We start from the raw sequence: 72,089 nt of genomic DNA on the forward strand, positions 1-72,089 counted from the left end.
TACAAAAAAACTCTTCATACTAAAAACTCTCAATAAATTAGGTATTGATGGGATGTATCTCAAAATAATAAGAGCTATCTATGACAAACCCACAGCCAATATCATATTGAATGGACAAAAACTGGAAGCGTTCCCTTTGAAAACTGGCACAAGACAGGGATGCCCTCTCTCACCACTCCTATTCAACATAGTGTTGGAATTTCTGGCCAGGGAAATCAGGCAGGAAAAGGAAATAAAGGGCATTCAATTAGGAAAAGAGGAGGTCAAATTGTCCCTGTTTGCACATGACATGATTGTATATTTAGAAAACCCCATCGTCTCAGCCCAAAATCTCCTTAAGCTGATAAGAAACTTCAGCAAAGTCTCAGGATACTAAATCAATGTGCAAAAATCACAAGCATTCTTACACACCAAAAACAGACAAAAAGAGAACCAAATCATGAGTGAACTCCCATTCACAATTGCTTCAAAGAGAATAAAATACCTAGGAATCCAACTTACAAGGAATGTGAAGGACCTCTTCAAGGAGAAATACAAATCACTGCGCAACGAAATAAAAGAGGATACAAACAAATGGAATAACATTCCATGCTCACGGATAGGAAGAATCAATATTGTGAAAGTGTCCATACTGCCCAAGGTAATTTATAGATTCACTGCCATCCCCTTCAAGCTACCAATGACTTTCTTCACAGAATTGGAAAAAACTACTTTAAAGTTCATATGGAACCAAAAAAGAGACTGCATTGCCAAGACAATCCTAAGCCAAAAGAACAAAGCTGAAGGCATCATGCTACCTGACTTCAAACCATACTACAAGGCTATAGTAACCAAAACAGCATGCTACTGGTACCAAAACAGCTATATAGACCAATGGAACAGAACAGAGCCCTCAGAAATAATGCCACATATCTACAACTATCTGATCTTTGACAAATCTGACAAAAACAAGCAATGGGGAAAGGATTCCCTATTTAATAAATGATGTTGGGAAAACTGGCTAGCCATATATAGAAAGCTGAAACTGGATCCCTTCCTTACACCTTATACAAAAATTAATTCAAGATGGAATAAAGACTTACCTGTTAGACCTAAAACCATAAAAACCCTAGAAGAAAATCTAGGCAATACCTTTCAGGACATAGGCATAGGCAAGGACTTCATGACTAAAACACCAAAAGCAATGGCAACACAAGCCAAAATTCACAAATGGGATCTATTTAAACTAAAGAGCTTCTGCACAGCAAAAGAAACCACCATCAGCTGAACAGGCAACCTACAGAATGGGAGAAAATTTTTGCTATCTACTCATCTGAAAAAGGGCTAATATCCAGAATGTACAATGAACTCAAACAAATTTGCAAGAAAAAAACAAACAATCAATAAGTGGGCAAAGGATATGAACAGACACTTCTCAAAAGAAGACATTTATGCAGCCAAAAGGCATACGAAAAAATGCTAATCATCACTGGCCATCAGAGAAATGCAAATCAAAACCACAATGAGATACCATCTCACACCAGTTAGAATGGCGATCATTAAAAAGTCAGGAAACAATAGGTGCTGGAGAGGATGTGGAGAAATAGGAACACTTTTACACTGTTGGTGGGACTGTAAACTAGTTCAACCATTGTGGAAGTCGGTGTGGTTATTCCTCAGGGATCTAGAACTAGAAATACCATTTGACCCAGCCATCCCATTACTGGGCATATACCCAAAGGATTATAAATCATGCTGCTATAAAGACACATGCACACGTATGTTTATTGTGGCACTATTCACAATAGCAAAGACTTGGAACCAACCCAAATGTCCAACAATGATAGACTGGATTAAGAAAATGTGGCACATATACACCATGGAATACTATACAGCCATAAAAAAGGATGAGTTCATGTCCTTCATAGGGACATGAAAGAAACTGGAAACCATCATTCTCAGCAAACTATCGCAAGGACAAAAAAACCAAACACCGCATGTTCTCATTCATTGGTGGGAATTGAACAATGAGAACACATGGACACAGGAAGCAGAACATCACACATTGGGGACTGTTTTTGGGTGGGGGAAGGGGGGAGGGATAGCATTAGGAGATATACCTAATGCTAAATGACGAGTTAATGGGTGCAGCACACCAACATGGCACATGTATACATATGTAACAAACCTGCACATTGTGCACATGTACCCTAAAACTTAAAGTATAATAAAAAAAGTCAAAAGATCTCACACTGACAACACAACATCACACATAGAGGAATTTGAAAAATAAGAGCAAACCAACCCCAAAGGTAGCAAAAGAAAAGAAATAACCAAAATCGGAGCTGAATTGAACAAAATGGATATGAGAAAAGGCATAAAAAAGATCAATAAAACCAAAACTTGGATCATTGAAAGAATAAATAAGATGGATAGACCTCTAGCTAGACTAATAAAGAAGGAGAAGATCCAAATAAACACAATCAGAAATGAGAAAAGGAACATTACCATTGACCCCACAGAAATAAATTTTTTAAAACCCTCAGAGACTGTTATAAACACCTCTATGCACACAACCTAGAAAACCTAGAAGAAATGGACACATTCCGGGAAACATACAACCTCCCAAGATTGAACTAGGAAGAAATTGAAACCCTAAAAAGACCAGTAACAAGTTCTGAAATTGAATAAGTAATAAAAAACCTAACACCCAGAAAAATCCTGGGCCACTGGGATTAACAGCCAAATTTTTACCAGACATACAAAGAAGAGCTGGTACCAATCCTACTGAAACTATTCCAAAAAATTGAGAAGGAGAGACTCCTCTCTAACTCATCCTATGAGACCAGCATTACTCAGATACCAAAGCCAGGCAGAGACACAATAAAAAAAGAAAACTTCAGACCAATATGCCTGATGACCATAGATGCAAAAATCATCAACAAAATACTAGTAAACTAATCCAGCAGCATATTAAAAAGCTAATCCACTACAATCAAGTAGGCTTTATCCCTGGGATGGAAGGTTGGTTCAACACACACAAATCAATAAATGTTAATCATCACATACACAGAACAAAAACCGCATGATCATCTCAATAAATGCAGAAAAAGCTTTCGACAAAATTCAACATCCTTTCATGTCAAAAACCCTCAACAGACTAGGCATCAAAGGTATATACATCAAAAATAATAAGAGCTTTCTTATTATTTTGATGCCCAACATCATACTGAATGGGCAAAAGCTGGAAGCATTCCCTTTGATAATCAGAATAAGACAAGGATGCCCAATCTCAACACTCCAATTCAGCATAGTACTAGAAGTCATAGCCAGAGCAACCAGGCAAGAGAAAGAAATAAAAGGCATCCAAGTAGAAAGAGAGAAAGTCAAATTATCTTTATTCACAGGGGATATAATACTATATATTGAAAACCCCATAGTCTCTTCTAAAAGTTTCCTAGATCTGATAAACTTCAACAAAGTTTCAGGATAAAAAAATCAATGCATGAAAATTAGTAACATTTCTATACACAAATAATGTCAAAGCTGAGAGCCAAATCAAAAACACAATTCCGTTCAAAATGGACACAAAAAGAATACCTTGGAATACAGCTGATCAGGGAGGTGAAAAGTCGCTACAATGAGCATCATAAAACACTGCTGAGAGAAATCAGGGATGACACAAACAAATCATTAAGTAAATGCAAATAACAACCACAATGAGGCACCATCTCACACCAGTCAGACTATTATTAAAAAGCCAAAAATCAACAGATGTTGGAGAGATTGCAGAGAAAGGGGAATAATTATGCACTTTTGGTGGGAAGATAAATTGGTTCAGCCACTGTGAAAAGCAGTCTGGAGACTTCTGAAAGAACTTACAATAGAAATACCATTTGATTCAGAAATCCTATTACTGGGTATATACCAAAAGGAATACAAATTTTTCTACCATAAAGACACATACCATGTATGTTCATCAGAACACTATTCACAATAGCAAAGACATAGAATCAACTCAGATGGCCATCTGTGGTGGATTGGATAAAGAAAACGTGGTGCATGTACACCATGAAATACTGCACAGATATTAAAAAAATGAGATTATGTCTTTTGCAGCAACATGGATGGAGCTGGAGGCCATTATCCTAAGCACATTAATGCAGGAAGAGAAAACATTCTCATTTATAAGTGGGAGCCAAACATTGAGTACACGTGGACACAAAGAAGGAAAGAATAGGCACTGGAGCCTATTTAAGGATGGAGGGTGGAAGGAGGGTAAGAAATAAAAAACTACCTCTCAGGTACTATGCTGATTACCTGGGTGACCGAACCCAAGGGACATGCAATTTACTCATGTAACAAAGCTGCATAGGTACCCATTGAACCTAAAATAAATGTTGGAAAAAAATTGAGAACACATAAAGAAGATAATAAAAACCAGCAGCAACCTAGCAAAACAAGTATTACTAGACCTAAAGAAAGAGATAGACAGTAATACAGTAGTAGTGGGGGACTTCACTCACAACACTAGACAGATCATCTAGAGAAAAAATTAACAAAGAAACATTAGACTTAAATTGTACATTAGGCCAAATGGACTTAATAGACATTTTACAGAACATTCTACCCAACAACTACAGAATATACATTCTATCCACCATCACATGGAAAATTCTCCAAGATAGACCACCTTTTAGGCCACAAATTTTTAAAAATCAAAGTCATAGGAAGTATATTCTCAGACCACAGTGAAATAAAGCTAGAAATCAATGCAAAGAGGAACTTTGGAAACTATACACGTATGTTGAAATTAAACAGAATGCTCCTAAATGATTACTGGGTCAAGAATTAAAATGAAAACTTAACAGTTTTTTTAAATTAATGAAAATGAAAACACGGCATACCAAAACCTGTGGATACAGCAAAAGCAATGCTAAAAGCAAAGTTTAGTGCATTAAATGGCTACATCAAGCCAGCATAAATATCACAAATTAAAAACCTAACATCACATCTCAAGGAACTAGAAAAACAAGAACAAACAATGCCCAAAGTCAGCAGAAGGAAAGAAACAATAAAGATCAGAGCACAACTGAATAGAATAGAGACAAAAAAAGTATAAAACATCAATAAAATGAAAAGTTGGTGTTCAAAAAGTTAAAGATAATTGATAAACCACTAGCTAGACTAGCTAAGAAAGGAAGAGAGAAAATCCAAATAAACATAATCAGAAAGGATAATGGTGACATGACAACTGATACCACAGAAATACAAAAGATCATCAGAGACTATTATGAACAAGTATATGCTCACAAACTGGAGAACCCAGAGGAAATTAATTCCTGAAAACATACAACCTCCTAAGACTGAACTAAGAAGAAACAGAACTTCTTAAAAGACCAATAATTAGTAGCAAGATTGAATCAGTAATAAAATATCTCCCAACAATAAAAAGCCTAGGACAAGATAGATTCACAACTGAATTCTACCAAACATACAAAGAACTAATACCAATGTTCCTGAAACTATTCCAAAAAATCAAAACAGGGGGAATTCTCCCTAATTCATTCTATGAGGCCAGGATCACCTTGATACCAAAACAAGAGAAAGACACAACAAAAAAGAAAATTACAGACCAATATCCGTAATGAAATAGACACAAAATTCCTTAACAAAATACTAGCAAATCAAATCCAACAGAACATCAAAAAGATAATACACTATAATCAGGTAGATTTAACCCAGGGATGCAAGGATGGTTCAATATAGGCACATAAATAAATGTGATAAATCACATAAACAGAATTAATGACAAAAACCATATACTCTTCTTAATAGAAACAGAAAAGCATTTGATAAAATTCAGCATCCCTTCATGACAAAAATCCTCAACAAACTAGACATAGAAGGAATATACCTCAAATAATAAGAGTCATCTATGACAAATCCACAGCCAGCATCATACTTAACAGGTAAAAATTGAAAGCATTCCCTCTAAGAATTGGAACAAGACAAGGGTGCTCACTTTTACCACTATTCAACATAGTACTGGAAGTCCTTGCCACAGTAATCAGGCAAGAGGTAAAAATAAATGTCATACGAACTGGAAAAGAGGAAGTCAAATTATTCCTGTTCACTGATGATATAATCTTACACCTAGAAAACCCTAAAGACTCTACCAAAAATCTTTGGAACCGATAAACTCATTAAAGTAGCAGAATACAAAATTAACATACAGAATTCAGCATGGTTTCTATATACCAATAATGATCTAGTCAAGGACCAAATCAATAAGGCAATCCTATTTACAATAGCTACCAAAAAAAAAAAACCTAGGAATATATTCAACCAAGGAGGTGAAAGATCGCTATAAGGAAAACTACAAAGCAATGGTGAAAAAAATGTAGATGATACAAACAAATAGGAAAACACACCATGCACATAGAGTGGAAAAATCAACATTGTTAAAATGATCAATGCTAACCAAAGCATTCTACAGATTCATCAAAATCTCTATCAAATTATCAACATTATTTTTCATAGAATTAGAGAAAACAATCCTAAAATTCATATGGAACCCCCCCCCCCACAAAAAAAACCCAAATAGCCAAAGCAATACTAAGCAAAAAGAACAAAGCTGAAATCACTGCAGTACCTGACGTCAAATTAAAATACAAGGTTATAGCAACCAAAACAGCATGGTACTCGTATAGAAATACACACATAGATCAATGGAGCAGAATAAAGAACCCCAAAATAAAGCCACACAACTTTCACCAACTGGTCTTTGACAAAATCAACAAAAATATAAACTAGGAAAAGGACACTCTATTTCCTAAATGGTGCTGAGAAAATTTGATAACTATATGCAGAAGAATGAAACTTAACCCACACTTCTCACCATATACAAAAATTAACTCAAGGTGGATTAAAAACCTAAATCTAAGACCTGAAACTATAAAAACCCTAGAAGAAAACAGGAAAAACTCTTCTGGACATTGGCCTAGGGAAAGAATTTATGACCAATTCCTCAAAAGAAACATAACAAAAACAAAAATAGACAAAGGGGACTTAAACTAAAAACCTTCTGCACAACAAAGGAAACAATCAACAAAGTAAACAGACAACCTACAGAATGGGAAAAAAGTATCTGCAAACTATGCATCCAAAGAAAAGCTAATATCCAGAATATATAAGGAACTCAAATAGCTCAACAGGAAAAAAATAAACAACCTCATTAAAAACTGAACAAGGGACATGAATAGACATTTTTCAAAAGAAGACATACAAACGGCCAACAAATATACAAAAAAATGCTCAAGATGATTAATCATCAGAGAAATACAAATTAAAACCACAATGAGATACTAACTTACACCAGTTAGAATGGCTATTATAAAAAAGTCAAAAAAAATGGCTAGCCAGCTTTCCCAGAACCATTTATTAAATAGGAAATCATTTCCCCATTTCTTGTTTTTGTCAGGTTTGTCAAAGATCAGATAGTTGTAGATACGTGGCATTATTTCTGAGGGCTCTGTTCTGTTCCATTGGTCTATATCTCTGTTTTGGTACCAGTACCATGCTGTTTTGGTTACTGTAGACTTGTAGTATAGTTTGAAGTCAGGTAGCGTGTTGCCTCCAGCTTTGTTCTTTTGGCTTAGGATTGTCTTGGCAATGTGGGCCCCTTTTTGGTTCTATATGAACTTTAAAGTAGTTTCTTCCAATTCCGTGAAGTCATTGATAGCTTGATGGGGATGGCATTGAATCTACAAATTACCTTGGGCAGTATGGCCATTTTCACGATATTGATTCTTCCTATCCATGAGCATGGAATGTTCTACCATTTGTTTGCATCCTCTTTTATTTCATTGAGAAGTAGTTTGTATTTCTCCTTGAAGAGGTCCTTCACATCCCTTGTAAGTTGGATTCCTAGGTATATTATTCTCTTTGAAGCAATTGTGAATGGGAGTTCACTCATGATTTGGCTCTCTGTTTGTCTGTTATTGGTGTATAAGAATGCTTGTGATTTTTGCAAACTGATTTTGTATCCTGAGACTTTGTTGAAGTTGCTTCTCAGCTTAAGAAGATTTTGGGCTGAGACAATGGGGTTTTCTAGATATACAATCATGTCATCTGCAAACAGGGACAATTTGACTTCCTCTTTTCCTAATTGAACACCCTTTATTTCCTTCTCCTGCCTGATTGCCCTGGCCAGAACTTCCAACACTATGTTGAATAGGAGTGGTGAGAGAGGGCATCCCTGTCTTGTGCCAGTTTTCAAAGGGAACGCTTCCAGTTTTTGCCCATTCAGTATGATATTGGCTGTGGGTTTGTCATAGATGCTCTTATTATTTTGAGATACATCCCATCAATACCTAATTTATTGAGACTTTTTAGCATGAAGGCTTGTTGAATTTTGTCAAAAGATCCCTTCCTTACACCTTATACAAAAATTAATTCAAGATGGAATAAAGACTTACCTGTTAGACCTAAAACCATAAAAACCCTAGAAGAAAACCTAGGCAATACCTTTCAGGACATAGGCATAGGCAAGGACTTCATGACTAAAACACCAAAAGCAATTGCAACAAAAGCCAAAATTCACAAATGGGATCTAATTAAACTAAAGAGCTTCTGCACAACAAAAGAAACTACCATCAGAGTGAACAGGCAACCTACAAAATGGGAGAAAATTTTTGCTGTCTACTCATCTGACAAAGGGCTAATATCCAGAATCTACAATGAACTCTAACAAATTTACAAGAAAAAAACAAACAATCAACAAGTGGGCAAAGGATATGAACAGACACTTCTCAAAAGAAGACATTTATGCAGCCAAAAGGCATACGAAAAAATGCTAATCATCACTGGCCATCAAAGAAATGCAAATCAAAACCACAATGAGATACCATCTCACACCAGTTAGAATAGCGGTCATTAAAAAGTCAGGAAACAACAGGTGCTGGAGAGGATGTGGAGAAATAGGAATACTTTTACTCTGTTGGTGGGACTGTAAACTAGTTCAACCATTGTAGAAGACCGTATGGTGATTCCTCAAGGATCTAGAACTACAAATACCGTTTGACCCAGCCATCCCATTACTGGATATATACCGAAAGGATTATAAACCATGTTGCTGTAAAGACAAATGCACATGTATGTTTATTGTGGCACCACTATTCACAATAGCAAAGACTTGAAACCAATCCAAATGTCCCTCAATGACAGACTGGATGAAGCAAATGTGGTACGTATACATCATGGAATACTATGTAGCCGTAAAAAAGGATGAGTTCATGTCCTTTGTAGGGACATGGATGCAGCCAGAAACCATCATTCTCAGCAAACTATCGCAAGGACAGAAAACCAAACACCACATGTTCTCACTCATAGGTGGGAACTGAACAATGAGAACACTTGGACACAGGATGGGGGACATCATACACTGGGGCCTATCGTGGGGTGGAGGGAGTGAGGAGGGATAGCATTAGGATATATACCTAATGTAAATGACGTGTTAATGGGTGCAGCACATGACTTGGCACATTTATACATACGTAACAAGCCTGCACGTTGTGCACATGTACCCTAGAACTTAAAGTACAATAAAAAATAATAGTAATAATAATTTATTCCTCAAAACAACCAGGGAAATAAAATACTGCAGAAAATTTTTTGTAATTCTTTATTTTGAGAAGAAACTTTCAAAGTTTCTGGAACAACTGGAATAGCTATGTTGTCATGCCTACTCTACAGAGAAAACTGAAGCTCCAAGAGGTCAAGCAGCAGCAGGGTTGAACTGGTCTCAAACATAAGATTGTGTGGTCTTTTCCATGGTCATTGGTTTGTGTGACCTAATCTAAGGTTACACTGCAAACAAGGGGAAGAACTAGGTCTCGAACACAAGGCTACACAACTGCCATCCAGCTCACACAGATTCCGAAGGCTAAGCTCCTAACCTTTGCTACTCCCTGATACAGAGAACATTCCACCCAGGACTCATCCAGTTAACTTGGCAGTGAGGGTCCCACATCTCCCAAGTTACTCCTGTAAAACCACATAGCTTGTGGATTTCCAAAATCCTGCCCAGCTCTAACACCCTATAAAAGGTCAAAATGTGTTACATTACTTCCATGTGACTTTCACTCACCTGCACTTTCCCCAGCACACAGTGACATAACTGGACTACCTGGACAGATTCACTATATCTGCAGACAAAGGAGATCACATGATGGTGTTGCCTGCCAGTCTTTGGCCACAGTCAGCAGTTCAGCTTCCTCCTTGGTTCCCGCTGAGCCATGGTTCAATGTAATTGCTATCTCATGGTCCTCTCCTCTTCTTTCTTCCCCATCCATCCTTGAAACCCCACTACTATGGAACAGACATGTTTTGGGAGAAGTCAGGCTGGGCAATAAACTCACACAAGAGTAGCTCCTGGGTGGAGGCAGAGAGAGGGGAAAGAAAGGTCCCCAGCAGAGAAAGAGAGGTCATGTACACCAGCTGCTGGTCCTGATAGGGACCAGATGTCATTGGCTCCACTCTGGGGAGGACAGTCCTTCCCACTGGCAAATCTAAAGAAGTGATTCTCCAGAAGTTATGACTACTGTCATTTTTCAAGTCGTAAAGATAAAGTTGTGGCATGATATGTGAGAAAGCCATAATTATACATCTGATAGCATGGAAGTTCTCTGTGAATGACTCGCATCTTCAAAACATGAGCCTGCTCTTAAACTTTTGAGAAATCTACTCAGTCTAAAAACAAAGATTGCCTGTCTTGGTACTAGAGGCTCCCACTACATGTGAGGCACTCCTCTGTGGGAGCACAGCAGGGGCGGGTGGTGTGAGGCAAAGTAGCATACCTCTGCCTCTGGCCAGCCACAGTCAGCCCTTGTCATAAAGAGGCCATGTTCACTCATTCTGCTTGTCAGCATAGCCTCACAAACCCCTGGCTCTGGCTGAGCACAGCCCATGAAAAATGCCTCAAAGGCAATAAGCAGAAAGGAGCACAGGTTTCCATGTCTTGCCTAAATCACTGCATTTTTTAGAAAAGATAAGTTTGGTGGATTTCGAGCATCATGGCAGACAGGAGGCAGGACTAGATTGCAGCTCTGTACACAGCAGCATGCGGAGGCTTGCACTGTGAATTTTAGCTCCAGATCAACTGCGATAACAAACCACAATGCCAAGATGACCCACAGACCCTCTGAAGGAAGTGTACTGCTCCTGCAGGACCCAAGAGACACCCTAAATACTGTGAGTGCCCCAATTGCAAATTGGGAAAGAGAGACCCTCCTCTCCTGAACCGACACACCCCCACTGGAGAAGCTGAAGGTCTGTTTGTGGGTAAAGTTTCCAACTTTACCTAGAGCTGAGTCAAGTTAGAGAGCCAAGTGAAATACAGGGATAGGGAAAGCAGCAAAAAGGTCCTGGTGTGTCCGGAATTGGTTCCTTCTGGTGGGTTCTTGGTCTCGCTGACTTCAAGAATGAAGCTGCAGACCCTCGTGGTGAGTGTGTTACAGTTCTTAAACATGGTGTGTCCAGAGTTTGCTCCTTCTGATGTTCAGATGTGTCCAGAGTTTCTTCCTTCTGGTGGGTTCGTGGTCTTGATAACTTCAGGAGTCAAGCCACAGACCTTCACAGTGAGTGTTACAGCTCTTAAAGGTGGCATGTTCAGAGTTGTTTCTTCCTCCCAGTGGGTTTGTGGTCTCACTGACTTCAGGAATGAAGCTGCAGACCTTCGCAGTGAGTGTTACAGCTCTTAAAGGTGGCATGTCCGGAGTTGTTTGTTCCTCCCAATGGGTTCGTGGTCTCGCTGACTTCAGGAGTGAAGCCCCAGACCTTTGCAGTGAGTGGTACAGCTCATAAAGGTAGTGCAGACCCAAAGAGTGAGCAGCAGCAAGATTTACTCTGAAGAGCAAAAGAATAAAGCTTCCACAGCATGGAAGGGGGCCTGAATGGGTTGCGCTGCTGGCTTGGGTGGCCAGCTTTTAGTCCCTTGTTTGGCCCCACCCACATCCTGCTGATTGGTCCATTTTATAGAGTGCTGATTGGTGTGTTTTTACAGAGTGCTGATTGGTGCGTTTACAAACCTTTAGCTAGACACAGAGCGCTGATTGGTGCATTTTTACAGAGTGCTGATTGGTGCGTTTACAAACCTTTAGCTAGACACAGAGCGCTGATTGGTGCACTTTTACAGAGTGCTGATTGGTGCATTTACAAACCTTTAGCTAGACACAGAGCGCTGATTCATGCGTTTTTACGGGTGCTGCTTGGTGCATTTATAAACCTTTAGCTAGACACAGGGCATTAATTGGTGTGTTTACAATCCTTTAGCTAGACAGAAAAGTTCTCCAAGTCCCCACCCAACCCAGAAGCCCAGCTGGCTTCACCTCTCACTGGGAGCTCACTGGGTCCCCAAGCAGTCCATTTTTGCCTGGCACCACAGGATCCATCAGGAGGGTGGCCAGAGGACCAGGGGGTAAAATTCCACAGGAAGGAGTTCTCTAGCTGAACTTTGTAACAATTTGAATGGGGTGGGAAGCCTCCTAGCCAGAACTCCAGAGTGCAGACTTCACAGGAGGGGGGAAGAACTAAAGATCTTCTTTCACAGCTGGGAGGCACATAGCCTTCAGCAAGTTTTCAAAGTGGTCTCCCCCTCTGCCTGGAAACAGACTTGGGGATGTTGGTGGGGGCACTGTGGGAGTGAGTCGGGTCCTTTGGTTTGCATGGGAACTGGGTGAGGCCTGTGACTGCCAGCTTTCCCCCACTTCCCTGACAACCTGCATGACTCCAGGGGCAGCCATAATCCTCCTAGGTACACAACTCCCCCCATCCCTCACAGCAGCCACAGCAAGACCCACCCAAGGAGAGCCTGAGTTCAGACATGCCTAGCCCCGCCCCCAGCTGATGGTCCTTCCCTATCCACCCTGGTATCAGAAGACAAAGGGCATATAATCTCAGTCCCTCTCCATACTACTGCAGAGGATGCTTTCTGGAAAATGCTACCTTCTGGCAGTAGGCCAACCAGCACAAAAATAGAGCATTAGGGCTGGGCACGGTGGCTCACGCTTGTAATCCCAGCACTTGGGAGGCCAAGGCGGGTGGATCACCAGGTCAAGAGATAGAGACCATCTTGGCTAACACGGTGAAACCCCACCTGTACTAAAAATACAAAAAATTAGCTGTGTGTGGTGGCAGGCGCCTGTAGTCCCAGCTACTCAGGAGGCTAAGGCAGGAGAATGGTGTGAACCCGGGAGGCGGAGGTTGCAGTGAGCCAAGATCACGCCACTGCACTCAAACCTGGGTGACAGAGTGAGGCTCTGTCTCAAAAATAAATAAATAAATAAATAAATAAATAAATAAATAAATAAATAAAAAAAACTAGAGCATTAAACACCAAAGCTAAGGACCCTCACAGAGTCCATTGCACCTTCCCCCACCACCACCAGAACAGGTGCTGGTATCCACAGCTGAAAGACCCATAGACGGTTCACACCACAGGACTCTGGCAGACAACCTCCAGTACCAGCCTGGAGAAGGGTAGATTCGCTGAGTGGCTAGACCCAGAAGAGAGACAACAAGCACTGCAGTTCAGCTCACAGGAAGCCACTTCCATAGGAAAAGGGGGAGAGTACTACATCAAGGGAACACCCCGTGGGACAAAAGAATCTGAGCAACAGCCTTCAGCCCTAGATCTTCCCTCTGACAAAGCCTACCCATATGAGAAGGAACCAGAAAACCAACCCCGGTAATATGACAAAACAAGACTCTTAAACACCCCCCCAAACAAATCACACTAGTTCACCAGCAATGGATCCAAACCAAGATGAAATCCCTGATTTACCTGAAAAAGAATTCAGGAGGTTAGTTATTAAGCTAACCAGGGAGGGACCAGAGAAAGGCAAAGCCCAGTGCAAGGAAATTCAAAAAATGATACAAGAAGTGAAGGGAAAAATATTCAAGGAAATAGATAGCTTAAAGAAAAAACAGCTGGCCACACGCAGTGGCTCACTCCTGTAATCCCAGCACTTTGGGAGACTGAGGCTGGTGGATCACCTGAGGTCAGGAGTTCAAGACCAGCCTGGCCAACGTGGTGAAACCCTGTCTCTACTAAATATACAAAAAAATTAGCCAGGCGTGGTGGCGGGCACCTGTAGTCCCAGCTATTCGGGAGACTGAGGCAGGAGAATCCCTTGAATTGAGGAGGCAGAGGTTGCAGTGAGCCAAGATTGTGCCACTGCACTCCAGCCTGGGTGACAGAGCAAGACTGTGTCTAAAAAACAAAAAAAGAAAAAACAGCCAAAAATTCAGGAAACTTTGGACACATTTTTAGAAATGCGAAATGCTCTGGAAAGTCTCAGCAACAGAATTGAACAAGTAGAAGAAAGAAATTCAGAGCTCAAAGACAAAGTCTTTGAATTAACCCAATCCAACAAAGACAAAGAAAACAGAATAAGAAAATGTGAACAAAGCTTCCAAGAAGTCTGGGATTATGTTAAATGACCAAACCTAAGAATAATTGGTGTTCCTGAGGAAGAAGAGAATTCTGAAAGCTTGGAAAACATATTTGGGGGAATAATTGAGGAAAACTTCCCCAGTCTTGCCAGAGAGACCTAGACATGCAAATACAAGAAGCACAAAGAACACATGGGAAATTCATTGCAAAAAAATCTTCACCTAGGCACATTATAATCAGGTTATCCAAAGTTAAGACAAAGGAAAGAATCTTAAAAGCTATGAGACAGAAGCACCAGGTAACCTATAAAGGAAAATCTATCAGATTAACAGCAGACTTCTCAGCAGAAACCCTACAAGCTAGAAGGGATTGGGGACCTATCTTCAGTCTCCTCAAACAAAACAATTATCACCCAAGGATTTTGTATCCAGTGAAAATAAGCATCAAATATGAAGGAAAGACGTTGTTTTCAGACAAGCCACCACTACAAGAACTGCTAAAAGGAGCTCTAAATCTTGAAACAAATCCTGGAAACACATCAAAACAGAAACTCTTTAAAGCATAAATCACACAGGACCTATAAAACAAAATACAAGTTTAAAAGCAAAAAAAAAAACAAAAACAAAAAAAAGTAGTCTAAGTACACAGGCAACAAGTAGCACAATGAATGCAACAGTACCTCACATTTCAACACTAACGTTGAATGTAAATGACCTAAATGCTCCACTTAAAAGATACAGAACCATAGAATGAATAAGAAGTCATCAACCAACTATCTGCTGCCTTCAGGAAACTCACCTAACACATAAGGATTCATATAAACTTAAAGTAAAGAGGTAGAAAAAGGCATTTCATGTAAATGGACACCAAAATCGAGAAGGGGTAGCTATTCTTATATCAGACAAAACAAACTTTAATGCAACAGCAGTTAAAAGAGACAAAGAGGCACATTATATAATGGTAAAGGGTAAAATATCACAATCCTAAACATACATGCACTTAACACTGGAGCTCCCAAATGTGTAAAATAATTACTAATAGACCTAAGAAATGAGATACACAGCAACACGGGAACAGTGGTGGACTTCAATACTCCATTGACAGCACTAGACAGGACATCAAGACAGAAAGTCAGCAAAGAAACAATGAATTTAAACCAACCTTGGAACAAATTGGCTTAATAGATACATACAGAACATTTCACCCAACAACCACAGAATACACATTCTATTCAACAGTGCGTGGAACTTTCTCTCCAAAATAGACCATATGATAGGCCATTAAATTAGCCTCAATAAATTTAAGAAAATTGAAATTATATCAAGCACTCTCTCAGACCACAGTGGAATAAAACTGGAAATCAACTCTAAAAGGAACCTTCAAAACCATGTAAAAACATGGAAATTAAATAACCTGCTCATGAATGAGCATTGGGTCATTGTCAAAAACAAAATCAAGATGGAAACTGAAAAATTCTTTGAACTGAATGACAATAATGACACAATCTATCAAAACCTCTGGAATACAGCAAAGGCAGTTCTAAGAGGAAAGCTCATAGCCCTAAACACCTACATCAAACAGTCTGAAAGAGCATGAACAGACAATCTAAGATCACACCTCAAGGAACTAGAGAAACAAGAACAAGCCAAACCCAAGCCCAGCAGAAGAAAGGAAATAACCAAGATCAGAGCAGAACTAACGTAAATTGAAACAGAAAAAAATACAAAAGATATATGAATCAAAAAGCTGGTTCTTTGAAAAGATAAATAAAATTGATAGACCATTACCAAGATTAACCAAGAAAAGAAGAGAGAAAATCCAAATAACCTCACTAACAAATGAAACAGGAGATATTACAACTGACACCACTGAAATACAAAAGATCAGTCAAGGTTATTATGAACACCTTTATGCACATAAACTAGAAAACCTAGAAGAGATGGATAAATTCTTGGAAAATTACAACCATCCTAGCTTAAATCAGGAAGAATTAGATACCCTGAACAGACCAATAACAAGCACCAAATTGAAATGGTAATTAAGAAATTACCAACAAAAAAATAGTTCTGGACCAGACGGATTCACAGCACAACTCTACTAGACATTCAAAGAAGAATTGGGACCAATCCTTTTGACACTATTCCACAAGACAGAGAAGGAAAGAACCTCCCTAATTCATTCTATGAAGCCAGCATCACCCTAATACCAAAACCAGGAAAGGACACAACCAAAAAATAAAACTACAGACCGATATCCTTGATAAACATGGATACTAAAGTCCTTAAAAAATACTAGCTAACTTAATCCAATGACATATCAAAAAGATAATCCACCATGATCAACTGGTCTCATACCAGGGATGCAGCAATGGTTTAACATAAGCAAGTCAATGAATGTGATACACCACAAAAAAAGAATCGCTGACGACATGATCGTTTACCTTGAAAAACCCTAAGGATTCCTCCAGAAAGCTCCTAGAACTGATAAAAGAATTCAGCAAAGTTTCTGGATACAAGATTAATACACACAAATCAGTAGCTCTTCTATACACCAACAGCAACCAAGTGAAGAATCAGATCAAGAACTCAACCCATTTTACAATAGCTGCAAAATAAATAAATAAATAAATAAATAAATACTTAGGAATATACCTAACCGAGGACGCAAAAGACCTCTACAAGGAAAACTACAAAACACTGCTGAAAGAAATCATAGATGACACAAAGAAATGGAAAAATAGCCCATGCTCATGGATGAGTAGAATCAATATTGTGAAAATGACCATACTGCCAAAAGCCATCTACAAATTCAATGCAATCCCCATCAAAATACTACCATCATTTTTCACAGAATTGGAAAAAAAAAATCTAAAATTCATATGGAACCAAAAAAGAGCCTGAATAAGCAAAGCAACACTAAGTGAAAAGAACAAATCTGGAGGCATCACTCTGCCTGATTTCAAACTATACTATAAGGCTATAGTCACCAAAACAGCATGGTACTGATATAAAAATAGGCACATAGACCAATGGAACAGAATAGAGAGCCCAGAAATAAACCCAAATACTTAACAGCCAACTGGTCTTCGACAAAGCAAACAAAAACATAAAGTGGGGAAAGGACACCCTTTTCAACAAATGATGCTGGGATAATTGGCTAGCCACATGTAGAAGAGTGAAACTGGATCCTCATCTCTCAGCTTACATAAAAATCAACTCAAGATAGATTAAGAACTTAAACCTAAGACCTGAAACTATAAAAATTCTAGAAGATAACATTGGAAAACCCTTTCTAGACATTGGATTAGGCAAGGATTTCATGACCAAGAACCCAAAAGCAAATGCAGTAAAAACAAAGGTAAATAACTGGGACCTAATAAAACTAAAGAGCTTTTGCACTGAAAAAGGAACAGTCAGCAGAGTAAACAGACAACCCACAGAATGGGAGAAAATCTTCAAAACCTATACACTTGACAAAGGACTAATATCCAGAATCTACAATGAACTCAAACAAATGAGTAAGAAAAAAACAAACAATTCCATCAAAAAGTAGGCTAAGGGCATGAATAGACAATTTTCAAAAGAAGACATACAAATGGCCAACAAACAAATATTTATATCATATTTATATATTTATGTATCACATATAAATATATTTATATATGAATATATATTTTTTATATAAAGATATATATTTTTATATATTTACATATATTTATATATATTTATATGTATTTATATATTTTTATATAGATTTATATATATTTTTATATATATTTATATATATTCATATTTTTTTATATATTTATATATATTATTTGTATATATTTATTTATATTTATACATATTTATACATATTTATATATACATTTAGATATATATTTATATATACATTTAGATATATATTTGTATATATATTTATATATGTTTTTATATATTTATATATATATTTATATATATTTATACATATTTTTATATATTATATATATATTTATATATATTTATATACATATTCATATATGTATTTATAAATATTTATTTTTTATATATTTATATATATTTATAAATATTTATTTTTTATATATTTATATATATTTATAAATATTTATATTTTTTTTATATATTTATATATTTTGTATATATTTATATATTTATTTATATATTTATATATTTTTATTTTATATATTTTTTCATATATTTACATATATTTTTATATTTATATATATATTTATATTTATATATGTAATGGAATTCTACACAGCCATAAAAAGGAATGAATTAACAGCATTTCTAGTGACCTCAATGAGATTCGAGACTATTATTCTAAGTGAAGTAACTCAGGAATGGGAAATCAAATATGGTATATTCTCACTGATATGTGGGACCCAAGCTATGAGGACGCAAAGGCATTAGAATGATACAATGGACTTTGGGGACTTGGGAGGAAGAGTGGAACAGGGGTGAGGTATAAAAGACTACAAATATGGTCGAGTGTATAATGCTCAGGTAATGGGTGCACCAAAATCTCACAAATCACCACTAAAAAACTTACTCATGCAACCAAATACCACCTGTACCCCGATAACTTATGGGAAAAAAAAGAGAGAAAATGAATATATTAACTCAAGGAAAAAAAAAAAAGATAAGTTCAATGGTCCTAGCCTTTGACTCTTTCTGTACATAATATCTGACAGGATTGATGGTTACACCTCTGTAATCTATAACCAGATCTACTCTTGAACCCAAACTTTGATGAAATTTTGCTGTAATGTAAGTTAATAGCACACGCAGAATCTCCATCACGTGATATACAAGCTGTGGACTGAAACACTGGTTTGGAGCCACGTAGAAACCCTCTGTAAAACACTCCCAGTTTGCAATCCTCAGTAAGACTGAACAAAATGAACTTTAGCTGTTTGAAAGCCTGATTTTTTCTTTAGTTCACAGTCGGGAGGGTGGAAGGACTTGGAATACAGGAACTTTTATTGAAATAGAACATACATTCAAAAAAATGCATAGAAGTGTATACAGCTAGATACGTTTTTAGATAGTGAACATAACTGTGTAACCACTGCCCAGGTCAAGATGTAGCACATGGATGCCACCTCAGAAACTTCCCATTTACCCTCTCTTGGTCACGACTCCTCAAAGGTAACCATTGTTCTGACTTTATCACATGGATTAGTATTGCTGTTTTTTAACTTCATGTAAGTGCAACCACATAGTATGTACTTAGGTGGGTCATTTTTTTTTTTTTTTTTTGCTCAGTATTATGTTTGTGAGAGTCATCTACAAATTGTATGTAGTAGTAGTCCATCCCTTTTCATTGCTGTATAGTATTCCATTGTGGAAATATACAACAAGTTATTCGGGTATTCAGTCCAGTTTTGGGCCATTACAAATAATGCCAAAATTAGCACTTTGTACAAGTCATTCAAATGAAGTGGACCCTAAACTACTAAAGCCTCTTTCAACTCTGAACTAATTTCTAACCATAGCTTTATTGTATTTGGTAACTGGATAGGCCCTCTGCTAATTTTTTTTCATAGTTTCCAGCTAGGTGAAAAAGTTTTGCAGAATAAGAACTGTCTCTATAAAAAATAAAACAAAAACTCAAAGAAAATGTTTACAAAGATGACTATGATGACAGCCATTTCTGGCTGTAGGAATTACTAGATGTTTAGAGAAAGTGTTTCAGTATAGATCTAAAAATTATGCATAAAAATTTTTGTTTAATCCTCTAAAGTAATCAATGAACTGTTGGGGAAAGAAGTAAGATATGTACCCTAGATAATAAGAAACTAATAATCCTGAAAGTTAAGGCATTATCAGCTAATGCCAGATTGCCATCCATATAGGACACACCTCCTCATTGTCAGGAGGTAGTGACAGGGGGTATATTCATTATCCCAGATGCTCATGTGATGGGGAGAACAGACAAAAACATGAAACCAAGAGGATGGACTGGAAAACCACATGACTCCAGAATCCCAGAAAGGTTGCACTGTCAGAGGCTTGACCTGAAAAATGGTGGTGAGTGAGGGCAGGAAGGAGGGTTCTAGAGAAAACAATGGAGAAACTTACTTATCGTCTTTAGATCTAAATAAAAAATAAAAATGAGAGGTGGGAATCCTTGGAGAACACCTAACCACAAGTTTGTTACCACATGGGTTGGGGGATGGGGCCCATGAGTGGGGCTACTTTCACTCTCCAATAAATCTAAGTCAAATATTTTGTTTAAAATATTCCCAGGTGTGATGGAAGCATTCTGAAACTGGAATGAAGTAATGCACAACTGCACAACCCTGTAAATTCACTACAACACAGACTATACACTTAAAATGGGTACATTATAGCATATAAATTATACTTCAGTAAAACAGAGTAAGCGAGAGAGCATGCCTGTCATACTCCTCATCCTAATCATATATCCACCAAAAGTTTTTTTTTCTATAACTGTATAAGCAAAAAATGCCCTTCACAAATAGTATTTCCACTGATCACAGAGAGAGTCAGAAAGGAAGAGAAATTCCTGATGAGAAAAGCAGAATGAAAATGAAAATAGGAGAAATTGTATCTGGGCCCATAAGTCTCTGGCTGTAAGTAACCTTGGCACAACAAGCCAGGTCAAATCTACATAAATGAGCGGTAGCTCACTCTATGATTATTCAGGGGAAAAAAATTGTTAGAGCTGATAATGACGATGGGATAAATAGAAGAGCTAGAACAAACATAAAACAACACATCCTTTTGTCTTTTTGGCGAGAGATGGAATGAGGAGTGTCGGGCTTCATGCCCAGTTTTTCTGAAAAATGTAGTAAACAGGGAAATTCAGTCATGTGCCCAGTCCTATCACTGTCTTCCTTGAGTCTTGGCTTTCTGAAACTTTTGCATTTCTTTGGTATATAGTTACTTTCCCCCACAAAGTGACAGGGCACATGTCCCCTTTCTCCTTCAACTCTTGGGTTTAGTATCAGTATATATTATTCATCCTACTCTTTCACATGTTCGTTTACTACTTCTGTTCCAGCCTAACACTGCTCTCTTCCTGTCATTGAACAAATAAGTCTACCTTTACACTAATCATGTACTTCTCTGAGGATTTCACAATCTCCTTCTGCCAAATAATGCATTTTGGTTAAACATATATATTTGTGAAAGTATCATCTGCTGACTGTACTTACTCTACTCTTTTACCAAGTAATCCCCAAAGGCAACATGTTCTTTCAACAAGTCTTTTAAAAGTAGGCATTTTTTCATCTTTTTTTGTTTTTAATATAACAAAATATTGCACGCCATTTATAAAAAGTCAAACAATACAGAAATATATATCATAACGGAGGCGACTCTCCTTGCCCCTTACTCAATTCTGTGCCCCTCCCGAGGTAACTACTGCCAACGGTTTGGTGTGTAGCCTTCCAGATCCATTCTTCTGTGCATTTCCATCTGTTTTACACACATGTGAACACACATGTGCATGCACAATGCACAGTAATCATCAATTTAATTTCAGTGGAATAATTCTGTACTTTTTTTTCACTGATCACAGCCTGGAGATTTCTCCCTGCCACTAAATATATTTCTAACTTCATCCTTTTTTTCAGCTTCAGAGAATTCTATTACATGACTATATCATGATTAATGGAATAGCTGTGCATTCAAGTAGCTTCTCATTTTTTGCTATCACAATCTCACAATCTTCAATAAACATGGGTCAATTTTTTTTTTTTTTTTTTTTTTGAGACAGAGTCTCACTCTGTCACCCAGGCTGGAGTGCGTGATCTCGGCTCAATGCAACCTCTGCCTGCCGGGTTCAAGCGATTCTCCTGCCTCAGCCTCTTGAGTAGCTGAGACTACAGGTGCGTGCCACCACACCCAGCTAATTTTTTGTATTTTTAGTAGAGATGGAGTTTCACCATGTTAGCCAGGATGGTCTCGATCTCCTGGCCTCATTATCCACCCACTTCGGCCTTCCAGAGTGCTGGAAGTGTCAATATTCTTATGTGATAGATTCCTAGATGTGAAATAGCAGTCAAAAGTTATGATAGCTACTGCCCAATTACTGTCCATAAAAGACTCAAAGACAAATATCCCCACATTGTTTGAGAATATCTGTGTTCCCACACCCTTGCCAATCCTGAATTCTTTTTTTTTTCTTTTTTCCCAAGATGGAGTCTTGTTCTGTCACCCAGGCTAGAGTGCAATGGCGTGATCTCTGCTCACTGCAACCTCCACCTCCCGGGTTCGAGCAATTCTCCCTGCCTCAGACTAGTGAGTAGCTGGGATTACAAGCACCCACCACCACCCCTGGCTAATTTTGGTATTTTTTAGTAGAGACGGGTTTTCGCCATGTTAGCCAGGCTGGTCTTGAACTCCTGACTTCAGGTGATCCGCCTGCCTTGGCCTCCCAAAGTGTTGGGATTACAGGCATGAGCCACCATGCCCAGCCCCAATCCTGAATTCTTATCTGACTTTTTAATATGTGGATATTAATGAATGAAAAAAAGGTTATTCCTTTTCCAATTTCCTTTTCCTGAATATGAGTGAAATTTTGCATCTTTTTAGGCATTTTCAGTAATTTATATTGATTTGCCTATAAATTTCTTTATCAATTTTTCCCACTTATTTCAATCAGTTTATAGAAATGCTATATATTATGACCAATTATCAATGGTCAACTCTTTATGCAAAACTATTTTCTCCTAGTCTGTTGTTTATCATCTTACTTTGCTTATGATATTTCCGTGCCTAGTCCCAAATTTCAAAACAATTTTTCAATATTGTATTTCAATACCTTCAGAGTGTTGTTTTTTATATTAACACTCTTATTCCATCTGAGTGTCCCGTGTCCTATTTACACTCTGTGTTTGTTTACTGAATTGTGGTTACTCAGGCTTTCTGTTGGGAAGAATGACTCATTTTTGCAGTACCTTCCGTGTGTCATAGCTTAAGGTATCTTTTGCTCTGGTTTCTGGAAATAGGATCCATCTGCTTAATGAAGTCAACCCTCACTGGTAGCTCCTTTCTTTTTTCTAGCACTAACTTGTTTATTTGCATTTTTATATTTTCTCTTTTATTTCAATGGAATTTTGGAAGAAAATAGGATATGAATGCATATGCTCACTGTGCTATCTGGAATGGAAGCATCTGTGTATGTGTGGCCACAGAAACATTTTTATTATGAGATAAAGATATACACATAATGGAAAATTTGGAAAATACAAAAAGATACAAAGAAATAAATTAAATTCAACCAACATTCCACTACTATATTACAAAAAATGTTAAGATGTTGGTGAACTCTCTTCCAGTGTTTCTAATGCATGTACATAAAATTTTCATAGAAATTAGGATCATAGCAAATATATTTAGTCTTGTACTGTGTTTTTTAAACTCATATTCTGTGAAGTGTACTTCACACCCTTGAAAAACATGATTTTTTAAAGATGGCTGTAGAGTACTCCATCTGCACATACTTCTTAGGAATTAAAGATCAATTTATTTTGATTAATATACTTGTTTCCTAAAAAGGTACTACTTCACATGATTCAGTGGAGTGGAAAGTCTCTTTCCCATCCCTGACTCTCAGTGACCCAGTTTCCCTTCCTGAAAGGCCACAGACAATACCTGGGTATTTGGTAAAGATAAAGGTGGAATTGGGTCAGAGGATATATCCCTTTCTAATTCCTGACACATATTTGTTTTCCAGAAATGCATAATTTATACCCCCATATGAAGGCATTCTTTAAAAAAAAAAAAACTTTCAATTTGTAAGGCAAGAAATGTTTTAATATGCATCTCTTTGGCCCTAAGATCAAAGAAATTGAGAATAAGATTAAACCACTTTTTCATGTTTATTAGCCCATGACACATGTTCTATCATAAACTGTCCATTCCTAGCCTTTGCCAAAAGAGACCCTTTAGAAATCCTTTCCCAGCTTTCAGGATTATGGTCAGTCCTCTGAGTTTCCCCCACATCAAGACAAAGCAGGACCCTTTCCAACCAGCAGGGCCTCTGGCTTCTTTCACTGCGTCACCGGTGCATCCCTCACTACTCACTCTCATCTTTTGTACTGATGAGATTTCTAATAATGCTCCAAATTTCTTTCTTGAGGTCCACCCAGGGCTTCTGACCAGAAAGAAGAGTGACAGCCCAGGATTCTGCTCAGAGAAGCCATGAAGATAATAGGAGGCTGGTGTTTCCCAGTGTCCACTCATCTGAACTCTTGCAGGCAGGCTGCACCATCAAGGGCCCATTAACCGACGTTTCTCTGCCTCAGTCCACTCTCACTCCCAGGTGCTGCTCACCTCCACACCTTAGCCCATTCTGGAAGGCCCTTTGAGTCCAACTGCCTCTCCTCCTGCAGGCTGGTTGTGGACTCTGGAGGCACCTGGGGTGCATGTCTATCACCCGCACTGTTCATGAATGTGTCTCCCTTCTCCCTCAGAAGCCCTGCAACTCCCCAGAGCCCCACACAGCAGTGTCGCTGTGTAGTGACGGCTGACCTGAAACCAATGCACGCACATTTACCCACTCACCTTCCCACACGCCTCGCATAGCTTGCCACAGCTCGCTGCTGCTGCCTAAAGCACACAAGTAACCTCTTAAGTACTGAAAAGACAGTCGAGGGTTTCCCCTGCACCTACTTTTCCAAGCTTATACGACCTGCCTGTTTCTTCTGTCACCCAAATAAAGAACAAATGTGCAGTTCCTCTACTCCAGATCTGTCCCAGATATGGGCTGGCTAAGGCTGCTCTTCGACCCCTCACCACTTTTCCTGTCCTACTCAGCCCCGGGATAAATTTCAAACCCAATCTCATCATGACTCCCCTGTTTTTCTTTCAACATCGCATATTTTATTGTCATTTCTGCCCCTCATTGCCCCCAGAAAAGTTCACCCTCTATTATTAGCATCTCAGTGGTGTCTTGTGCTTATATTAACTCTTTTATTGATTTATTAATGAATGTTTATCCTTTTTTTTTCTTGACAGATATATCATCGCTGTATCTTCTGGATCGCTGTACACCCAGATGCTTAATATATCTTGATTGGGTCAGAGTGCCTGGTGACTCTTACGCTAGCCTCATTTCTCGGCTTCATCTTGTTAGAACAAATTTCCTTGCCCTCTTCTCCTAGGCCGCCTGCCAGCGCCGCACCCACTCCCGCCCCTGCCTGCACCCCACCCACTTCCCGGGGACTTCCGAGCCCACGCCCACATCCTTTACCTCCAAGGGGCAAGGAAGCTGTTGACTTAAGATCCCATGTGGAGCAGTCAGATGCTGCTGGAGAACTCCCCGCACTGCAGGCTCCAGACACACGACCTGGCCCCTGCCCCGTGGACGCCTATACTGCTCTGTTCTCTAATTCCAAGGTTCCCAACCTCGGGGTTGTGCCTTGCAAATACCTGGGAAACTTTTCTAGCTAATGCCTAGGCCCCTGCCAACCCAGAAATTCCCATCTAATAATCTGGGGTACAGCCTAGGCATTGAAACGTTAAGCCTAAGAGAAATCCGGCGCACGCATCCAGTTTCCACCATAGAATTTCCAGCTTCTTAAATCTGCAGGTCCAGAAAAAGAAGATGGGAGTGCTGCCCACGTCGTGCGCTGGGGCTACGGCCGGCCCCACCCCTGGCGCTGCCGCGGCCGTCCCGCCCTTGGACTTGGGCGGCGCCTGGATAAACACCTGAACCTCACTGAGCTCCGAGCCAGGGACTCGGGTGCCTGGGGCAGACGAGGCCGGCTTCTCCGCGGACAGCTAGGGAGAGTGTCCTGGGTAAGTTGCCGAGGTCGTCGGTCCTGGGTGCTGGCTCCCGGAGGAGGTCGCGCTGGCGGGGGTCGGGCGAGGCGGCCCTTTGGGCTGGTTTCACGCTGGGTCGCTCGCAAGGGGGCGCGGGTCGCCGAGCCGCGGCAGGACCCACCCGCGAGCTGGTGAGAACGCAGCTCCACCGGGTAGCGCACGGCTGCAGCGTCCCAGAAGCCCGGGCTCCCGTGGCTACGGCTAACGCAGACCCCTCGCCCCCGGGGGTGAGCTGCCAGCCTCCCTCCCCACCCGGAGCAGAGGGCAGGATGCCTCCCTGGACCCTCTTCTTCGGTCCGTTCTGCCCAGATTCCCTGCTCTCTACTGCTCAGTGCATCCACCTTCCGGGCCCTACCGCCCCCATATCACCCCTTTCAACCCAAGCTGTGATTGTCAGTCTGTCTGCCCTCCCGTTTCGTCCGGGTGCCCTCACCAGAGCCGACTTGCTGCCGCGCACTGGTCTGGGAAGCCGAGGGCGCCTGTTTGGATTGGGTAGGCCGCGAGATAGGGACACCTAGAAGACTTCTGCCGGATTAAATTGTATACGCTCCGTAACATTCTAGGAAAGTCTGCAGCAAAATGGAACCGTACATTCACTCTTGTTTGTAAGTATACTATAATCATATTTGATTGATATAGCCAGGGATTATTAATTCATATGCTTAACAGGACCAGTGGAAGTTCTAGCCATTAATTATTTTGCTGTCATTCTGTGCCTGGCACTGTTCTAGAAAGGCCTCCATGTTTTATGGCTGTGCCACATTATTATGGGGATTGAGGAGCAGAGGGGGAGACATGTAAGCTGGCAGGTGTTGAAATCCAAACAGCTCCTCTTGCACCCCCTCCCCAGCCCCTTGCACCCCGCAGAGGACTTTGTGCAGGGCAATGCCTTTTTTTTTTTTTTTTTTCTAATTTGTTCGAAGGTTTCACACAAGCTAGTAGTGACCACATAATGCTCCTTAAAGCTTTACCTATATAAACTGGTTTAATTCTCACAGCTCCTCTGTGTGGTAAGTATTCCTATGCACTATTAGAAACTCCCTTTTTAGAGGAGGAAACTGAGGCACAAGAGATTAAATCATTTCTACCAAAGTTGAAGGGAAAATCAGTGATATATGGAATTCCAACCCAAACTTTAATCTCTAGACCTCATTGCCTATGTGGGTACCCAGCAGGCACCCTAAACTTCAACTGGGGAAGGGGGGTAACTCAGGCTGACAAGCTCTTAGAAATCTAGTAAACATCTGCAAAGACAGGGTTAAAAGATGGACATATTTTAGGTTTTGCATCAAGCCAACGTTGAGACAATGGAACACTGAAATCTAGAATGTCCTGACATTAAGAGCGTTCATGTCACCCAGGTCGATGTTGAGACTTCTGGCCACTGCTGAGGTGCTGGAGCCCTGTGATGGGAGAAGTAGACCTCTGTCCCTCTATGTGAATTCACATAGTGATATAAAAGGGAGTGTGGTGGTCTGACCAACTACTCCTGGTTTGGATTTTCCAAAGTTGGCGATGCCCAGGCTGCTGTCTGAGAAGGGTGCCTAGGGTTTCCCATTACTGTGTGCACAGTCTGACCCTCATCCTTGCAGATCCACAGGTACAGGCTCCATGTATTTGATATGAGAGTCCTCTTTCAGGACACCTTTTCAAGTTCTGCAGTGCCTCAGAGGCCTGATCAATCATCCAAAAGTTACTCTGTGAATGTAAATCAGAGCAAAGATCACAGAGAGTTTGAGGTCTATTTCATCAAAGCATGGATGAAAACGTTCTTCATTTGACCAGAGCATCCATGTTCCTTAGAGCAAGCATTCTTATTCTCTGGACAGCCCTGGACACACAGGTCAAACCTGCCTTAAAACAAACTATTTTGTCCCTCTGCCAGGAAAGCTACTGCTCAATATCCCTACCTCCCACCATCATCATTTGGATATCCACTCAAAGGGTCACTTTCCAGCAGACATTGTTGCTTCCTCTCCCAAGCCCAATCTGAATCAGCTCTCCGATCATCCTCTCCATAGCACACTGCACTTTTCTTTATAACACTATGGCTTATAACGATCTATTTATTTGTTGAATACGTCTCTTCAACTAGATTACTTGGCTCACCTGCACAGAGATTATGAGAGGCTGCCCATCCCCTCAGCCCCAGTGCCCAGATAGAACCAGCACAGGGTGTATACTCAATAAACATAACACATGAACCAATCTGGCCCTCACCAGCTAACCAGCACAGGGACCCTGAACAAGTCACATACATCTTCTCTTAGATCCTCAGTCTCATCTGTACAATAAGCCAGGAACAACAGCCTGGGTTGCATCAACTCTTGACATTTCCTAAGGGTGTGACCACATACCAAGTCCTCCTGTAGATGAATCTATCCACCCTTACTCATTAACCGCAACTAGGCTGACTTCAGCCAAACTGTGAAGACCTGCTGTTTTTTCATTACTCCCCTCCTGTCTCCTCACACCTGTGCCTTTGTCTGAGCCTCTCAATTAAACACACCATTCAGAGAAGGCTCCCACCCCCAGCACAGTATGCTCTCTGCTAAATATGTCTTCTGTTCCCATCCTGAAGGAAATAAGACCTTCCCTTCTTTCTCAGCTAGTGGTTAGTAAAGCACACCTTATATACTCATTCACACTAAAGTGTGAGTAACTGGTAGCAGGATGTAAGCACTAAGCTCTGTATGAGTTTGTCAAGGGGAGGCCTTTTATTCATTCAGCAGACCTAGTGGATGCCTTCTTGGTGGGCAGCACTATGAATCTGAGAAATGTGATAACATCTGTAAAGCACTGACTATAAGCCAGGCATTGTGGTCATATGTGGAACATTCTCATTTCATCTGCAAAAACACCCTATGCCACAGGACCAATATAGATGAAGAGACCAAGGCCCAGTGTAAGGCCAAGAGAACCCCTGCCATGGGGTTCACAGGTAGGCAGAGGCAGTGCAGGGCAGGAGTCCAGGTCTGCCTCGCCTGTGACCTTTAATCACACAGAGTGGTAAGTGATATAGAGCTGCTGGCGCGGGGACCTCAGAGCCTAGGGAAGGGCTATCTGGTGCTGATTGCAAATCTGTCGGAAAAGGTCTAGAACATCTGGTTACTTCCTGTCAAATGCTTTCTACAAATAGGACTTTACATTTTCCTCTCAAATCTCAGATTTTAAATAGTAATGCAAAATTAACGAGAATGCAAATGAGAAAGCACAAACATCAAAGGAGAAAAACATAAAGCCAGAGAGGTAGTAATGATGTTATAAACATTGTGATGTGGTCAAGACTTTGAACATAAAATCAGCCAACAGGATTCATGATTATTATGAAGAAAGGCTAACTATGAGCAATAATGAACTTATTCTTTGTGTTAAATTTGGGTGTGGTGGTTACAGTTCCTGGTTAACAAACATTTCTGTTGTGTACTGCACATAGCAGGCATGCAGATAACATGCTGAGCTTGGGGCCAAGTAAGAAAGCTGAATTAAGTATAGTCCCTGTGGCTTCCTCCTCCCCCTTTCTGAATTCGGAGTCTGCTACCAGGAGAGCTGTTTAAATCACATATCTCAGTTACTTTCACTGTTTCAGAAAATAGGAGCTCCGTGGAGTAAACAACTCAGAGGAAATGGACAAATAAGTCTTCATGTGAATCTGTCTTTCTTCACAGGTGTCAGCCAGAACATGTCTTTCAACCTGCAATCATCAAAGAAACTGTTCATTTTCTTAGGAAAATCACTGTTTAGTCTTCTGGAGGCTATGATTTTTGCCTTACTCCCAAAGCCACGGAAGAACGTTGCTGGTGAAATAGTCCTCATCACAGGTGCTGGAAGTGGGCTCGGAAGGCTCTTAGCCTTGCAGTTTGCCCGGCTGGGATCTGTTCTTGTTCTCTGGGATATCAATAAGGAGGGGAATGAGGAAACATGTAAGATGGCTCGGGAAGCTGGAGCCACAAGAGTGCACGCCTATACCTGCGATTGCAGCCAAAAGGAAGGAGTGTATAGAGTAGCCGACCAGGTAACTCTTGTGTGTTTACTATTATAATTTGATACACATCACGCTCTTTTTCACTTGCCTTTCTAGTGCCTATTAGCCTGTCTCCAGTGTCCCTTTAATGTAAACAAGATTATGGGAGAATAGGAATTGGGATTTTTGAATTCTTATTGTATGCAAAGACACTGTGCTAACTACCATGTATGTATTATAACCTTATAAAGTAAAACCCATTATTATCCCTATTTCACAAGCAAGGAGACTAAGGCTTAGGGCAGGTATGTAGCTGCCCTAAGAAACACAGTTAGTAAGCAGCAAGACTATAGCTGCCACTTGCGTCTATTGACACCTGAGTACCTGCTTCTAACATTACACTGCACTGACCATACTGGCCCCTATTACAGTATAAGTTAATGGAGAGATAGAGGCATCCTTCTTTAAGAATAAAGAATCAAGATACAGAGACATTAAATAACCTGTCCAGCGGCCACTGACCTGGTGTGTGATGGAAGCAGGATTTGAATCCATATTCTGTCTGATTTTAAATTTAGGCTGTGTCCACTCCACCACAGTACCCTACATTCGAATGTGTATTACTCTTAAGTAGTCATAAGACAATCAGAATCTTTTATTAATCCTAAAGACTCAGCTACATTTTCTTCTTTGGGGTTTATACAGATACACACATAAAGCTTTCAGGAAACCAAAGCTCTGACATGAAGATGGTAGGGATTTTCTTACCATCATAGAGGCACGTGCCCGTCCCTCACAAGGAATTTTTTTTTTTTTTTTTTGAGTTGGAGTTTCACTCTTGTTGCCCAGACTGGAGTGCAATGGCACCATCTCGGCTCACCACAACCTCTGTCTCCTGGGTTCGAGCGATTCTCTTGCCTCAGCCTCCCGAGTAGCTGGGATTACAGGCGTGTGCCACCATGCCTGGCTAATTGTTTTGTATTTTTAGTAGAGACAGGGTTTCTCCATGTTGGTCAGGCTGGTCGAACTCCCGACCTCAGGTGATCCACCCACCTTGGCCTCCCAAAGTGCTGGGATTACAGGCATGAGCCACTGTGCCTGGCCTAAGGATTTTTGTGTCCTCATAGTGGCTTGAGTACTTCACTCATCACTCTCCTGGGACACTTTATGCCTCCCAGAATTGCCCAACTTATTGAGAAGGGAAGAACCAACCAAGCCTGCCGTGAGCAGCCTGACTACATTGTAAAGTTGCTCCTTAGCTTCTAGGTTCAACCAGGATTTCCTTGCTAAGGTTTGCAGGTCCCTGGCAGATAAGTTTATGACTTTCAAGTTTGTCTTTACATTTTACCTCTCTGCCACCACCATCTCCAAACACAGGCTGCCCAGTACAGGCTGGAGATCCACACCTGACAAGTTTGCTCAGGCCTTCGCTGGGCCCACTCTTCCAAGCACAGCTGATCTCACAAATTCAGCTACTTAGAAGTTAAGCACTGATCACCTGGCATGTTGACTTACACTGACTACAATTTATCTGGCCAGCCTTAAGCAATAACCGGTTGATGTTCAAACAATGAAGATTGTTAGCTATGGGATAAACTAGTATGAAGCACTCTACAAATAATTACTTCCCTTTCCCCTGTAACTGTGATTTAGTTCTGCCCCCGGTGCTTGACTTCAGAAATAGCCAAACATGTCATATTACTAGCTTATTATTCAGGTTTTATCACTGTGGGGTCTTGACGGAATTACTTATGTGCTCCTCTGAATTCAGGGGAAGGAAATTACTCCTTCCCCTGAATAATGCTTATAAACCCACCATTTCCACTTTTTATTCTGGATAGAAAGGAAAGTACCAGATAATTTTTTTTTTTTTTTTTGAGACAGAGTCTTGCTCTGTCGCCAGGCTGGAGTGCAGTGGCATGATCTTGGCTCACTGCAAACTCCACCTCCCGGGTTCAAGCGGTACTCCTGCCTCAGCCTCCCAAGTAGCTGGGACTACAGGTGCACGCTACCACGCCCAGCTAATTTTTGTATTTTTAGTAGAGACGGGGTTTCACCATGTTGGCCAGGATGGTCTCCATCTCTTGACATCATTATCCACCCGCCTCGGCCTCCCAAAGTGCTGGGATTACAGGTGTGAGCTACCGTGCCCGGCCAATACCAGAGAGTTTTTAAGAAGTAGCCCTTAGACGGGCAATCAAAGAGAAAGCTTTCAGAGTGATATGACAGCGTTTTGTCTCTGCTGAGTCTCCAATAACTTTGAAAGCTTGTATCCCTAGGCCATAGCTTAGCCTTGAGTTCAGGAAGTCCATGCTTGGAAAGAAGAAAACCAGCCAGTTGATGAAAACAGGACAGGCAGATTCTAATCTGTGCTGTGTGTTTAAAATATACACAGTCGTGCACCATATAATGACATTTTGGTCAGTGATGGACCATATACAAAATGGTGGTCCCACATTATGGGACAGATTATTACAGTATTTTTACTGTCCCAATGTTCTATGTTTAGATACACAAATACTTAACCAATGTGTTAACAGTTGCCTACAGTGTTCAGTATAGTAACACACTGTACAGGTGGGTAGCCTAGGAGCAATAGGCTCTACCATATGGCCTAAGATGTGTAGTAGGCACACATCTAGGTTTATTAAGTACACTCTGTGATCTTCACACAGCAACCAAGTCACCTAACAATGCACTTCTCAGAATGTATCTCCATTGTTAAGTGATTTATGACTGTATTTTCTCTTTTCCTCCATTTATTCCCTAATCCAGCCCCTTCTCCATGTGTGTGAGTTCTTGATCTATGTCACATTTGGCTATAATGAAGCTATTCTTATGTCCCATCATATTGATTAAAATGAAATGCCACATACAGAGCACAGAACAAAGTTACTAACCACTGAGTAGAAGAACAGCTCTAACTGTAAACAGAAAGTAGCATTTTGAACATGGACTCATTTTAAGAAGAGAAAAATGGGAAAAGCACATCAAAACTTGATCTCTGGAGGTCAGGCGCAGTGGCTCATGCCTGTAATCCCAATACTTTGGGAGGCCAAGGCGGGTGGATCACAAGGTCAGGAGATCGAGACCATCCTGGCTAACACGGTGAAAACCTGTCTCTACTAAAAATACAAAAAAATTAGCCGGGTGTGGTGGTGGGCACCTGTGGTCCTAGCTACTTGGGAGGCTGAGGCGGGAGAATGGTGGGAACCCAGGAGGCGGAGTTTGCAGTGAGCCGAGATCATGCCACTGCACTCCAGCCTGATCGACAGAGCAAGACTCCATCTCAAAAAAAAAAAAAAAAAAACTTGGTCTGTGGTGCATTGTAGACTCAGCAATGGAAATAAACCAACCTGTATTTATTTATTTATTTATTTATTTATTTATTTATTTAGATGCAGTCTCACTCTGTCACCCAGGCTGGAGTGCAGTGGTGTGATCTTGGCTCACTACAACCTCCACTTCCCTGGTTTAAGCAATTCTCCTGCCTCAGCCTCCCGAGTAGCTGGGGCTAGAGGCACGCATCACCATGCCTGGCTAATTTTTGTAATTTTAATAGAGACAGGATTTTTCCATGTTGGCCAGGCTGGTCTCAAACTCCTGTCCTCAAGTCACCCCCCTGCCTCGGCCTGCCAGAGTGCTGGGATTACAGGTGTGAGCCACTGCGCCTAGCCCCAAGCTGTATTTTTAGAGTGCATAAACTCAGTATGAATTAACCAGGATAAAAAAAACATAAAACTCTGGGAAAATAAAACCTAGCCCATATAAGGAATTACTACATTGGTGGTGTTGCTCTTATTCAATTCAGGTTAAAAAAGAAGTCGGCGATGTTTCCATCCTAATCAACAATGCCGGAATCGTAACAGGCAAAAAGTTCCTTGACTGTCCAGATGAGCTTATGGAAAAGTCATTTGATGTGAATTTCAAAGCACATTTATGGGTAATAATTGTTTCTTCTCATCATAAATGTAAAATTATTCTGTCATTTAGAAGTATTTTCCTCTTGCTCTTTTACAATATTATTAGCCTCTAAGTAAAGCAGAGACTTCTCAGTTTTGGACTTGTCCTGGTCTACGCAGTTATCCTTTCCTGATGCCACTTAATCTACAGCCCCCAGGACCTCTGCTTAGGGAATTCTACAAGGACAGAACTGTCCTCATGGTCCTGCTACCATGTATTGATTAGCTGCAAATGTTAGGAAATACTCCAGGTGGCTCACATATTTTCCTTAAAACAGCTCGGTGAGATAAGGGATCATAGAACTTAAAAGATTTGCTCCAGGCTACATAGCGAGCAACTGCTCTTAGACAGGACCAGGGTAGCTTTGTAATTTGCCTAAGCTGGGACACTTTTGGAAGTGAAATTCAGCATTATTAATGAGCAAGTGTTAATCAGGTCTGTTATGGGCAAACCAAAACCTATAGTCACCTTAGTTAGTACCCAACCAGAGAAATTAGAGGTTCCACTGGTAACCCAGGTTACCACCTGCTACCAGCGCTAAAAGCACAGTCCTGACTTCTAAAGCCACCCACTCAATTCCAGAAGTTGCATGTTTCTGGCCTTTGCTGAGACCAGCCATCTCAGGCCTCCCCACACTATGCATGCACCCTCTTGCTGCCTCTCCCAGCTTTTATTAAAAGTTGTATTTTTATTTTACTTTATCATTTTATTTTAATTTTTTGAGACAGAGTCTCATTCTGTCTCCCAGGCTGGAGTTCAGTGGTGTGATCTCAGCTCACTGCAAGCTCCAACCTCCCGGATTCAAGCGATTCTCGTGCCTCAGCCACCTGAGTAGCTGGGATTACAGGTGCGCGCCACCACACCCAACTAATTTTTTGTGTTTTTAGTAGAGACAGGGTTTCACCACATTGGCCAAGCTGGTCTTGAACTCCTGGCCTCAAGTGTTCCGCCTGCCTTGGCCTCCCACAGTGCTGGGATCACAGGACTTTTGACCTGTTTGGTTCCAGCCCTGCTCGTAGCTCGTCATTCCTGGGCAAGGCTCTCTGTTGGGAGTCTTTGCTGGAGATTTCTGAGCTCCTCCTCCATTCTCCTCACACCTTTCCACCCAACTCTTCTTTAGCAGCCTTCAAATGTAATTTGGAATTTGTAGATTTTCTGTCCCCTATTTCCACCAAAAATGTAATGGTGCTGGTGCTATTCTTGGTGTTTTGTAAAGTTTTCAGGAGAAAAATGGAAAGATTCAGAATTTAGTGGCTACCATGTTCCTACAGGAACTACTGCAAATGATTTATCTTGTCCCAAATGTGCCTCTCCTTGGTGCTTGCTTATACTCATATATAGTCAGAATGAAGATAAAGACCATGGTCCCTGGAAGTCTCCACTCCCATGGCTTTGTGTTCTTTCTTTTTTTTTTTTTTTGAGATAGAGTACCACTTTGCCGCCAGGCTGGAGTGCAGTGGCGCGATCTCGGCTCACTGCAACCTCCACCTCCCGAGTTCGAGCAATTCTCCTACCCCAGCCTCCCAGGTATCTGGGACTACAGGCGCACACCACCACACCCAGCTGATTTTTGTACTTTTAGTAGAGACAGGGTTTTGCCATGTTGGCCAGGCTGGTCTCCATCTCTTGACCTTGTGATCCACCCGCCTCAGCCTCCCAAAGTGCTTGGATTACAGGTGTGAGCCACTGCGCTTGGCCTGGCTTTGTGTTCTTTTCCTACCTCTCTGTTTTTCCCTAGGTGCCTTCATGGTGTCTGTCTCTCTCTCTCTTTTCTTCTTCTTTTCTTCTTCTTCCTTCTTCTTTCTTCTTCCTCCTCCTCCCTCCTCCTCCTCCTCCCTCCTCCTCCTCCTCCCTCCTCCTCCTCCTCCCTCCTCCTCCTCCTCCCTCCTCCTCCTCCTCCCTCCTCCTCCTCCTCCCTCCTCTTCCTCCTCCTTCTTCTTCCTCCAACTCCAACTCCTCCTCTACCTCCTCTTCCTCTTCCTCCTCCTCCTTCAATGCTGGTGTTTCCCTGGCTCCTACCACTCCTCATGTCATCTCACTCCCTTTACTTCTTCTGGGCAAGTTCATGTACATTCTTTGAGCATCTGCACATTGCCAGGCACAAAGACAGTGACTTAACTGCTAGAGCGTCCAAGAGCTACCTGAAGGCTGGGCTCTCAAAGGCAGTGTCCCTACTGAGAAGTGTCCCAACTCATGGCAGACCCCAGAGTGTTCGCTGCACTGCTTCCTTTTGCTTTGTTTTGATTTCCCACCTCTCTCTACCTGTTAGTTTCTCTCTGAGACTTATTGCAATGCAGGCAAACAAGTGAGGTTTGGCCTTTGTAAGAGATCCCTTTTCTCACCTCCTTGTCTTTGGTGTGATTAGTTACTCCTTTGTTGCAGAAGATGTCTTCCTTAAAAGCTCATTTCTGTCTCTTTTACCTTCTTTCTCCAGGCCCCCAATCAAGAGTGAAGGTGTTGGACAGAATACAGATGTGCCCTCTTTCTAATAGATATTCTGTTTTACGAAATGGAACAAAAATAAGAGATGAGTTTAAAACAAAGTGCTCTTTTAAAATTGAAGTCAACAGCCAGGTGTCCTGTGAACAATGTTCAGGGAAAATTTGAAACTCAAAATCAAGCTAAGCAGAGAGAAGGCAATCTAAATCTAAAGCATCATGTTTGTGAGGTTCGGGGTTGTGGCTGCCACAACAAAGATTTACTCCTTCAATTCTTGTCTTAATATTGTGTCGTTAAAAGTCAAATATGAGCAAAAACATAAGTCTGAATAAATTATTTTAATAATACTGGAATTGCCATAAAAAACTGATTTAACAGGTTAAATAAGTTAAAATGATTACTTTCCAGATGTTTAAGTTTTTATATCCCCATACCTTCAGATATTTTACAGGCTGAAAAAAAAAGATTTTTTAATCATAATGAGTATATAAATATCTGAGAAAATTATACAATGTGGCATTAAACATTAAAAGTTTTCCTTTGTATTCTTAGACTTATAAAGCCTTTCTACCTGCTATGATTGCTAATGACCATGGACATTTGGTTTGCATTTCAAGTTCAGCTGGATTAAGTGGAGTAAATGGGCTGGCAGGTAAGAAAAACATAGCAATTTACAATTGCAAAATTCCCTGTAACTTTAACTTACATAATAGCTCTGAATAATTAGCACTGACTTGATGCCCTAAGATAAAGGATAATAAACTAAAAAGTATAGTCAATAAGTGGTTGATAACTTCATCGTGTAGCAAAACTGCCCATCAGATAGACTTACATGAAATTGTACTATGCCCTTTGGAATCATTAGGTCTTATGCAGTCCCCAGTGTTTAAAAGAGAGAGAGGCCTCACTGATAAATTTTTTGCACAAGTGATCAACATAACAACTGTCCGCCAAAGTTCACACTGACACTGTCACAGGATGGTAAGGAGGATGACCCTGTCTTCTTCTGAAGTTTCCTTTAAGTGGTCTCCCCACTGCTGTGAGTTTGGATAAAGTTTCTACACCTCAAGAAACCTAAAGTTAACTGCTTTGTTTTTTCCACTGGTTGAAGACCTGCAGGAAGTGGTGGGCATTTTCATCTCCCTTGTAACAACCAACTGACTTGACAGTAGCAGTGGGGAGGGGTCAAAGAGATCCTTCAAGACCCTCAACCAAGGAGGCCCAACTTGGGAGCTGGCTCTAGAAGGAAGAGAAACCTTGACCTAACCTACCACAGCATCCCCTAGAGGAAATGTCCCAGGTCCTGGCTTACAAGCATTACTAAAACTCATCCAACAGAACTGTAGCAGCAACATTCGGATAACAAATAAGCCAGTTTGCCAGTTGGGTGGTTCCTAATGCTTTTGAAGCAAAGTGGCGTAGTTCAAGATTCACAAAACCAGTCTTAGCTCAGTATATCTATTACATGAATAGGTTTTTCAGGACCACCAGTCACCCCAAATATCACCAGTCTATCCTCCTTATGACCCAAGACTTCCCTTCCTCTCTCCTTCTTAGAACTTATCAGGTATTATTCTTACCTCCCTCTTATATATCTGTTGTCACGGGCCTTTGAAATCATTCAGGTATATTTACAGCTCCTTATCAATCCTTTTCAGACAGAACATTCCTGTCTTGAGATACAGGACTCTCACACCTGCAGCTCATCTTAGAAATAAGTATAAGCCTTTTGTATTTCCCACCGTGTGAGTCTTTACTCCCCTGCATCAGAACCACCGGGGTGCCAGTTTAGCATGCAGATTCCTTGGATCATGGGCCATATCTGCTCATCAGAATCTCAGGGGTCAAGGGACTCAGCTGCATTTATACCTGATGACTCCAATGACCCTAGAAGCTGCTCTGGACTCCTCGTCCCCCTTCCCAGTCTCTAGCCTCTGACCCACTGTCTGGACAGCACTAGGGCTGGACAACGCCACGCCTGGCGCTTATAAACTGGCTCTTGCCAGTTGCAGTAGCTGCACCGTAACATAGCAATATGCCTCCTCTGAATGTGTGGGGCAAAGGAAAGTGTTAATGCACCTCAATACCATTTCTTCTCCAAACTTTTTCACTTAGTCAACTGAATAGTCAGATGTTTTGTTAAAACAGGTATGATTAAAGACAAAAAGCTCAAAATGGACACAAATGCCACTTTCCACTCCTTCCTCTGCCCCCACCCTACATTTTCAAGGTATTTAAGAGGTGGAGGTTGAAGCTACCAAGCCCTTTTTTTTTTTCTGGAAGTGAAGGAAAGAGTTATAGTTGGAAGAAAACTTCATCTGAGAATCACAACCCATGCTGGCCTCTCTTGCCTAGATTCCTATATCACTTAGTGTTTTATTTCTTCTTTTGAATGTCTTCATGCCCCAATGGGATTGCAATTTTTTGAGACAAGGCACCATGTAAGAACTAGCACAGGGGCTCACAGTGCATTTACTTGTAAGTAAAGTCCAGCAGTGTGACCTGAGACAGGATCTCTGCAGCCCTTCTTGTGCTGGGCTCTACTTGGTCATTGTCAACTGACCCTGATCTTCAGTTAACCATGTCCCTTCCCACTCCCTGCTCACTTCTTCCAGTGGGAGTAGACCAAGATTACACAAAAGGAGAACTCTGAAATTGTCTTATTTTCTGTCGCTGTTAGCGTTATGGGTAAACCTTAATGTAATGCCATTTTAAAACTTTGGAATATACGTTATCATGCTTTGTCTTTTTCAGATTACTGTGCAAGTAAATTTGCAGCCTTTGGGTTTGCTGAATCTGTATTTGTAGAAACATTTGTCCAAAAACAAAAGGGGATCAAAACCACGATTGTGTGCCCCTTTTTTATAAAAACTGGAATGTTTGAAGGTTGTACTACAGGGTAAGTATGTCCTTTAATTTCAAAGAATCTACACTCTTAAAAATGTTTTGCTATTTTGTTCTTTTTTTTAAGTTGTTTAAAATATATTGTTCTGGGATTCAGTATGATTTATAAATGGTTTTAGAATTCTGTCTTTCTTAGTATGTGTTTGTGTGAAGGATACCAAGTTGAATGGGAATGGTTTATCAAGGCAGTGTCTCTCAGCTCCCCCAGGCCCTGGATCTGCTTCCATTTCCCAGGCTCTGAAGGCCACATCCCCTTCCTGCCATCCAATCCCATTCTGCTCCCTCTCTGATTCCAGGAGGACTAGAAATAATTGGAGAGACATTGTCTTGGTCATATAGAAGGAGCTGCTATAATGAAGTATCATACACTAGGTGGCTTAAACAAGAAAAATGCCTTTCTCACAGTTCTGGAGGCTAGAAGTCCAAGAACAAAGTGCTGATAGGCTCTTCTCAGACAGGCACTAATCCCATTCATGAGGGCTCCACACTGGTGACCTAGCTACACCTCAAAAGCCCCACCTCCAAATGCCGTCACATTGGGAGTTTAGGCTTCAACATGTGAATTTTTGGGGGGACACAAATACCCAGTCCGTAGCAGTCACAGATGCCCAATTCTGTATCTCATGGAGACTACAGGCAATGTGTTTTCAACAACTTGCCTTACAAATATTTGGAATATTTGTTTAATATGGTTTCACGTATATGTATATTGTAATATCAGTGTATTAATAATCATTTTTCATTTCATATTTTAGTTATGTTACTACTTACTGCGTTGACACATTGATAATAAAGGAGTAAATATAAAAATAAATGAAATTGAAAAGGAAACAAATAAGTGATAACGTCTTAAAACCTTTTATCCCTAATTTGAAAAATTATCTTTATTTGTGAATTTGGCCTTCAGGGTTTTTTTTAATTGTTGTCATTTTATATCCTAGCTGTCCTTCTCTGTTGCCAATTCTGGAACCAAAATATGCAGTTGAAAAAATAGTAGAAGCTATTCTACAAGAAAAAATGTACTTGTATATGCCAAAGTTGTTATACTTCATGATGTTTCTTAAAAGGTAATTACATCAGCTTCTATTACTTCCCTAACATGCCAGTCTACAGTTTACTCCAAATCCCACCAGGAGAAGCCACTTTAAAAATACCTGATAAATTAAAATTCATTAATTTAATTCTATTAAGTCCTGTTAGTCCTATCATTGTGCCCATTGCTGACACAATACCAAATTTACACAGTTGCAGTGCCCGCCATGAGTCAAGAAAATGGGGTCTAATCCTTCCTGCCACCTTAGTATTGAATTATTCTGAAAAAGAAGTGGATGTACTGATAGATGGAAAGATCGAAATGATTTTTTAGGAGAGATTTTCTTGTGCTCATGATAAAATAATCCTGTTGGAATAGATATTGTATCCATGCCTCCTCAAGTACAGGGTCCCAAAGTCAAGGCCAGACAGTAAGCCAAGTGCTATAGAAATTTGTGGTATGGGTACAATTAGCAATACATAATAAATTTGAGCTCTTAGGATGGTTAAAGAATTTGAGGGAAAAAACTTAAAACCACCTCTTAAAAGCAAAAGAACAGGCTGGGAGCAGCAGCTCACATTTGTAATCCCAGCACTTTGGGAGTCCAAGGTGAGAGGATTGCTTGAGGCCAGGAGTTCAAGACTAGCCTGGGAAACAAAGCAAGACCCCATCTCCCATCTCCCCAAAAATAATAAATAAATAAGCCAGGCATGGTGGTGCACCCCTGTAGTCCCAGCTACTTAGGAGCCTGAGGCAGGAGGATTGGTTGAGCCCAGGAGTTTGAGACTGGTATACACCTATAGTCCCAGCTAGTCAGGAGGCTGAGGCAGGAGGATTGCTTGAACCCAGGGGTTTGAGGCTGCAGTGAACCATGATCAGACCACTGCACTCCATCTTGGCAACAGAGTGAGACCCTGTCTCTTAAAAAATAAAAAACGTACATGGTGGTGCACACCTGTAATCCCAGCTACCCAGGAGGCTGAGGCAGGAGAATCGCTTGAAACAGGGAGGCAGAGTTTGCAGTGAGCTGAGATCGCGCAATTGCCCTCCAGCTTGGGCAATAAGAGCAAAAACTCCGTCTCAAAAAAAAAAAAAAGGAAAAAAAACATTCTTGTGCACCCTTCCCTGCTCTCCATGGAGTTTCAGTGCTGAAATTCATAGGCACTGAATGAACATTTGACCCAGTTACAAGGATAGTGGTGAGCTGCTGTTTCCTGTTATCTCAATTCATTTTCTAGACTGTAACAGGTCATCTAATTAAATCTTTCCTCACTGGGCTTTCTGCTGTGTGAGGAAGCACCTTGAGTTGAAATCTGCCTCGTTTGAACTTCCCCTCATTGGTTTGTGCTTCTCCCCCAGCAACATGTGCAATTCCATCAGTCTTGCCAATGACAATTCATAGTTATTTGAAGATAGATATTATATCTCACATCCACTACATGGCCAGCAGCCATTGTCCATCCTGTGTACAGAAATTTCTTTTCTCATTAGCTAATTATATCTACTTTGTGCAATGAACCAAACGTCATTCTTGCATACTATCATTTTTCCAGGCTTCATCTGGCACAGGACGGGTCAGAATGCCTGACTGAGGCTATGTGGGACAGAGCAAAGGATCCTTGACAAGCAATTCGAAATTCAGTCTTATGATTCCACTATTCACTAAGTCTGTGACTCTGAGCATGCCCTTTATTCTCCAGGTCTTGGCTTCTTCATTTACATTGTAGAGACAATGTTTGTCCTAGCTTGTAGATTCGTGTAATGCACTGTTTATTGGGCAGGGTGTGCATTCACAACACACTAAGTTCTTTTTGCTTAATAGATAGCAGATTATAGTATAGTAATGCCAATGGTAAGAACACGGGACTTAATTTTTCTACTTTGAATAACTGTGGAGATTATGTTTAGTTTTATGCAATACTAGTTATGGGACATGTTTTGAGAGAGGGCTAGATAGCTGCTGAGTAAGCTAAAGGCAAGGTGAAGAAGCAGTAAAGTAAAGTAAATCAGTAAAGGCAATCACATCAAACACTCCACCAAACATTCATTCAGCAAATATTCGGAGAGTGCTTTGTGTGTCAATAATCACCCACCATCCAAGGATCTGCGCTTAGGGTTACAACAAAGAACAAGACAAACAGTGGTCCCTGCCCATGTGGAAATCACTTCCTGTGGGGTGAGGGGGCAGAAAAGAAACAAACAAAAAAGTAAGGTAAAAGAAAAGACCATAAGTTCTCTGAAGAAATATAAAGGAGGAAAGGGAAAAAAGGAAACCCCACAGTGGGAGGTAGACGGGTGCAAGTTGAGTTTTACTTTTTTTTTTTCTTTTTTTTTTTTTTTTTAAGATGGAGTTTCGCTCATCACCCAGGCTGGAGTGCAATGGCGCAATCTTGGCTCACTGCAACCCCCGGCTTCCCAGGTTCAAGTGATTCTCCTGTCTCAGCCTCCCGAGTAGCTGGGATTACAGGTGCCCATCACCATGCCTGGCTAATTTTTGTATTTTTAGTAGAGATGGGGTTTCACCACATTGGCCAGACTGGTCTTGAACTCTCGACCTCAGGTCATCCACCCACCTCAGCCTCCCAAAGTGCTGGGATTACAAGCGTGGGCCACCGCGCCCGGCCAAGATTTATGTTGTTGTTGTTTTTCTTATTTTACTTCTTTAATTTTTTTTGGAGACAAGGTCTTGTTCTGTCACCCAGGCTAGAGTGCAGTGGCGTGATCATAGCCCACAGCAGCCTCAAACTCCCAGGCTCAAGCCATCCTCCCACCTCAGCCTCCCAAATAGCTGGGACTATAGTTGTGCACCATTATGCACAGCTAATTTATTTTTATTTTTTTAGAGATGGGGTCTTGCTATGTTGCCCAGGCTGGTCTCAAATTCCTGGCTTCAAGCAATCCTCCCACCTCAGCCTCCCAAAGCGCTGGGATTACAAGCATAAGCCACCACATCTAAGTGAGATTTAATTTTTTTTTTTTTTTTTTGAGACGGACTCTTGCTCTGTTGCCTAGGCTGGAGTGCAGTGGTGCAATCATGCCTCACTGCAACCCCCACCTCCTGGGTTCAAGCGATTCTCCTGCCTCAGCCTCCTGAGTAGCTAGGATTACAGGTGTGCACCACCACACCTGGCTAATTTTTGTATTTTTAGTAGAGATGGGGTTTCACCATGTTGGCCAGGCTGGTCTCAAACTCCTGACCTTGTGATCTACCCACCTCAGCCTCCTAAAGTGCTGGGATTACAGGCGTGAGCCACTGCGCCTGGCCGGTGAGATTTAATTTTAAGAATGGTGTTTGGTGGGTGGAGGGAGTCTCATAAAGAAGGTAGTACTTGACCAGAGACTTGAAGCTGTGGAAGGGATGAACCACCTGGAGATCTTGGGGTGCCCAAACAGGGGAACAAGGAGCATGGGGTCCTTTCCTTTACCCCCACCTTAGGATGAGTCTCAGGTTTCCCGTGCCTGCTTTGTTTCCTTGCTCTGCAGTATTGAATGCAAAGGCCAGTGGAGCAGAGTGCTCTGTTGGGATGATGATCATGCATGTATATGGCTTTGCAGAGGGGCAGGCGTGGATGGAGAAGATGGACAGTGTTAGTTGGGCTTGCCCAAGGTTTGAGGAGCTATTGCATCTCATCCTCACAGTAGCACCAGAAAGGCAGACTGATGACCTCATTTTGCAGTTGAGGAAACTGAGGTCTATGAGCTGAGGGTCGATTGCCTAAGGTGGCACTGCAAATGACAAAGCTAGGATTCCAGCCAGGCTCATCTGCCCCCAAAGCGCATGCCTACACGACAAGACTTCACTGCTTCCTCTGTGTCATTGTACAGTGGAGTGATGCTTTGGAAACCGAAATGAGAAGTAAATTGAATAACTTAAGCCACAAGACCTGTCAAGGCCCTGGGCGAGTGTCCCCCGATATAGTGAACAAGGCCCAGTGACCCTGAGGCGGGTAGCACTCAGGCTGCATAGTGTGTGCATGAGTGAGTGACTTCATCTGCCACAAGAGGTGACACTGCTTTTCAGTAGAGGTGGTAAAGAGGCTTTCATGAATGATAATAAAGGAAGTTTATTCTTGTGTTCTCTTTAGCTTTTTGCCCCTCAAGACAGGACTGCTTATAGCTGACTATTTGGGCATCCTTCATGTAATGGATGGCTTTGTTGACCAAAAGAAGAAGCTCTAAAGACCAACTCTATGGCTAAGGTCATCTGATACACAATGTTACATAATGCGTACTTCAATGAAGAAAAGTATTTTTGTCTGACAGTGGAATATGTCTGGAGACCACAAGTACCATTCCTATTCTGTTATCTGGACTAGAATTTTCAACCAATGTGTTTGAAAATAATGTTGCTATCACCTATTTGGTTGAGTTTTGGTTTTTGCTTTTTCTTTTTTTTCCCAAAAATAAAGACAGCCCATTTTTGTCATTTCCATTACCACAGATGTAAGAAAGTGATAAGCCATGGCCATGAGCTGCCCTGAGCTTTGGTTGTTGGGGAGGTGGCTCAAATGGAGCCAGCGGCTGTGGTTGACCTGCCTTGGGGAGCAGGGCTGAGGGGCAAAGAGGACATATGGGTATCCAGCCAGAATGCCCTCTCTCCAGAGGACACACAGCTCTGGATTCCTACCCCCTTGCTATCCTCTCTGGCCATTTTGAACCTGTACCACCTAATATAGAAAAGGCCCGCCTCCAGTGCCCTTCTTTCCAAAACAGCTACACAAATACTTCTGAATGCCCTGGATACGCAGACCGAGTGGCAGTCTGGCTAAAGGCCCATCCAGCACTATTGTGCCCAAGAGCCTTACTGGGCATTCCCTGAAGCCCCCTCATAGGCAGTGATCCTAGACCAAACTCTTAAATAGAATAACTTTTGTTTCCTAGAAGAGATCAAAGAGTGGTTGCTTCTTACTTTGAAGATGAAATTCTACCAAGTTAGGTTGTTTGCTATCTATTGATCCAAAAAATATATTCGTGCAATTAAAGTTAAGTGTTCAACTTAGTATTTCAAGTTGGGATTCAGGTTGAGGCATTTTCCTGCAGAATGGGCAATTTTATGCATTTATATTCATCAGTGCTGCCCTCACTTTGGATCTATTGTATTCTTACAGTTTAATCAACTGGCAAAGTGCTTTCATGCTTTGGAGATTAACTATAAAAGCAAGATTAAGAAAAATATGTTAATTACCATATCCCTGGAACTCCTTCTCAGGCTGGTGGGGGCAGCCTTGCAAGAGAAACAGCAGCCTTTGTCTCTTCCCTCTTGTGGGGAGCAAGGAAGGGATGAGCGGTACCTTGGGAGACCCTGTAAAAGTCTAAAGAATTGAGAATTTGACTATCTTGGGGGTAAAATGCTGTCATAGGGGCAGCAGTCTCAGGGGGTGTAAACTCTGGAATCCACTATGGTCTGATTTACCTTGAGTGGCCTGCACAAACATGACAGCCCTGATCTGTATTTCCTTTCCATTCAGAAAGCCTTAAAAAAAAAAAACTTGTTTTATGATAATATTATAACAATCATAACTAACATTTACTGTGCCCAGCAGCAAATTAAGTATTTGACAAATGTTATTTCATTAAACGAGACTGTCAATCATTACTCAAAGAATGATAAAGGTATTTGGTGTATGCCAAAGAATAAAGGTGTTTTATTTCACAGAGTGACATCTTATTCCACTGTAGATGTGTACTGAGAGGATCAAAGGCCCTCTCAGAGTCACCCACTGATGTTCCAAATCCTTGGTTAACAAGGTTAATTAAGAGAGAAGCACAATATTGCTGTGATATTACAATTCCAGAAGCGTATCTTCTAGGGTCCTGTCTATTTAGTTAAAGAATAAAGCTCAGACTCTTCGGGGATTCAGTACAACAAAGGTCCAGGAGCACTGCAGGCATCCCCCACATCATAACAGCATTAATAGCAATTATTTCTAATTGGAGTGCATCTTGGCTGGACTGCGACAAAGGCCTGAAATTCAATTGTGGTTTTAAAATACCCATAAAATTGTCTAAACAAATTCAGATTTACTTGAGATGCTTCTATGAGAAGAGACCACATGTAAATTAGTGGATTCTGGAGGGCACTAAATAACAAGGTGATTTAATGCCCTGGGGAGCAAGGAGTGCTCTTGGCACGTGTGTCATGCCCATTTCCATCCGAAATTTAGTCCTAATGAAGCCATGACCAAGAAGAGCCCAACACCTAAGCCAGCCTGAGGAAACGGAAGGACACAGGGCCAGGGCTGTGCCCCATGCCTGGGCATTCTGCCCTGCAGGGTGCATCTTCCAGCATCTTGTACTCACTGAACTGCTCCAAAGCAGAGAAGAATTCTTGGTGTAAGATGGAGTTTTGCTGGGTAAAACTGTGTCATGCCGTGTGTGTGTGTGTGTGTGTGTGTGTGTGTGTGTGTGTGTGTGTGTGTGTGTGGTTTTACATTGTGATGCTGTCTTAGTCCATTGGGGCCACCATAACAAAATGCCACAAATTGAGTACTTTAAACAACAGAAATTTAATTCTCAGAATTCTGGAAGCTGGGAGTTCAAGATCAAGGTGCCAGCTGGTTCATTTTCTGGTGAGGGCTCTCTTGCTGGCTTGTGGACAACTTCTTGCTGTGTACTCACAGAGTCTTTCCTTGGTGTGTGTGTGTGGAGAGAGAGAGAGAAAGACATATTTCTTCTTCTAAGGACACCAGTTCCATCATAAGGGCTCTACTTTCTTGACCTCATCTAACCCTAATTACCTCCCAAAGTCCCACATCATCCCATATGAATTTTGGGGTAACACAGACATGCAGTCCATAACAGATGCCAAGACAGAAAAAGAAACCAGACCACAAATGACATTTACACTCCTTAGAGTCCTCATGCTGAGATGGTCACAGTTCATCAGATGAAATAATTCTGAATCTTGGAGGCAGAGTGAATTGAGAATGCCTGAAAGAAACTAATTCCAACCTCCCAGAGTCAGCACTTGAGAAAAATATGACTGAAAATCTGGGCCACCAGACAAAAACTGCTGTGAAGCCAGATGTCCCGTGCAGAGCAGCTCTGGGACGAACATGTCTGGTGCTAGGCACCCTCAACATTCCAGGCTCATGAACCATGTTGGACCGGGAGCAGGGCTCATGCATGTAATTCCAGCTCTTTGGGAGGCCAAGGCAGGAGGATAGCTTGAGGCCAGGAATTCAAGACCAGCCTGGGCAGCACAACAAGACCCTTTCTCTACAAAAAATTTAAAGATTAGCCGGATGTGGTGGTGCACACTTGTAGTCCCAGCTACTCAGGAGGCTAAGGTAGGAGGATTGCTGGAGCCCAGGAGTTCAAGGCAGCAGTGAGCTATGATCACACCACTGTACCCCAACCTGGGTGACAGAGTGAGACTTTGTCTCTAAAATATTAAATAAAAAATAAGTAAAATGCAGCCTCAGGTAATTTGTCCATCTCTTTGATTCACATTGGCTTCTAAGCCCCCCAGCTTTCATGTCTACCATGTCATGGTGATTTTTATGAAAAGATCCCCAGGGATTTCATTCCTCATGAGATTTTATTTCTCACGACTGACATTATTAATCTCTCACCCAGGTGGTCCTGGTGACACTTCTACCTACTGGTCTCTTCTGCTGTTCACTCCTTAAATTGTTTGTGTTCTTCAAGTTTCTATCTTTGGATTTCTTTGACTTTGTAGATTCCTTCTGAGGACTCTTAACCATGCCCATTGCTCCTCCACACCATCCAAGCTAGAAACCCAGGTATAATGCTCTACTTTTACTTTATCTGTCATCTCCTTGTCCAATCAGTAATTAAATCCAGTCTGTGCTACCTCTCGACCTCATTAGCATGTTGTCCTCACCATCCCAACTGCTATTGCCTTAGTTCACACTCTCATTGTCAGTTCCCTGCCGGGGCAATAGTTTCCTGGCCACTCTTTCTGCATCAAGGCTTGCTTGCTGTGTCAGCAAGGATTTCATTCAGCTGGGGTAACTGAAAACTCCAGTGTAATAAGGGCTTGAAGAAAGCAGAAGTGTGTTTCTCCCTTGTGTTTAAAAGCCTTGGGGTAGCCATTAAGGGTTGGTAGGGTGCTCCACAGAGTCAGGGACCCAAGCTCCTTCTGTGCATTTGCTCGGCTATACAGGCTCACGTCCTGAACATCAGTAATAAATGTGTTCTACAGTGACCACTGAAACCTCAGCCATTATGCTCACATTCTGGCCCGCAAGACCCCAGAGGGCATAAGCCACCCCTGCACTCTTTCAGTACAATCTGTGGGCATTGCACACCCCAAAACACCACATCCTATTGGTCAGATTTCATCACATGACTAAAGCAGCCCTCAAATGATGCTGAGAAATATGGTCTTTATTTTGCACCACCCTGAGCCACCTAAATGCCAGGGATCCTATTACTGTGGGAAAAGATAAGATCCAGATGTTGGATGTTAACTTAACAGTTTCTGCCACAGTCTTCCCCATACATTTATGTATTCTCTTCTAATCAGACAGAACACACAGACCCTCTCCACTGTAAAGATCTACCCAGTCACTGCAGGTCACCAGAAGTACAGAACCTATGGCGCTAGGCAGCACCCTCCATCAGATCCTAATATGACTCCTCATGGCCGAATGACCAAGAAAAGACAAGGTGAGTGATTCACCCCCATCTCACTCTATATACAGTGGTGCAGAGAAGCAGAATAGCCACAATTAGAGTCAGAAATGAGAAGGAAACGAGACGGGAGGAGAAAGAAAGGGAGGGGAAGGAAGGGGAGGAGAGGGGTAGAAAAAAGAAAAGAGAAGGGGAGGGGAAGGAAAAGAGAAGAGAAGAGGGGATTCAAGGGAAGGGGAGAAGAGAAGAGGAAGAGGGAGGGGAGCAGAATGAGGGGAGGCCAGGAGACTTTCCATTCAAAACCAGGAAGGGGACAGAAGAAACACAGTGATGGTCCACAATGATGGGATTTTGCTGGGCAGGAATCACAAGTGCTTCCTTTCTCAGGCAGCCCTGCCTGCTTCTACTCTGTGATATGCCATCTTGTCCATTGTCCTCCATGAACCTAGAGGTTTCTTTGTTGTTTAACATTTTCCCCGCAGCTGGGGTGAGCTTTGCAGACTATATTCTCTCTCAAGGCTACACAGATTGTATAGTCTCAAACTAGACAGAAGAAGAATTATAGCCTGTGTCAAGGCTGTCTTCACTTTTGCAATACAATTGGCTCCAATAACTCATTTGGCTTCTTGTGTATTTATTTCATCCTCCTCATTGGCCGTTTAAACCACTGCCACAGATCTTGCTTGGATGAAGCTTTAAGACTGAAAGCTGCTCTGTAACTGGCACCTGTGCTCTGCCCATGCCTGCCTCTGTCTCTGTTTGGTAGATGTGGTGGGAAAGGTTTAGGGGAAAGGCCACACCCATGGTGTGATGTTTATTGCTGACTGGATCCCAGGTCTGGCAGTCAATCCTTAATGGAAGGTGCTGGGGAAAAACTTAGGACCACAGTATTTCTTCCCCTAAGGCCATTGTCTGGGATCTACACTTCTGAGGGCCTCCCATCAGGCACAGAGGGTGTTGGCTGTTTCAACCCTCCAAGGCTCCAAATTGCCATGCTCTCAGTCAACTTGGCTTGCAGGTAGAGAGGGCTGGGTTCCCTCCCTCCTCTGCTCGCATGCTATGCTCTCCAGACTGAGCTCCCTTCTGTGAGTTTCTGCTCAAAGCTGCAGAGCACCCAAGCCACAGAAAAATTCTGAATTTGTCTTACCTTTTCCCTTCATGCTACAGTCATACTCAGCAGGTAATGCATTTTCCAAGGTAGAGTAGGATCCATTTGAACCAAATGTTTCCACTGCCAAACAAGTATGCCCAGATTTCTGCAGAATCTGGAAGATTCTGAACACTTACCACCTCTCACCTACGACACGACCTTCATTATACCACATATTTCCATTTCCGTTATGGGCAGCACTTCCTGTATGGTACTAAGTTCTATATTCACTATAACAGTGGCCCCAAGTAAACAGCCATGTAAGAGCTATGAAAGTCTGCTCTTGTCAGGTGAAAGTCCAGAGGAAGACAAACCATGTCTTCTATGTTGGTTCTGCTATAACAAGAAGGAACCCAGGCTACTGACAGCTCCTCGCTCTGCCATCCCAAGAATGTGACCATCATCATTAGGGTCAAGAGAGCAGCAGACCTAGGAAGGGATAAAGACGAAAGCAATCAAGGCACCGATTTGCCTTTTAAGAATATTTCTATTCCCTAGAAAGCAGACCCACATTAAAAAAAACATAATAAAAAGACTATTTCTGGAAGCTCACACAACGCTCCCCTCAAATACTATTAGTTGAGATGCAAGGATGCAAGGGAGACAGGTGATTGTAGTTTCTAGGACAGTAGCCATGATTCTGTCGAATGACTGTGAAGATTTCTGAGTAGGAAAGCAGGCATTAGTAATCTTGGCCATGGGCTGTCTCAAGTCACAGATGTGGATTCAAATCAATCAGTTTAGCTATGCAACTAAACTGATTGAAATCAAGTGATTTGAACTTTCTGAGACCCTTTTCCCATATCTGTAAATGGCTGCAGTTCTTCATATGACTGTCCCAAGGATTAAATGAGTTGACAGTTGTAAAATGCCAAATGCAGGGTTTGACACATGCTAATGCTCAACAGACATCAGTATCTACTGTGTGCCCTATCTAAACTCTGACCTTGAACTTCTGGTATCATTTGAAATCTCTTTATATTAACATTTATATATCTATTCACTTTTTCCCTCTATATGTTAAGAATATTTTGATATTTCACTGTGGGAAGTAGAATTGCTTAAAGCTATGGATTTTAATTCTTTTTAATAGAAAATTGTTTGCCTCACTCTTTTTTTAGTATGTTTATTTAAAAAAGAGAAAATATAATGCCTCACTTTGAACTTCTGCTTATGCTGCTATTCAACATACTCTTTGTATGCCATTTATGTTGATATAATTTTTGATAAATGTTGAATCTTGGCCCTCTTTGCCCTTATGCTTCCTATTTTATCTCCATTTCTTCCTCACCTGCTCCCTTCTCACTGCCCTGTCTCTTTTCCTCTCCTTATTTTTCCATTCAAAAATATGTAGTGAGTGCCTGTTATGTTTCAGTCCCTTTACCACGTGTTACATAATAGGTATATAAATATAGGTTACAGGATGTCAAATGGAACTTTTTTGATGTCTTGAAATTTTGGCTGAAGCCACAAAGCTGAGAAAGAATATGGATGGTAAGTACTTTATGTTCTTAAAAAAACGTCCTGGCCGGGCACGATGGCTCATGCCTGTAATCCCAGCACTTTGGGAGGCCGAGGCAGATGGATCATGAGGTCAGGAGTTCGAGACCAGCCTGATCGACATGTTGAAACCCGGTCTCTACTAAAAATACAAAAATTAGCCGGGCGTGGTGGCACGCACCTGTAATCCCAGCTACTCGGGAGGCTGAGGCAGGAGAATCACTTGAACCCAGGAGATGGAGGTTGCAATGAGCCAAAATCGCGCCACTGCACTCCAGCCTGGGCGACAGAACAAAAACTCTGTCTCAAAAAAAAAAAAAAAAAGGTCCTAGACATATCTGTGAAAGGACAATAAAAATCTGAGGACCCCAAACTCTGCCAAAAGGAAAGTTAAGCTTGATAACTGAGTCATGCAAAAACCGCCTTCCTTTTGTTCCCAAACAGCTGTGATTTCACATGCTTGCTTTATCTAACCTAAAATACAGATCTACTGAGTGCAAGATGAATGTGTAATTCACACCCCCCTAACTCTGTTCTTTTCACATGTAAACTGTAGGTCCATTGAGTGCTAATCAGAGCCTCACAAGAATGCAATCATTGGCGTCATTGCCTACGCACCTCTTTTTTCCTTTCCTCCTTCCCCTCATGCTCACTCTTCCCCCTTTAAATATTGAAGTCCTCAAAACTCTCTTTGGAAAAAGCCCAGGACACAGATCCTGCTGTGTGTGTTTCTTTTTCCTGGTTACAATCTCAACCTGGGCAGAATAAATTTCTAAATCAATTGAGGTTTGCTTCAGTCACTTTTTGGGTTACTTATCTGTGTAGATCTTGTGAAAAACATATCAAAACCAGGCTTCAGATTTCATTTCCAACATGTAAAGGACTTGAAAGTCCCACTCCTTTCCTTACAATAATAAAAAGCTGGATAAATGGAAAATAAATCACTTTTCTTGGACCCATCAGAGAATAGAGGCCATATAGGACAAACTGCCAACCAAAAAAATCTGGGGAAACAGGCTCATTTAGAAACACACAGCCAAGATTTGCTCATCTGGAGCAGAAGCTGCCTGGAGCTCTTGACTGGTGGGAGCCTTGACATGAAGATTTCAACAAATTGCTGGAGGAGTGTGAATTAGCATAAGAGTGAGAAGCTCTTGGGGATCAAAGTCTTAGTAGGACCTCCACAAAAATGTGGGCTTCACATCCAGGAATCCCAGCAGGTTCTCACAGGGAAGCTCTAAGAAAGATCCCTTCCTGGCTCTGGAGCAGAGTAATCACTGTGAAATAGGGCCAGAACCTTCCCCATGCAAAGGTTTACCCTCCAGGAAAAAGGAGTCTGCCAGCCTTAGCCCAGCTGCAGGAAGGGTATTCCTCCCTACTCGCTCTCTCCAGCCCTGCTGTCTCACCTAAGGGGAAACAAGATTCAAAATGGGCCAGGGCTTCAGGGAAGGAAGAGGAGGAGATGGGAAAAGCTATACACCTGGACAAACACTTGTGAATGTCAGCTCTCAGAAGCAGGGCCTCCAAGGCTAAGGTTTAAACAAAAGATAATACAATATTATCCCTCCCCCTGCACCTTGCCTCTGCACCAACAGAACTCCAGTATAACAGTGGATCGCAGCTGCAAAAGCTACAAGACATAGGCTCTGTCTGAAAAGAAACACTTATGGAAACCCAAAGACAATACAGGAGACACAAACAAGCACCCAAGAGGAATTTGAAGCCTCTGGCATTTAAAGCTACAGCAAACATTAAATATCGCCCAGCTCCTAGCCAGATTAACATAAATCCCCACACCAAGGGCCTATTTACCTCAGTTCCTATAACCCAATGAAACATGTTCAGCTTTCAAGAAAAAGTTACAAAGCATACGAAAACCAAGAAAAAGTACAGCCTCAAGAGATAAATTGTCAGAACCAAACTCAGATATGACATAAATGTTTGATTTGTCAGACAGGGAATTTAAAATAACTATGATTTGTATTTTAAGGACTGTAATGGAAAAAGTAAATAATACGCACAAGCATATGGATAATGAAAACAGGGCAATGGCAATGCTAAGAAAAAAATCTAAAGAAAATGCTAGAAATCGAAAATGCCATAACCAAAATGAAGAATACCTTTGATGGTATTCTCATCAATAGACTAAATACAGCTGAGGAAAAATTTTAAACTCAGTGAGAGTGAAGACAGGTCAATAGAAATTTCCCAGAGTGAAACACAAGAGAAAAACATACATGTCAGATGTGTAATTAGAATATCAAAAGACAAAGTAAGGCAGGAGGAAGCAGAAGAAATACTTAAAGTAATTATAGCTGAGAACTTTCCAAAATTAATGGCATACACCAAATCCTTACTACAGTAGAATTGGACTAGAAACAAATAACAGAAAAATAGCTGGAAAGACCCTAAATATTTGGAAGTTAGCCTCACACTTCAAAATAACCCATGGATCAAAGACCTCTCAAAAGAAACTTAAAAATATTTCAAACTAAATAAAAATGGAAATACAACTTACCAAAATGTATGAAATCCAAGAAAAGCGGTGCTTAAAAGGAAATTTATCTCATTAAATGTATTGAATAGAAAAGAAAAAAGCTCACAAACCAATAACCTAAGCCTCCACCTTAAGAAACCGTACAAAGAGCCATTTAAGCCTAAAGCACACAGAAAAATAAAAATAAAAATTATAACAGAAATCAATAAAATTCAAAACAGGAAAACAATTTTTTAAAATCAATGAAATGCTAAGTGATAAAATTGTATCATATAAAATGCTCAATTAAAACCAGAGAAGGCAGAAAAAGTGATCAACAAAATTGATTGTCCTCTAGCCAGATTAAGGGAAAAAAAGGAAGACACAAATCACCAATGTCAGAAATGAAAAAGGAGTCATCACTACTGATCCTGTGAAAATTAAAAGGATAATCAAAGATAGCAAAGCCAGTTCAGCAACTACTCTTCTCAACAACCATAAGAGAGAACTGGAGTTTTAAAAGGAGCTTGAATGAAGAGGCACTTTGAAGTGTGAGTCCCTCAGATCAGAGAGCACTTTACATTTCTCCTCCCCACCACTCCCTGCACTGTCCTTCCCCACCACCACGTCTGACGGCATATTCTCCAAACAGGTTATTGGTGGCAAACTAGGAGATGTCCATGAAGATAGGGAATTTACAATTTCATGGTCCAGCTGGAGGCTTGCTAAGCTGCCAGGATCATAGGCAGCATTTGGGTAGAAATGCTATTGAGAGAACTTGACATGTGTCCACAGGGGTTTCAGGCCTACATGAAAAAGGTTCTTGCCTCTTGGTTGAAGAATTCTAACTCCAGGAGACTGACTAGAGCTGCTCAGTATGGCAGGATCCTGGGAAGCAATTCAGCAGTTGGTCAAGCAGAAATGTAATGTGGTGGGTCAAGAAGCACAAATGGATGTTTAAGCCTCCTTGAAGCAAAGAGGGTTGCCAGCCAGGGAAAAGAGATCCCTGCAGAAAGAATTTGTAAACATTTACTACTGGTGTACGGGAGCCGGGATGTGCATGCAGCTCAATGAGAAATCTTACCTCATTGGAGAATGGTGGCATAAAGGGGCAGGGCTTCCCAAGACTGCCAAAATCAAGCCCATAAGAGAGAGAGCATTTGGACACCTGTTATTGCAGACATTGACAACTGCATCACATCAGCAGTCATCCCACCGTTCTTATGACTTTATTCCTGCCCGTTTGTTTCCTCCTCACCACTGACGCGTGCATGGAAAGCATCAACAGAACAAGATATAAGAAGAGAAAAAGTAGATCGTACCTCCCCACCCACCATCTCCAGGACAGATCTTAAAGAGGCTTTGATTTAGAGTGGATTCGACTTTAAAATCTCCAAAAATGAGCTTAAAAATGACTGAAAACCATGAGAGCTGCTAATTATGCTATTAAAAGGTGGGAAAGGGAGCTCTGGCAGAACACAGGAGTGAGAAGAAAAGGCAGCTGTCTGCTGACCTGTCCCACTGAGTGGAGCCACTGAATAATCAGGTTACCAATCATTGCTTAAAGAATAGTAGAGGGAGTTGGACATCTGAAAAACAAGGGCTATAGCTATCACATAGTTGATTCTCATTATTTACAGTAGTTAAGTTCTAGAAAATTGTACAAACCCTGAATTTGTGAATACTGAACCATTGCTCCCAACAGGAAATACAAGTTTAGGTTCCTAAAAGCCTCTGGTGATACTTTTGTCAACCCATCAGTACTCAACCTTGTTTCATGTGTGTTTCTGTTTAAAGATACCTTATTTTATATTATATATGTATATATGTATACACATAAACACACACATGCACACATATATATGTATAGCTGATTCATTAACATTGAACCCACTCCAACAACACTGTAACTCATTCCTGAAGGAAGCTTATGTAACACACATATTTTCTCCGCAAGACACATCACAGTCTCTTGGCTTAGCAACACTAGACAGCACTTCACCAGGAGGCCATTTTAAACACCAAAATCACCAAACAAACATTCCAAAAATGCAAAAAATGTGATACTAAATAGATTGTAAAAAGGACAGTTGTTTACAGTATGGGAGCACAAACAAGAAAGCGTAGTGTTCAATCTTGTTCAACCTCAGCTAAAAACATGCATGTTGGGAGACTCAAATTTTTCATTGCTTTTAGCATGTCCACAAATGACCATGAAAGCACCATAAGTGTTGATTTGGGAGTTATAGATAAATTTTAGCAAGTAGGCAAATTCACAAATATGAAATTCATGAATAATGAGGATGAACTGTACATGCTGGGTCTGGGGTGTGGGAGGGGACCTGAAACCCCACACTTGCCATTATCCTGGTTTTCAGTATTACTCTGTCTAATAATGGTCAAGTCATATCATTGTTTAAATAAATTAACATTTCTCTAATTTTTTAGCATCTCTGATATGCTTATTAGCCCTTGGTGATTCCTCTTCTGTAAATTGCCAGTTCATATTCTTTCCCTTTTTGTCTGCTGGGATTGTTCATTTGCAGTTTCTTCTCTATGCCAGGCACTAACTGCTTATTGATATTACATACAGCCACCTACGACCATACCACCCTGAATGCGCCCTATCTCATCTGATATTACATACAGCAAATACCTTCTCCCAGCTTACCATCTTCTTAATTCTGTCGTTTTGATGGAATCAAGCCACTAGTTTGTTTTTCAAGTTTTGATTAAGAAGTTCCTCCCTCTTTGGGAGGCCAAGGCAGGCAGATCACCTGAAGTCGGGAGTTCGAGACAAGCCTGACCAACATGGAGAAACTCCAACTCTACTAAAAATACAAAATTAGCCGGGCATGGTGGCGCATGCCTGTAATCCCAGCTACTCAGGAGGCTGAGGCAGGAGAATCGCTTGAACCCGGGAGGCAGAGGTTGCAGTGAGCCAAGATCATGCCATTGCACTCCAACCTGGGCAACAAGAGTGAAACTCCATCTCAAAAAAAAGAAGTTCCTCCCTGCCCATAGGTTATAATAATATATTTTTCTGCTTTTAATTTATATTTCATGTAGGCTTTTAATCCATCTAGATTCCACCTTCATATGTGGCATTGAGTACTAATCTATTTTTGATATTCTCTGCATGTTGAGCCTATCTCTTTGTTCCTCATTATTCCTCCTTCATCATATTTTAAGTTGTTATATCTACGTGAGTCTGTCTCTGGACTCACTATTTTGTTCCATTGGTCTTGTCTGTCCATGCACCAGTACTAATGGTTTTTCTAAGTAGAGCTTTGTAGTTTTATTAATGTCTAGTAGAAAAGGCATTGTTTTTAAGATTGAGTTAAACGGACTTTAGACTTTAATTCCATCATATAATTTTTACATGTATAAAAGTTCACTTAAAAATCTGGGTTTTAGGGGTATTGAACACATTTATGGGTTCTTTCAAGAAGATTTGACATCTTTATGATATTAAATCACTCCCTCATCCTATGCAAAAGAATAGAGTGATAATTTATTTGAATGATTTTTAATGTCTTTTAATAGTTTTAAATTTTTTCTCCATAGAGGTCTTGTGCATTCTTGGTTAATTCCTAGATATCATTACAGTTTTTGCTGCTGTTGTGAGTACAATCTTATTAACAAATTTTTTCAAGTTGATTATTACTTATTAGAGAAATGCTTTTGATTTTTATAGGCTATTCTCATATCTGAGAAAGTTGCTGATTTTTCATTAGTTCTGATAGTTTATCTGTTGAATATGTCAGGTTTTCTAGGTAGGTGATCTTATCCACTGCATCACCTCCAATCTTTACATCTCTCTTTTTGTTTTGTTTTGTTTGTTTTGAGATGGAGTTTCACACTTGTTGCCCAGGCTGGAGTGCAATGGCGTGATCTCGGCTCACGGCAACCTCTGCCTCCTGGGTTCAAGCGATTCTCCTGCCTCAGCCTCCCGAGTAGCTGAGATTACAGGCATGCACCACCATGCCCGGCAAATTTTGTATTTTTAGTAGAGATGGGGTTTCTCCATGTTGGCCAGGCTGGTCTCAAACTCCCAACCTCAGGTGATCAGCCGGCCTCGGCCTCCCAAAGTGCTGGGATTCCAGGCATGAGCCACCGTGCCTGGCCCAATCTTTACATCTCTTATTTCACTTTCCTTTCAATATTGGTTAGGATCTTCACTAGTGGTAATAGTGAGCATATATATCTTGTTCTTGTTTTTAAAAGAAATGTGCATAAAGCTTCTTAATTAAGTTTAAAGTTTATTATAGGTCTTTTGCTACATAAACTTTATCAAATGAAGAAAGTTTCCTTGCAGTCCAAGTTTTCCAAGGGTTTCTGAACTTATAAATATGATTTTTCAACTTTGTGATATAACTTGTATAAAACTGGAATTGGTACCAATTTACCAAATTTGTACATAAAAAGTTTGGCAAACTTTACTGCATGGGCTTGTAGGCTTTTGAGAGGGAGGTACTTTGATCATTATTTCCACTCATTTAATTCACATTGGTTGATTCAAGTTCTCTATTTTCTCTTGCATAAATTTTATTTCTTAATTTTAGACTCAGGGGTTACATGTGCATGTTTTTTATATAGGTATATTGCCTGATACTGAAGTTTGGGCTTCGAAATGATTCTGTTGCAAAATAGCGAACATAGTACCTGATAGTTTTTCAACCCTTACCCCTTCTCTGCCTCCCCCTTTTTGGAATCCCCAGTGTTTATTATTCCCATTTTTGTGTCCATATGTACCTTATGTTTAGCTCCCACTTATAAGTGAGAACATGAAGTATTTGGTGTTCTGTTTCTACATTAATTTGCTTAAAATAATGGCGTCCAACTGCAAAGTACGTGATTTTGCTCTTTTTTACGGCTGCGTAGTATTGCATGGTGTATAGGTACCGCAGTTTCTTTATCCAATCCACTGTTAATGGACACCTGGGTTGATTGTATGTATTTGCTATTGTGAATAGTGCTGCTATAAACATATAAGTGCATGTGTCTTTTTGATAGAATGATTTATTTTCCTTTGAGTATATACTCAGTAATGGGATTACTGGGTCAAATGGCAGTTCTATTTTTAGTTCTTGAGAAATCTCAGAACTTCTTTCCACAATGGCTGAATTTGCATTCCCACCAATTCTGTATAGGTGTCCCTTTTCTCTGCAATCTCACCAATACCTGTTTTTTGCTGACTAATAGTAGCCATTCTGACTGGTATGAGATAGTATCTCATTGTGATTTTGATTTGCATCTCTCTGATGATTAGTGACGTTGAGTGTTTTTTCATGTTTGTTGGCCACTTGTATGTCTTCTTTTGAGAAGCGTGTTTTCATCTTTTGCTCACTTTTAGTGAGGTTATTTGTTTTTTTCCTGTTCATTTGTTTAAGTTCTTTATAGATTCTGGATATTAGTTCTTTGTTGGACACAGGGCTTTCAAATATTTTCTCTCATTCCGTAGGTTGTCTGTTTACTCTGTTGATAGTTTCTTTTGTTTTCTTGCATTAATTTTTAAACTGTATATTTTTCTAGGAATGTAGTAAGTTCATTCCAGTTTTCAGTTATCATATAGCTATTTATAATACTCTTTTATTAATTTTAAATCTCTTTTTTTTCTGTAATTGTTTCCCCTTCTTCTGTATTGAAAATGATGGCTAATGCAGCTCTTTCTTCTACACCATATTGCCCTTATTAGAAGTTGACTTCCCTGTATTTATTTTAACATGTACATAATTTTTTTCTAGAAAAAAAAATAAAGCTTGGCCTTGTTAAAGAGGCTGCCTTTTCAACAGGGATGTTCACTGTTGACCCTCCCAAGGCAAGTAGCGTAGCCAGGTCCTGAGACTTAATGTGAAGCTGAGGTAAGGGCTGAGGCTGCTGCAAGAATGATTCGATAGGGCCAAAATTCAGAAAGTCCTGAGATTGAAAGATTAGAGACCCAGATGCTGTGATTGTACAACCTGATTTCTTAATCTGTTACCTGCATGCAGCATATGAGGCCTCTGAGTGTGAGGACAGCATTCTATGACTGCTCCCAAACAGCACAGAGTTCAGTGCACACATCTGAACTGAGGCTGCCACTCACTGCTGAATGTGACCCGAACCCTGTCTGAAGAAAATGGGCCAATCCTTAAAACTCAAGAGGTTTCATACACATCACACACACAATTCTTACTCAAGTCATCAGAAGGCACTGCATGGCAGTATTTGCTTCAGCAACTATCGTTTTGGGGCATCTTTCCTTTCTGTTGGTATGACATCGCACTTGTTTGTGTTACCTGCCTTCCCATGCTGACATTCAAAGTTTTGGACCCTAGTATAATATTGGCCCTTAACAGTCCTCATCGACCCCTTATCCAGGAATGTACATGCACAGACCCTCCATCTCCTCCAGTTTACAGGCTGACCAGGGATGGTATGGACTTGGTATCCCCAGGAAAGCCCTAGCCACACCCTTATTTTTGAAAATGTCATATGAAATTAGAGGTTGCTTCTTGTTCTTAAATTTAACTTTTCATTATGATGATAAGTGTTTAAATATTTATATTGCATTAAAATATGTTTCTAAAAATCTTATGGTGAATGAGAAGTGCTAGTGACAATTGATATAAGAAATAGGTTAATAAATTGTGTATAATCACAACTATATAAAATATGAGTTAAAACAATTCAAACTCATTTGGGGAAAACTTTATGGCTTAGATGCTGCTTCAATGGGTAGCATGACTATGGGTGATTTTGTTTGTTTGTTTGTTTTTTGTTTTTGCAGACGGAATTTTGTTCTTGTTGCCTAGGCTGCAGTGCAGTGGCACAATCCTGGCTCACTGCAACCTCCAGCTCCCAGGTTCAAGTGATTCTCTAGCCTCAGCCTCCCAAGTAGCTGGGATTACAAGTGTGTGCCACCACACCCAGCTAATTTTTTTTGTATTATTAGTAGAGACGGGGTTTTACCATGTTGGCCAGGTTGGTCTCAAACTCCTGACCTCAGGCGATCCACCCACCTCAGCCTCCCAAATTGCTGGGATTACAGGCGTGAGCCACCACGCCTGGCCGACTATGGGTGACTGTATTTTTTTTTGTTTTTTTGTTTTTTTGGTTTTTTTGAGACGGATTCTCGCTCTGTCTCCCAGGCTAGAGTGCAGTGGCACGGATATGGGTGACTTTTTAAAATTTTTCTGTTTCCTGTGTCTTCAATGAAAATGAGGATGCATAGATACTGTTGATGCCCTACCCAGACCTCTACCTACTGATACCTTGTCCCCAGCTACTGCAAGTGATTGCTAACAGTTTACCCCTGTGGTCTTCTCCCAAGACTTCTGCTTGCCTTACTAGAGCCAGTGATAACCGCCCTGGTGGCCAATGTCTATTTGACTCAGGATACAAGGGGGGCAACTCTGTGATACAATTTCAGCTCTAAAATGACCCCTCCTCCCCCATCATGTCAAAGTGAGACTTTTCTTAGCCAAACCCTTGCTTAGCTCTTACCCCTTCCCTAAAGCTTCCCTCTCTCTGCCTTATAGGTTTTTAACAATCAACCCATTTTTTATGGAGTGATGTCCATATAACTGCTAGTGTTTAGGCTGCTAGTTTTAAGTGGCCCAGAATAAGAAGGGGCTCTGAAGCACAGCCAAGCTCCACTACTTGGACCATAGGACCCAGAAGTTCCCACGATAGTAGATGTACAACAGATGCAGGCATGCTTCTAGATCTCCAGAGCAAGATTCTGCTATCCACAATAGAAAATCAGCTCCTAACATCTCACCAGGCCCTGGAGCATCTGACTATGGGACATCAAGTAAATACACAACCGAACTTCCCATATGAGATGAGGACTCTCAGATTACCAAGTAAGTCATAAGATCAGGCAAACCCAATATTAATAGATCTCATACACTTAGATCTCATCTCAGGCTCTGCTGCTGGGGAATCTGATCTAAGACAGTTGTTGACACTAGGAATGGGCCTACAAGGCAGGTTCTAAGGAAGGAAGTCTGGAATTGAATCAACTGCTACCAAGGAGGACCCTCCTAGCAAAAAAGTTTGGCATGTTATATCAATGGAGTTGTTCAAACATCCCCCTGTGATGAGCTGGGATGGGATGCGCTGATTGGTACAACATCCCTGCATATGACATATACAGGAGAAATGGTAATTATAAAAACTGTGGAATTGGGTGGCTGTTTCTGGATACCCTTGATGCATTAGAGGAAGAAAATGACTGGCTCAGTTTGGTTAATCCCCATATAAAGCAAACTGTGAAGGTCAAAGGGCAGCCTTGGTGCTATTTAAAAAGACCCTCATCACCTGTAGATGTAGGACAGACAGAGCTGAAGAGAAGCACAGAGCTTAATTCAAAGAATCTCAGAACTGCAGACAGTGAGAGACTCTGTCTCAAAAAAAAGAAAAGTAATCCACTATTGCATGCCAATTTGGCACAAGGTGTCAGATACAAAGAAAAACAGATGGGGTATTTCTGATGTGCATTTCAACCTTAAAAGTGAGAAACTAACTTCACTATTCCAGTAAAGACCTAGGGAAAACCTCCTTCCTAATCTGCTTGTTTCTCCAGTTATTTATTTCAGTAATTAAAACAATTTAGTTTTTTTACTTTTTATCTTGAGCTCTAAAGACCCTGGTAAGGAAGCGGTGGGACCCGGGAACTAGGGCAGAGAACCCAGGTTGGTGCAGTTGAGACTCTTGATCCTCCAGCTTGTCTTGGGCCACTCTCCTTTGTTAGGGAAGAAAGCCCTCCTTTCTGGAATAGTGGCTCCTCCCCATACTTGAAGACCATACTAAGCCTCAAATGAGGTCCTTCAACTTTACCCTTGCCTTCCTCAAGATATGCTCCCTTCTCCCAGCCACCATGCCAATAACTAGCATCAAATCTCAGCATGGTCCTACCAAGAAAGTTATGGGACTGCTGAGGAAGAACAGAAATTATGAGGCAGCAGTGTTACAGTGCCTAGCCCAAGTGGCTGGCCAGTATCAGGAGAGCAGAATCGGGAGCGACGTCTTAGGGACTGGATTGAGATGAGAGACAGAAAGACACAGCTGTGACCAGGCGCAGTGGCTCATGCCTGTAATTGCAGCACTTTGGGAGGGCGAGGCAGGCAGATCACCTGAGGCCAGGAGTTCCAGACCAGCCTAGCCAACATGGTGAAACCCCATCTCTACTAAAAATACAAACAATTAGCCAGACGTGGTGGCAGGCACCTATAATTCCAGCTACTCAGGAGGCTGAGGCAGGAGAATCACTTGAACCCAGGAGGTGGAGGCTGCAGTGAGCCAAGATTGCACCATTGCACTCCAGCCTCGGCAACAAGAGCAAAATTCTGTCTCAAAAAAAAAAGAAAGAAAGAAAGAAAGAAAGAAAGAAAGAAAGAAAGAAAGAAAGAAAGAAAGAAAGAAAGAAGGAAAGAAAGAAAGAAAGAAAGACACAGCTGGATAAGCAGAGCCCACCAATTAGGAAGAACTCTCCCATGACACAAGAGCTGACACCCTATCAAGGGCCCAAGAAAACATTTCCAGGTTCTTACATAGTGCTAAGGTAGCCATATTAAATGAAGGAGAAATGCTCAAATACCCCATGACAGACTTTGGAGGAAGGGATCAAAAGATGCAGAGAAGTGGGCCTGCTGGGGAAATAAGAGCCACTGGTTGGCAATATCCTTGGGGATGGACCAAGTGAGACGTGGCTCACTGAGATGGTAACAAGTTTACTGGCCAGAAGCATCACTGAGGATCTCGGTAATGTCTGCCGTCTACTAGCTGGAGCTGAAGGTTAGAGATATTGTTACTGAGCAACCTAGTAGAATAAAGATGCTAGAAGCCCCCAAATAGCAGAAGCAAATGGGAGGAATTTCAGCACTGGCAGCCAGAGACCTGAGCCACTGGGCTCTCTGGGGATGGCTCTTAGAATTCAGTACTTCAAATCCTGCTACTGGGTATATATCCAAAATAAATTGTTCTACCAAAAAGACACATGCACATATATGTTCATCACAACACTATTCACAATAGCAAAGAAATAGAATACACCTAGGTGCCAATCAACAGTGGACTGGATAAAGAAAATGTGGTATCTATATACCGTGTGATATGGCTTGGATCTATGTCCCCACCAAATCTCATGTCAAATTGTAATTCCCAGTGTTGGAGGTGGGGCCTGGTGGGAGGTGACTGGATCATGAAGGCAATTTCTCATGAATAGTTTAGCACCATCCCTGCCTTGGTACTGTACTCACAGTAGTGAGTTAGTTCTCACGGGATTTGATCATTTAAAAGTGTGTGGCACCTCCCTACTCACTCTCTCTTGCCCCTGCCCCTGTCATGTGACACTCTTCACTCCCCTTTTGCCTTCTGCCATGATTGGAAGCTTCCTGAGGCCTCCCCAGAAGCAGATGCCCCTATGCTTCCTGTACAGCCTGCAGAACCGAGAGCCAATTAAACCTCTTTTCTTTATAAATTACCCAGTCTCAGGTATTTATTTATAGCAATGTGAGAATAGACCAATACACCATGGAATACTATGCAGCCATAAAACAAGAAGAAAATCATATCCTTTACAGCAATATGGATGCAGCTGGAGGCCATTACCCTAAGCAAATTAACACAGGAACAGAAAACCAAAAATCACATGTTCTCACTTATAAATGGGTATTCATGGACATAAAAATGGTAAAAATAGACACTAGAGACTACTAGAGAGGGGAGGGAGAGAGAGGAGCAAGGGTTGAAAAGCTAACTGTTGGGTACTATGCACACTACCTGGCTGATGGGATCATTGGCATCCCAAACCTCAGCATCACAAAATATATTCATGTAACAAACGTGCATGTGCACCCCCTGAATCTAAAATGAAAGTTGAAAATATTTTTTTAAAAAGAGTTTAGTACTTCCAGAGCAAAACAGATAGGTAGCCCATAAAGATACTGCTATTATATATAATAATCAAATATATATAGTATGTAATATACATATAATTTATATACAGATTATATAATTATATGTATATATAATCAAAAGATAGCAAGAACAGATAAGCAGAAAGCTGGGGTCAGCTGCTCCAGTGGAAATCCTTTGTCTAATTTTCAGACTAGAGCTAGTTCTCAGAGACCAAGTCCTCTGAGGACGGGCCTGGAATTCTGCAACAAAGGTATATAAACAATGACAGCCCCCTTCCTAGGCTTCCCTCAAAAAAACCTATGAAAAGCTGCAGTCACTTGCATAACTGCATTCTGGGGAAAGAGAATGCCCAGACTTTTTGAAGGCTGTCAGAGCAAGTTTGAGTTGGTACTGATATCTGGAGACTCAAAATGCCATCATTGTCCTCCCTTTGAGTAAGGACTTACGGGGACCAAGGAATAAACAAAGCGTGGACTCAGGTCCATTTCACATGGGTCCACTGGATCCACAAGTCCACCCAGGAGTGTTTACCTTGTTTCCAGAATGTAAGATTGAAATGAACATACTTATTAATTGGCAGAACCCCCACATAGATTTCTTGATCTGTGCAGTAAGAGCTGCTGTAATAGCAAAGCGCAAACCACTCACTGTCCACACCACTGACCCAGTCAAGATAGTAATTCAATACCAAAGTCACTTCCTAGGGGAAATGGCAGAGTGTAGTGCCACCCTCAGAAACTAACAGGAGGCAGAGATGTGGTGCTCCTCTAATATGCACTTAGCTCATTAGTCTGATCCTTACCCATATTAGGTGGATCATGGCAGATGACAAAGGACTGCTTACTGCAGGAAGCAAATTCTTACCATAAGAACTCCACATGTGGCTGTTAATTAGATCCCATTTGTCAATTTTGGCTTTTGTTTCCATTGCTTTTGGTATTTTAGTCAAGAAGTCTGTGCCCATGCCTACGTCCTGAATGGTATTGCCTAGGTTTTCTTCTAGGGTTTTTATGGTTTTAGGTTTTACATTTAAGTCTTTAATCCATCTTGAGCTAATTTTTGTGTAAGGCGTAAGGAACGAGTCCAGTTCCTGTTTTCTTCATATGGCTACCCAGTTTTCCCAGCACCACTAATTAAATAGGGAATCCTTTCCCCATTGCTTATTTTTTGTCAGGTTTGTCGAAGATCAGATGGTTGTAGATGTGTGGTGTTATTTCTGAAGCCTCTGTTCTGTTCCATTGGTCTATATATCTGTTTTGGTACCAGTACCATGCTGTTTTGGTTGTAGTATAGTTTGAAGTCAGGTAGCGTGATGCCTCCCGCTTTGTTCTTTTTGCTTAGGATTGTTTTAGCCATATGGGCTCTTTTTTGGTTCCATATGAAATTTAAAGTAGTTTTTTTAGTTCTGTGAAGAAAGTCAATGGTAGCTTGATGGGAATAGCATTGAATCTAAAAATTACTTTTTCATGATATTGATTCTTCCTATCCATGAGCACGGAATTTTTTTCCATTTGTTTGTGTCCTCTCTTATTTCCTTGAGCAGTGGTTTGTAGTTTTCCTTGAAGAGGTCCTTCACGTCCCTTGTAGGTTGGATTCCTAGGTATTTTATTCTCTTAGTAGCAATTGTGAATGGGAGTTCACTCATGATTTGGCTCTCAGCTTGTCTATTATTGTTGTATAGGAATGCTCATGATTTTTGCACATTAATTTTGTATCCTGAGACTTTGCTGAAGTTGTTTATCTGCTTAAGAAGTTTTGGGGCTGAGATGGTGGGGTTTTCTAAATATGCAATCATGTCATCTGCAAACAGGACAATTTGACTTCCTCTCTTCCTATTTGAATACCCTTTATTTCTTTCTCTGGCCTGATTGCCCTGGCCAGAACTTCCAATACTATGTTGAATAGGAGTAGTGAGAGAGGTCATCCTTGCCTTGTGCTGGTTTTCAAAGGGATTGCTTCCAGCTTTTGCTCATTCAGTATGATATTGGCTATGGGTTTGTCATAAATAGCTCTTATTATTTTGAGATATGTGCCATCAATACCTAGTTCATTGAGAGTTTTTAGCATGAAGCGGTGTTGAATTTTGTCAAAGGCCTTTTCTGCATCTATTGAGATAATCATGTGGTTTTTGTCATTGGTTCTGTTTATGTGATGGATTACATTTATTGATTTACATATGTTGGACCAGCCTTGCATCCCAGGGAGGAAGCCAACTTTGTCTTGGCTTTTGATGTGCTGCTGGATTCAGTTTGCCAGTGTTTTACTGAGGATTTTTGCATCGATGTTTATCAGAGATGTTGGCCTGAAATTTTCTTTTTTTGATGTGTGTCTGCCAGGTTTTGAAATCAGGATGATACTGGCCTCATAAAATAAGTTAGGGAGGAGTCCCTCTTTTGCTATTGTTTGGATTCATTTCAGAAGGAATGGTACAATCTCCTCTTTGTACCTCTGGTAGAATTCAGCTGTGAATCTGTCTGGTCCTGGGCTTTTTTTGGTTGGTAGGCTATTAATTACTGTCTCAATTTCAGAACTTGTTATTGGTCTATTCAGGGATTCGACTTCTTCCTGGTTTAGTCGTGGGAGTGTGTATGTGTCCAGGAATTTATCCATTTCTTCTAGATTTTCTTTTTTTTGGGGGGGTGGGAGGGGGGAGGACAGAGTTTCCGTCTTGTTGCCCAGGCTGGAGTGCAATGGCACAATCTCGGCTCACCGCAACCTCCCACTCCCGGGTTCAAGTGATTCTCCTGCCTCAGCCTCCCGAGTAGCTGGGATTACAGACATGTGCCACCATGCCTTGCTAATTTTCTATTTTTTAGTAGAGACAAGGTTTCTCCGTGTTGGTCAGGCTGGTCTTGAACTCCCAACCCCACGTGATTTGCCCACCTTGGCTTCCCAAAGTGCTGGGATTACAGGTGTGAGCCACTGTGTCTGGCCAATTTTCTAGTTTATTTGCATAGAGGTGTTTATAGTATTCTCTGATGGTAGATTGTATTTCTGTGGGATCAGTGGTGATATCTCCTTTATCATTTTTTATTGTGTCTATTTGATTTTTCTCTCTTATCTCTTTTATTAGTCCAGCTAGTGGTCTATCTGTTTTGTTAATCTCTTCAGAAAACCAGCTCCTGGATTCATTGATTTTTTAAAGGGTTTTTCGTATCTCTATCTTCTTCAGTTCTGCTCTGATCTTAGTTATTTCTTGTCTTCTGCTAGCTTTTGAATTTGTTTGCCCTTCCTTCTCTAGTTCTTTTAATTGTGATTTTAGGATGTCGATATTAGAGCTTTCCCACTTTCTGATGTGGGCATTTAGTGCTATAAATTTCCCTCTAAACACTGCTTTAGTTCTGTCCCAGAGATTACAGTAAGTTGTTTCTTTGTTCTCATTGGTTTCAAAGAACTTCATTATTTCTGCCTTAATTTCATTATTTACCCAGTAGTCATCCAGGAGCAGGTGGTTCCGTTTCCATGTAGTTGTACAGTTTTGAGTGAGTTTCCTAATCCTGAGTTCTAATTTTATTGCGCTGTGGTCTGAGAGACAGTTTGTTAGGATTTCCTTTCTTTTGCATTTGCTGAGGAGTGTTTTACTTCCAATTTTGTGGTCGATTTTAGAATAAGTGCAATGTGGTGCTGAGAAGAACGTATATTCTGTTGATTTGGGGTGGAGAGTTCTGTAGATATCTATTAGGTCTGCTTGGTCCAAAGCTGAGTTCAAGTCCTCAATATCCTTGTTAATTTTCTGTCTCATTGATTTGTCTAATATTGACAGTGGGATGTTAAATTCTCTCACTATTATTGTGTGGGAGTCTAAGTCTCTTTGTAGGTCTCTAAGAACTTGTTTTATGCATCTGGGTGCTTCTGTATTGGGTGCACATATATTTAGGATAGTTAGCTCTTCTTGTTGCATTGATCCCTTTACCATTATGTAATGCCCTTCTTTGTCTTTTTTGACCTTTGTTGGTTTAAAATATGTTTTATCAGAGACTAGGATTGCAACTCCTGCATTTCTTGCTTTCCATTTGCTTGGTAAATATTCCTCCATTCCTTTATTTTGAGACTATGTGTGTCTTTGCACATGAGATGAGTCTGCTGAATACAGCACAGCAATGGGTCTTGATTCTTTATCCAATTTGCCAATCTGTGCCTTTTAATTGGGGCATTTAGCCCATTTATATTTAAGGTTAATATTGTTATGTGTGAATTTGATCCTGTCATCATGACACTAGCTGATTATTTTGCACATTCATTGATGCAGTTTCTTCATAGTGTCGACAGTCATTATATTTTGGTGTGTTTTTGCAGTGGCTGGTACCAGTTTTTCCTTTCCATATTTAGTGCTTCCTTCAGGAGTTCTTGTAAGGCAGGCCCGGTGGTGACAAAATCCCTCAGCATTTGCTTGTATGTAAAGGCTTTTATTTCTCCTTCGCTTATGAAGCTTAGTTTGGCTGGATATGAAATTCTGGTTTGAAAATTCTTTTCTTTAAGAGTGTTGAATATTGGCCCCCACTCTCTTCTGGCTTGTACGTTTTCTGCAGAGAGATCCACTGCTAGTCTGATGGGCTTCCCTTTATGGGTAACCTGACCTTTCTCTCTGGCTGCCCTTAACATTTTTTCCTCTGTTTTAACCTTGGAGAACCTGATGATTATATGTCTTGGGGTTGCTCTTCTTGAGGAGTATCTTGGTGTTCTCTGTATTTCCTGAATTTGAATGTTGGCCTGTCTTGCTAGGTTGGAGAAGTTTTTCTGGATAATATCCTGATGTGTGTTTTCCAACTTGGTTCCATTCTCCCTGTCACTTTCAGGGACCCCAATCAATTGTAGGTTTGGTCTTTTCACATAGTCCCATATTTCTTGGAGGCTTTGTTCATTCCTTTTCATTCTTTTTTCTCTAGTCTTGTCTTCACACCTTATTTCAGTAAGTTGGTCTTCAAACTCTGATATCCTTTCTTCTGTTTGATCAATTCATCTATTGATACTTTGTATGCTTCACCAAGTTCTTGTGCTGTGTTTTTCAGCTCCATCAGATCATTTATGTTCTTCTCTAAACAGCTTATTCTAGTTAGCAGTTCCTGTAACCTTTTGTCAAGGTTCTTAGCTTCCCTGCGATGGGTTAGAACATGCTCCTTTAGCTTAGAGGTATCAGGGAACCAGCCCCCAATATTTCAATGTAGGTTCTTTCTATTTTTCCCTAAGTGTCGGCCAGTCTGAGAAATAAAGAGTACAAAGAGAGAAATTTTACAGCTGGGCCTCCTGAGGTGTCATCACATATTGGTAGGACCGTGATGGTGACCTCGAGCTGTAAAACCAGCAAGTTTTTATTAGGGATTTTGAAAGGGGAGGGGTTGTACAAACAGGGAGTAGGTCACAAGGATCACATGCTTCAAAGGGCTGTAAAGATCACAAGGCAAAGGCAAAATTAGAATTACTGATGAGGGCCCATGTCCCCCTGTGCATGCATTGTCTTGATAAACATCTTAACAGGAAACTGGGTTTGAGAGCAGACAACTGGTCTGACTTGAGAGCAGACAACCCATCTGACTAGAATTTACCAGGCTGGAATTTCCCAATCCTAGTAAGCCTGAGGGTACTGCAGGAGACCAGGGCATATTTCAGTCCTAATCTCAACTGCATAAGACAGACACTCCCAGAGTGGCTGTCTACAGACCTACCCCCAGGAATGCATTCCTTCCCTGGGGTCTCAATTATTAACATTCCTTGCTGGGAAAAGAATTCAGCGATATTTCTCCTACTTGCACGTCCATTTATAGGCTCCCTGCAAGACAAAAAATATGGCTCTATTCTGCCCAACCCCACAGGCAGTCAGACCTTATGGTTATCTTCCCTTGTTCCCTGAAAATTGCTGTTATTCTGTTCTTTTCCAGGGTGTACTGATTTCATATTGTGCAAACACATATTTTTTACAATTAGATTTCATATTGTTCAAACACATGTTCTACAATCACTTTGTGCAATAGTGGTCCTGAGGCAACATATGTTCTCAGCTTACGAAGATAACAGGATTAAGAGATTGAAGTAAAGACAGGCATAAGAAATTATAAGAGTATTGATTGGGGAAGTGATAAATGTCCATGAAATCTTCACAATTTGTGTTCAGAGATTGCAGTAAAGACAGGTGTAAGAAATTATAAAAGTATTAATTTTGGGAACGGATAAAAGTCCATGAAATCTTCACAATTTATGTTCTTCTGCCTCAGCTCCAGCCGGTCCCTCCATTTGGGGTCCCTGACTTCCTGCAACACAGAGGAGTTTGTTATTACCCACCTTCTGAAGCCTATTTCTGTCAATTTGTCAAACTCATTCTCTGTCCAGTTTTATGCCCTTGCTGGAGAAGAGTTGTGATCGTTTGAAGAAGAGACGTTTTGATTTTAGGAATTTTCAGCCTTTTTGCACTAGTTTTTTCCTCATCTTCCTGGATTCATCTACCTTTGATTTTTGAGGCTGATGATCTTTGGATGGGGTTTCTGTGTCGGGGTCCTTTTTGCTGATGTTGACGTTATTGCTTTCTGTTTGTTAGTTTATCTTGTAGCAGTCAGGCCTCTCTTCTGCAGTTTGCTGGAGGTCCACTCCAGACCCTATTTGCCTAGGTATCACCAGCAGAGGCTGCAGAACAGCAAAGATTGCTGCCTGCTGCTTCCTCTGAAAGCTTCATCCCAGAGGGGCACTGACCTGATGCCAGCCAGAGCTCTCCTCTGTGATGTGTCTGTCGACTCCTGTTGGGAGGTCTCTCCCAGTCAGGAGGCACTGGGGTCAGGGACCCACCTGAGGAGGCAGTCTGTTCCTTAGCAGTGCTTGAGCACTGTGCTGGGAGAACCCTCCTTGTTAGGATCTGCTGTTCTCTTCAGAGCAGGAAGGCAGGGATGTTTAAGTCCACTGAAGCTGCGCCTTCCCCCAGGTTCTCTGTCCCAGG

The 72,089-nt window shown here is 41.1% G+C and overlaps 1 protein-coding gene across 1 annotated transcript; it reads left to right on the plus strand.

The window, feature by feature from the left end:
* Positions 1 to 25,601: 25,601 nt before the first annotated feature.
* On the plus strand, positions 25,602 to 46,190 carry LOC101152181 (short chain dehydrogenase/reductase family 16C member 5). Its single transcript, XM_004047039.5, has 7 exons — positions 25,602 to 26,208; positions 29,901 to 30,247; positions 34,008 to 34,139; positions 37,151 to 37,250; positions 39,353 to 39,497; positions 40,444 to 40,569; positions 44,621 to 46,190. Exons 2-7 carry the CDS (start codon positions 29,915 to 29,917, stop codon positions 44,712 to 44,714), a joined length of 930 nt encoding a protein of 309 aa, XP_004047087.1. The 5' UTR covers positions 25,602 to 26,208; positions 29,901 to 29,914; the 3' UTR covers positions 44,715 to 46,190.
* The last annotated feature ends 25,899 nt before the right edge of the window (positions 46,191 to 72,089 follow it).

The sequence above is a fragment of the Gorilla gorilla genome, chromosome 7 (genome assembly GCF_029281585.2).
Source record: "Gorilla gorilla gorilla isolate KB3781 chromosome 7, NHGRI_mGorGor1-v2.1_pri, whole genome shotgun sequence".
NCBI classification, from domain to species: Eukaryota; Metazoa; Chordata; class Mammalia; order Primates; family Hominidae; genus Gorilla; species Gorilla gorilla.

Excerpts from the sequence above, each read along its gene's own strand:
- LOC101152181 (XM_004047039.5), top strand. The coding sequence starts at position 29,915 with ATGTCTTTCAACCTGCAATCATCAAAGAAACTGTTCATTTTCTTAGGA. Across the intron at positions 30,248-34,007 it reads TGTATAGAGTAGCCGACCAG|GTTAAAAAAGAAGTCGGCGA; the intron begins GTAACTCTTGTG and ends TATTCAATTCAG. Across the intron at positions 37,251-39,352 it reads TGGAGTAAATGGGCTGGCAG|ATTACTGTGCAAGTAAATTT; the intron begins GTAAGAAAAACA and ends TGTCTTTTTCAG.